Genomic DNA, 72,089 nt, shown 5'->3' with positions numbered 1-72,089 from the left:
ACTTCTCAGGTGATTTTGAGGCATATAACATGCTTAGAATTTCATCAAACTCAGAACACATATCAGTATTTATGATAACTAGACACTGGCAAAAGTTCATAAGAGGGCGTGGAAGAGGCACTCTATAGCGCCACCTTTTGTCAAAAGTGGCGGGGTTAGTTTTAGCTACAGACACCAAACTCGGTACAAAAATTTTTCTTATCAAGACGGACAACTTTCTAATTCACAGTCATCAGCTACGATCAACAGGAAGTCAGCTATTTTGATTTGAATGTGGATTTTTTTTTACATTTAGCTGTGAATTAATGCATACTGCTCAGAGGAGAGTAACACTATACACACCAAACTTTGTCTACATGATGCCAAAACATTTTAAACAACTTAAATTGCCAATGGATTTTGGATAGCTTAAACGGTTTTGTCGTGGTGATTTTTTTAAATGACAGTAAAAATGGAATTATTAATTTTCCTGCATTTTTAAATTCCAAACACTTCAAAACCTTTTTTCGTACAGAAAAAAAGTCATTCTGAGTAAATATGGATAGTTTCACGACTTTACAACACTGTATGGATAACAGAAAATTAAAAAACTGTCAGACATCTCATCTCACTCTGTCCCTCTGTTTGAGTATATGTGCTTCAGACTTCCATTGTCTGAGAGAAATAGCGCCCCTACAGGTTCAATTCCCGGACTTTTACTTTCACTTTTAAATCGGTTAAAAATACAAATAAATACTTAGATTTAATTCACACTGACAAGCTAAACCAACATATCTGATTATTACCGGTTCAGGGCTCATGGATAAATTATTTCTGGCCAGAGATACGTGAGAAATAGGAGAGATGAATCACCGCTGTGATCACGAGCGTCTGGAGTAAAGAGCTCAGAAAAAACGAATTTATTCCTGTTTTAAAGCTTTTAAAAATAAATTATTACAGCGATATCACACAATCAACCAATTAGAACACACCAAGAGCTAAATTCAGATGTTTTTGAACTGTTTGTGTGAAAATGAATTATTTGCGGCTGCCTATCTGAAACCACCGCCTCCGATCAGCGCGTACAGTGTCGAGCTCAAAACAAACGAATTTATTCTTGTTTAAGAGCTTTTTTAAATAAAATATTACCACAAATGCACACAATAAACCCATTGTAACACTACAAGAGCTAAATGCAGGTGTTTGTGACCCGTTTAAGTGTGCAAGACTATTTGAAAGCGCGACTGGCAGAATAACATATATATCTCGAGCTGCAGGATTCTGCCTTTCGTCGTACGAACGAACACATCACGGACAAGATTATTTCAAAATACATAATAGCTTGGCGACTATAAACGAAAACAGCCACGTGAACATAAACTGTTGAGAAATAAATCTGAAATGGATCTACTGGATTTTAATATTAAGTGACCGCATATACCAGCTGCTTCTGTCTTCAATTTTGATCCATATAAAAAATGAAACTCATTCATCTTGGCTGCTTTTTTTAATGTGTGTACGTATTTATTTATTTATTTATTTATTTATTTATTTATTATTTTGCTCTAACAAGAATTAATCTATATTTAATTAAATCAATTACATTTTATTTTACATTTGATTTGTCCATTTCTGCATCTAAACGCCTAAAAACCTAAAACATGCTCTATTATACTATTGTTAGCAATTTCTTTATCGTCCAATTTATCTGGTGTACACTTTTATTTTCATAATAAACTTGTTTGTTAGATTATACACAGTTACAGTGGTCTATAATAAATATTGACAGGTTTTATTCAAGCTGTTTAGAATGATTGCAGTAGGCAAATGTTTTGAAATGTAAATAAAATAAAAAAAATTTAAATAAATAAATAAATAAAAAACATTGGAAAAGAATAACTGTTGTACATTTTTATACATTTTGTATAATTTCATAGTTTATGCATTATAGTTATAAAAACAAATAAATTTAGCCACTCACATAAAATCTTATAGGCCTTATCCTTTTCTGACAGTTTTAGGGATTTTTAAAAATCCTAAAAAACCTTATTTGTGCTGCAAATAATAATTTCAAACTCAAACAGTAAATATTCAGTTCATGCTTTATAAAGCCTTGTCCCAATATTAATAGTCAGTAGTAAGCAGTTTATAAATACAGCTATAAAAAGCTTGTTCTTGGGTTATAAGCACATTTATTAAAAAGGAGAGTAAAGGGTCAGTTATCTTCCTATGAAAAATAAAAAAACAAAAAAAAAACAAACAACAACACAGATTGATACAGAACTCAGAAATTTTATTGTGGATTTATGATAAAATCAGCCTGTAAATGAATTCATACTCCTCCAAGAAGACACAAGTTCACAGCAAACTTTTTTAACATGAAGCTAATATACTGAAGATGTTAAATTGCGAATGGGTTTAGGATAGCTTAAATGGTGTGGCCATAGCGATTTATTAAAGTAACATAAAAAAATACAATCGTTATTTTACTATATCTTTAAAATTTTTCATTCCAACTCTTCATAATTTTTTATATACGTAGAAGTCATCATTTGAAGGAAGCACAGTAAGTTTCATAGCTTTATCATTTTCAAGAGCCAGCATAAAATTAAAACTATCATAACTTATAAATCAAGCTTGCAATTCTTAGTTCCAATAATGACCACCAGATGGAGCTATAGGATTACTTTTAAATAATTATTGTAAAACAAGTATGATTTAAATCATTTATAGAAATCTTTCAAAGAAAAATAATATGTATTTTATGTATTTTACTGATAAAATGACCCTCACTTAATTAGAATAACAAGCTGAAGTATTGTGAACTGTATATTAAGAATAATTCTTTATAAGCTTTATGGACAGATACGTTTTGAGTGACTCTTGAAGGTTCAGCACCACATCCTCTTTTACCACTGTTTAAAGAATTTATCTTACAGAACAGGTGTGAATGAATTTTGGATAGCTTGAATGATTTTGCGTGGTGATTTTTTTAAATAACAGTAAAAAAGTAACCAGTAAATGTCTTTTATTTTTTTAAAGTGCAGCTTCTAAACACTTCAAAAAAATGTACACATAGCAGACAAGTCATTCTGAGGAAATATGCATAGTTCCATGACTATACAACATTATATGGATGATAGAAAATTAAAAAACTATCATACATCTGATGTCACTCTGTCCCTCTGTCACTGTGGTTAATGTGTGTGTGTGTGTGTGTGTGTTTGTGTGTGTGTTAAGTGAATTAGGTGTGAAACTATCAGGGAGCATTTAGTCTCCAGCGCCAACATTTTACAGAACTGCCACTTTCCTGGAGTCTCAGAATTACAATGTGCCAGGTTCTGAGAGATCTAAGATTCCAAAAAATTATTTAATTAGAATACTATGAAGTATTGTGAAATACTATATATTAAGACTTTATATATAGGCTTAATTAACAGATTAGAGTGACTCGTGAAGGACCAGCACCACCTCCTCTTGTCCGATGGTTTGAGGAATATATCTTCCAGAATCCGGGATTAAGATTTAGGAGCTCATTTTTATTCCACCTCCTTTCCTGAAAGTCTGTCTTGCAGAATTGACTAAAAATTAATCTTCACATTAATTCCTAATTATTTTGCAATTCTTTTTGTCAGTTCTTCTTGACCTGTTTTTCTCTTCCAGCTTTCCTGGACTATTGTATAGCACTCATAAATGATTAAATAAAAAATAATGGTAGTTATTAAGATTGATATGGTTTGGAATTGGTAAAATGTGCTTGGAAAAAAATCACAATAAAACAATGTTTTAATGTTTAATTTGGAATATTAACTGACATGAATGAATGCTATATAAATATTGTTCATGTTAACATAATGTTTATAAATGAAATCTTATTGTAAAGTGTTACTAAAGTTATATATATATATATATATTGTTCTGTGAATGTGATTTTAAAGTCTAGATGATTCGGATTAACCCTTTAACTGCCATATCATTTAAAACCTCACTGCCAGAGGGATATTGTGAATGCATGTGCCCGCTGGGCACAGTTTACCTGATGCCACCGGGGTGGCGATGGCATTGGTGGCTTGAGCCCGCCATCGCTGCTTGCAGCTATATTTATTATTATTATTATTTTTCTTCAAGGTTTCGGGGGCTTTTGGGGCCCTTAACATGCTTAAAAAGTCTTGAAAATTGGCACACACATTGGAACCTGCGGCCATTAGGGCCGGGCAGAGACTGATACACGGGCGTGGCACTGGGGCTCTACAGCGCCCCCTGGAATACTGAGGGCCATATATCATACATACTTGCACGTAGATGCACGAAACTCGGTACACATGTAGATCTCATCAAACCAAACAACTTTCGTACTGCATGTCATAGGCTCCGCCCAACAGGAAGTTGGATATTTAGGGTTTAGTATTCATATTTTTCGTCAAAGTTGTGGGGGCTTTTGGGGTCCTTAACATACTCAAAAACTCTTGAAAATTTGCGCACACTTTGGAATCTGTGGCCTTTAGGAGCCTGCAGAGGCTGGGACCCGGGCGTGGCACAGGGGCTCTACGGCGCCCCCTGGATCACAGTCAGAAATGTTGATGCATAGCTCACACATACTTGAACATATTAATATCAAACTCAGTACACATATAGATCTCATCGTGCTGAACAACTTTCGTATTGCATGTCATAGGCTCCGCCCAACAGGAAGTCAGCTATTTAGAGTTATGTAAAAAGTGCATGCTCTGGAATTTGAAATACTTGTCATAGGGTTTTTTGCCGATTGACACCAAACTCGGTCAACATGATCTCAAGACATCGGGGATGAAAAATTGCCAGGGGATTTTTGATATCTCGAACGGTTTGCTCGTAGCGAGGCGTTGAATTTATGGCGAGAATTGAGAAACAGGTAGTGTCTAATACCATCCACATACATTTCCAGATTTTAATCAAACTTCATCAGATTATTCGTTGCATGATGTCGATCGCATATATGTGACTATTAGGAGTCAAAGTTATAGCGCCACCAACTGGCAGCAGGAAGTGTGTCATTTTCAAAATGCTTTGAATTCAGCATCTTATTTTTACTCGATTTGCTTCAAACTTCATCAGAATAATGTTAAAACACAGCCGATATAAATCTGCTGGGGGGATATTGATATCTAAAAATATTGTTGCCGTGGCAACATGTCAAACTGGAATACTTCTCAGGTGATTTTGAGGCATATAACATGCTTAGAATTTCATCAAACTCAGAACACATATCAGTATTAGTGACAGCTAGACACTGGCAAAAGTTCATAAGAGGGCGTGGAAGAGGCACTCTATAGCGCCACCTTTTGTCAAAAGTGGAGGGGTTAGTTTTAGCTACATACACCAAACTCTGTAAAAAAATTGTTCTTATCAAGACGGACAACTTTCTAATTCACAGTCATCAGCTACGACCAACAGGAAGTCAGCTATTTTGATTTGAATGTGGATTGTTTTTTACATTTAGCTGTGAATTAATGCATGCTGCTCAGAGGAGAGTAACACTATAAACACCAAACTTTGTCTACATGTTGAAAAAACATTGAGGAACTTAAATTGTGAATGGGTTTTGGATAGCTTGGATGGTTTTGTCGTGGTGATTTTTTTAAATGACAGTAAAAATGGAATTATTAATTTTCCTGCATTTTTTAATTCCAAACACTTCAAAACCTTTTTTCATACAGAAAAAAAAGTTATTCTGAGTAAATATGCATAGTTTCATGACTTTACAACACTATATGGATAACAGAAAATTAAAAAACTGTCAGACATCTCATCTCACTCTGTCCCTCTGTTTGAGTGTGTGTGCTTAGACTTCCATTGTCTGAGAGAAATAGCGCCCCTACAGGTGCAGTTACCGGACTAAAAAAGGGAGGAGACTGTCTTTTGGTTTCACTTTTAAATCGGTTAAAATACAAATAAATACTTGGATTTAATTCACACTGACAAGCTAAACCAACATATATGATTATTATCAGGTCAGGGCTCATTAATATTTGATGTGTGGTCAGTGATACGTGAGAAACACCAGAGATGAATCACCGCTCTGAGCACCAGCGTGTGGAATGACGAGCTCAGAAAAAACGAGTTTATTCTTGTTTTATAGCTATTAAAAATAAAGTATTGCAGCGATATCACACAATTCACAAATTAGAGCACACCAAGACCTAAATTAAAATGTTTTTGAACTGTTTGTGTGAAAATGAAATATTTGCGGCTGCCTATCTGAAATCACTGCCTCCGATCAGCGCGCACAGTGTCACAGTTCAAAACTAACGAATTTATTCTTGTTTAAGAGCTTTTTAAAATAAGTTATTGCCATAAATGCACACAATACATCCATTATAACACAACACAAGCTAAATGCAGGTGTTTGTGACCCGTTTATGTGCGCAAGACTATTTGAAAGCGCGACTGGCAGAATAACATATATCTCTGGAGCTGCAGGATTCTGCCTTTCATCGTAAGAACGAACACATCACGGACAAGATTATTTCAAAATACATAATAACTTGGCTAATATAAACGAAAACAGCCACGTGAACATAAACTGTTGAGAAATAAATCTGAAGTGGATCTACTGGATTTTAATATTGAGTGACCGCATATACCATGCAGCTGCTTCTGTCTTCAATTTTAATCTATATAAAAAATTTAACTCATTCATCTTGGCTGCTTTTTTAATGTGTGTACGTATTTATTTATTATTTTGCTCTAACAAGACTTAATCTATATTTAATTAAATCAATTACATTTTATTTTACATTTGATTTGTCCATTTCTGCATCTAGACGCCTAAAAACCTAAAACATGCTCTATTATACTATTGTTAGCAATTTTTCTATCGTCCAATTTATCTGGGGTACACACTTTTATTTTCATAATAAACTTGTTTGTTAGATTATACACAGTTATAGTGGTCTATAATAAATATTGACAGGTTTTATTCAAGCTGTTTAGAATGATTGCCGTACGCTAATTTTTTAAAATGTAAATCCAAAAAAAAAAAAAAAAAAAAAAAAAAAATTTAAATAAATAAAAAACATTGGAAAACAATAACTGTTTTATTTTTTTATACATTTTGTATAATTTCATAGTTTATTCATTATAGTTATAAAAACAAATAAATGTAGCCACTCACATAGAAATCTTAGGCCTTATCCTTTTCTGGCAGTTTTAGGGATTTTTAAAAATCCTGAAAAACCTTATTTGTGCTGCAAATAATAATTTCAAACTCATTTGATACTGACCTATGACATCCTGTGACATGATATTTATTTGAATTTACATAATCTCATGGATGTAACAGTAAATCTGTTCAGCTCACAGATCAAGACTAAGCTGTAATGCAAGCAGAACTTTCACAAATGCTTGTAGGTCAATAAAATCATTACAAAACACTTACAAATCATTTAAGGATTTGATAACACTGTAAAATAATGTCTAATTTGTTAACATTAGCAAATGCATTGATAACACTTTATAATAACTGCACTCATTAGTAAATAGTCAGTTCATGCTTTATAAAGCCTTGTCCCAATATTAATAGTCAGTAGTAAGCAGTTTATAAATACAGCTATAAATAGCTTGTTCTTGGTTTATAATCACATTTATTAAAAAGGAGAGTTAAGGGTCAGTTATCTTCCTATGAAAAATAAAAAAATAAAAATAACAAACAACAACACAGATTGATACAGAACTCAGAAATTTTATTGTGGATTTATGATAAACTCAGCCTGTAAATGAATTCATTCTCCTCCAAGAACACACAAGTAGTTCACACCAAACTTTTTTAACATGAAGCCAATATACTGAAGATGTTAAATTGCGAATGGGTTTAGGATACCTTAAATTGTGTGGCCATAGCGATTTATTAAAGTAACATTAAAAAATACAATATTTATTTTACTATATCTTTAAAATTTTTCATTCCAACTCTTCATAATTTTTTATATACGTAGAAATCATCATTTGAAGGAAGCACAGTAAGTTTCATAGCTTTATCATTTTCAAGAGCCAGCATAAAATTAAAACTATCATAACTTATAAATCAAGCTTGCAATTCTTAGTACCAATAATGGCCACCAGATGAAGCAATAGGATTACTTTTAAATAATTATTGTAGAAACAATTATTATGAATAATAATAATGATTTATAGAAATCTTTCAAAGAAAAATAATATGTATATTATGTATTTTACTGATAAAATGACCCTCACTTAATTAGAATAACAAGCTGAAGTATTGTGAACTGTATATTAAGAATAATTCTTTATAGGCTTTATGGACAGATACGTTTTGAGTGACTCTTGAAGGTTCAGCACCACATCCTCTTTTACCACTGTTTAAAGAATTTATCTTACAGAACAGGTGCGAATGAATTTTGGATAGCTTGAATGGTTTTGTCGTGGTGATTTTTTGAAATAACAGTAAAAAAGTAACCAGTAAATGTCTTTTATTTTTTTCAAGTGCAGCTTCTAAACACTTCAAACTGTCACTCTGTCCCTCTGTCACTGTGGGTAATGTGTGTGTGTGTGTGTGTGTGTGTGTGTGTGTGTGTTAAGTGAATTAGGTGTGAAACTATCAGGGAGCATTTAGTCTCCAGCGCCAACATTTTACAGAACTGCCACTTTCCTGGAGTCTCCAGAATTACAATGTGTCAGGTTCTGAGAGATCTAAGATTCCAAAAAATGATTTAATTAGAATACCATGAAGTATTGTGAAATACTATATATTAAGACTTTATATATAGGCTTTATGAACAGATTATAGTGACTCGTGAAGGACCAGCACCACCTCCTCTTGTCCGATGGTTTGAGGAGTATATCTTCCAGAATCTGGGATTAAGATTTAGGAGCTCATTTTTATTCCACCTCCTTTCCTGAAAGTCTGTCTTGCAGAATTGACTAAAAATTAATCTTCACATTAAATTCCTAATTATTTTGCAATTCTTTTTGTCAGTTCTTCTTGACCTGCTTTTTTCTTCTTCTTTTCTGACCTCATGACCCAGTCAGCATTTTTCGTACAATGGTCAAGTCTTAACTTTTTTGTTTTCTGTATTGCATTTGTGTTTGATATTTCTCATGGGCTTTACAGTTTGAGTTAAAACTCTTTTTTAGCGCATTTCATCTGTAAAAGAAAACATGCCCAATAATTCTGCACACATGAAGATGTTTTTCTCTTCCAGCTTTCCTGGACTATTGTATAGCACTCATAAATGATTAAATAAAAAATAATGGTAGTTATTAAGATTGATATGGTTTGGAATTGGTAAAATGTGCTTGAAAAAAAAAATCACAATAAAACAATGTTTTAATGTTTAAGTTTGGAATATTAACTGACATGAATGAATGCTATATAAATATTGTTCATGTTAACATAATGTTTAGAAATGAAATCTTATTGTAAAGTGTTACTAAAGTTATATATATATATATATTGTTCTGTGAATGTGATTTTAAAGTCTAGATGATTCGGATTAACCCTTTAACTGCCGTATCCTTTAAAACCTCACTGCCAGAGGGATATTGTGAATGCATGTGCCCGCTGGGCACAGTTTACCTGATGCCACCGGGGTGGCGATGGCATTGGTGGCTTGAGCCCGCCATCGCTGCTTGCAGCTATATATATATATTTAGGGCTCAAGCCTGGAGGGCGAGAGCCCTATTGTTTTCCTTAGGATTATTTTTTATTATTATTATTATTATTTTTTTTTTCTAACGTTACGGGGGCTTTTGGGGTCCTTAACATGCTCGAAAACTCTTGAAAATTGGCACACAGATTGGAACCTGCGGCCATTAGGGTCGGGCAGAGACTGATACACGGGCGTGGCACAGGGGCTCTACAGCGCCCCCTGGAATACTGAGGGCCATATATCATACATACTTGCACGTAGACACATGAAACTCGGTACACATGTAGATCTCATTAAACCAAACAACTTTCGTACTGCATGTCATAGGCTCCGCCCAACAGGAAGTTGGCTATTTAGGGTTTATTATTCATATTTTTGGTCAAAGTTGTGGGGGCTTTTGGGGTCCCTAACATACTCAAAAACTCTTGAAAATTTGCGCACACTTTGGAATCTGTGCCCTTTAGGAGCCTGCAGAGGCTGGGACCCGGGCGTGGCACAGGGGCTCTACGGCGCCCCCTGGAACACAGTCATAAATGTTGATGTATAACTCACACATACTTGCACATATTCATATGAAACTCAGTACACATATAGATCTCATTGTGCCGAACAATATTCGTATTGCATGTCATTGGGCTCCGCCCAACAGGAAGTCAGCTATTTAGAGTTATGTAAAAAGCGCATGCTCTGGAATTTGATATACTTGTCATAGGTTTTTTACTCGTTTACCACCAAACTCGGTCAACATGATCTCAAGACATTGGGGATGAAAAATTGCCAGGGGATATTTGATATCTCGAACGGTTTGCTCGTAGCGAGGCGTTGAATTTATGGCGAGAATTGAGAAACAGGAAGAGTCTAATACCATCCACATACATTTCCTGATTTCAATCAAACTTCATCAGATTATTCATTGTATGATGTCGATCACATATATGTGACTATTAGGAGTCAAAGTTATAGCGCCACCAACTGGCAGCAGGAAGTGTGTCATTTTCAAAATGCTTTGAATTCAGCATCTTATTTTTACTCGATTTGCTTCAAACTTCATCAGAATAATGTTAAAACACAGCCGATATGAATCTGCTGGGGGAAATTGGATATCTAAAAATATTGTTGCCGTGGCAACATGTCAAACTGGAATACTTCTCAGGTGATTTTGAGGCATATAACATGCTTAGAATTTCATCAAACTCAGAACACATATCAGTATTTATGATAACTAGACACTGGCAAAAGTTCATAAGAGGGCGTGGAAGAGGCACTCTATAGCGCCACCTTTTGTCAAAAGTGGGGGGGGTTAGTTTTAGCTACAGACACCAAACTCGGTAAAAAAATTGTTCTTATCAAGACGGACAACTTTCTAATTCACAGTCATCAGCTACGATCAACAGGAAGTCAGCTATTTTTATTTGAATGTGGATTTTTTTTTACATTTAGTTGTGAATTAATGCATACTGCTCAGAGGAGAGTAACACTATACACACCAAACTGTGTCTACATGATGCCAAAACATTTTAAACAACTTAAATTGCCAATGGATTTTGGATAACTTGAACGGTTTTGTCGTGGTGATTTTTTTTAATGACAGTAAAACTGGAATTATTAATTTTCCTGCATTTTTAAATTCCAAACACTTCAAAACCTTTTTTCATACAGACAAAAAGTCATTCTGAGTAAATATGGATAGTTTCACGACTTTACAACACTGTATGGATAATAGAAAATTAAAAAACTGTCAGACATCTCATCTCACTCTGTCCCTCTGTTTGAGTGAGTGTGCTTAGACTTCCATTGTCTGAGAGAAATTGCGCCCCTACAGGTGCAATTACCGGAGATTTAGTTTCTCTTTTAAATCGGTTAAAATACAAATAAATACTTGGATTTAATTCACACTGACAAGCTAAACCAACATATATGATTATTACCGGGTCAGGGCTCATTAATAATTGATGTGTGTGTGGTCAGTGATACGTGTGAAACACGAGAGATGAATCACCGCTCTGAGCATGAGCATCTAGAATGGCGAGCTCAGAAAAAACGAGTTTATTCTTGTTTTATAGCTATTAAAAATAAAGTATTGCAGCGATATCACACAATTCACCAATTAGAACACACCAAGAGCTAAATTCAGATGTTTTTGAACTGTTTGTGTGAAAATGAAATATTTGCGGCTGCCTATCTGAAATCACGCCTCCGATCAGCGCGTACAGTGTCGAGCTCAAAACAAACGAATTTATTCTTGTTTAAGAGCTTTTTTAAATAAAATATTACCACAAATGCACACAATAAACCCATTGTAACACTACAAGAGCTAAATGCAGGTGTTTGTGACCCGTTTAAGTGTGCAAGACTATTAGAAAGCGCGACTGGCACAATAACATATATCTCTCGAGCTGCAGGATTCTGGTTTTCGTCGTACGAACGAACACATAACGGACAAGATTATTTCAAAATAGCTTGCCGAATATAAACGAAAACAGCCACGTGAACATAAACTGTTGAGAAATAAATCTGAAATGGATCTACTGGATTTTAATATTAAGTGACCGCATATACCAGCTGCTTCTGTCTTCAATTTTAATCTATATAAAAAATGTAATTCATTCATCTTGGCTGCGTTTTTAATGTGTGTACGTATTTATTTATTTATTATTTTGCTCTAACAAGAATTAATCTATATTTAATTAAATCAATTACATTTTATTTTACATTTGATTTGTCCATTTCTGCATCTAAACGCCTAAAAACATAAAACATGCTCTATTATACTATTGTTAGCAATTTCTTTATCGTCCAATTTATCTGGTGTACACACTTTTATTTTAATAATAAACTTGTTTGTTAGATTATACACAGTTACAGTGGTCTATAATAAATATTAACAGGTTTTATTCAAGCTGTTTAGAATGATTGCCGTAGGCTAAAAAACATTGGAAAACAATAACTGTTGTACTTTTTTATATATTTTGTATAATTTCATAGTTTATGCATTATAGATATAAAAACAAATAAATTTAGCCACTCACATAGAAATCTTAGGCCTTATCCTTTTCTTACAGTTTTAGGAATTTTTAAAAATCGTAAAAAACCTTATTTGTGCTGCAAATAATAATTTCAAACTCAAAAAGTAAATAGTCAGTTCATGCTTTATAAAGCCTTGTCCCAATATTAATAGTCAGTAGTAAGCAGTTTATAAATACAGCTATAAATAGCTTGTTTTTGGTTTATAAGCACATTTATTAAAAAGGAGAGTAAAGGATCAATTATCTTCCTATGAAAAATAAAAAAATAAAAATAAACAAACAACAACACAGATTGATACAGAACTCAGAAATGTTATTGTGGATTTATGATAAAATCAGCATGTAAATGAATTCATACTCCTCCAAGAAGACACAAGTAGTTCACACCAAACTTTTTTTTTAACATGAAGCCAATATACTGAAGATGTTAAATTGCGAATGGGTTTAGGACACCTTAAATGGTGTGGCCATAGCGATTTATTAAAGTAACATAAAAAAATACAATAGTTATTTTACTATATCTTTAAATTTTTTCATTCCAAACTCTTCATAATTTTTTATATACGTAGAAGTCATCATTTGAAGGAACCACAGTAAGTTTCAAAGCTTTATCATTTTCAAGAGCCAGCAAAAGATTAAAACTATCATAACTTATAAATGAAGCTTGCAATTCTTAGTACCAATAATGGCCACCAGATGGAGCTATATGATTACTTTTAAATAATTATTGTAGAAACAAGTATGATTTAAATCATTTATAGAAATCTTTCAAAGAAAAATAATACGAATTTTATGTATTTTACTGATAAAATGACCCTCACTTAATTAGAATAACAAGCTGAAGTATTGTGAACTGTATATTAAGAATAATTCTTTATAGGCTTTATGGACAGATAAGTTTGGAGTGACTCTTGAAGGATCAGCACCACATCCTCTTTTACCACTGTTTAAAGAATTTATCTTACAGAACAGGTGCGAATGAATTTTGGATAGCTTGAATGGTTTTGTCATGGTGATTTTTTGAAATAACAGTAAAAAAGGAACCAGTAAATGTCTTATTTTTTTAGGTGCAGCTTCTAAACACTTCAACAAAATGTACACATAGAAGACAAGTCATGCTGAGGAAATATGCATAGTTTCATGACTATACAACACTATATGGATGATAGAAAATTAAAAAACTACCATACATCTGATGTCACTCTGTCCCTCTGTCACTGTGGGTAATGTGTGTGTGTGTGTGTGTGTGTGTGTTTGTGTGTTAAGTGTGTGTGTGTTAAGTGTGTGTGCTGAGTTTGTGTGAATGTGTGGGAGAGGGGATGGGCTTGGTGTCAGAGAGAGAGAGAGAGAGAGAGAGAGGGAGGGAGAATTAATCATCTCTTTAATCACCAGCAGAAAAAAAAGCAATTTTGTGTTGTTGTTGTTTTTTCATCATTACAGCTTAAGAAATATCTTAGGCCTCAACATCAATTGTTGCTGCTTTATATAGCCTTCTCCCAAAATTAATAGTCATTAGTAAGCATTTTATAAATACAGCTATAATTAAATTGTTCATGGTTTATATGCACATTTATTTTGAGGAGATTAAAGGCTGTAATCTTCCTAAAAAAAATAAAAAAAATAAAAAAAAATAAATAAACAAACACAGAACTCAGAAACATTTATTTCAAGATGCAATAAAAGAAAACTGTACACTATGTATATATATATATATATATATATATATATATACAATTGCATAAGTTTATATTTAATTTTTTTTATCAAGTATACAGCTAATAATAATAATAATAATAATAATAATAATAATAATAATAATAATAATAATGCATTTTATTTAAGGCGCCTTTCAAACCACTCAAGGTCACCGTACAACAAGTAACAACAGTAACAATATTAAAACAAAAAATAACAGCAAATAACAATGTCAATGAAAAACCACAATAATATTAGAATAGCACAACATATTGTGGAATACTATATTAAGACTTTATATATAGGCTTTATGAACAGTTTTGAGAGATTCTTGAAGTACTAGCATCACCTCCTCTTGTACGACGGTTTGAGGAATATATCTTCCAGATAGTACCGCCGCTCCCTATATGCAGAATACGCAGTCTTCGTAGGGCACCAACTCCCAGAGGGGGCACCATCCCAGTAGCTAAAAAAAAATAAAACATGCGCCATTCTCCCATCCGCGCTCGCGACCGCTCGGACATTTGCGGAAGAATGTTCGTAATTGATGGATGGACATCTATGCCCGGGCAAAAGACATCAGCAATCCGGCACAGAGAAAAGAAAAATAAAGTAAAAAACAAAACAAAAACAGGCATAAAGTTGGCTTGACATTGGACATTCGAGAGTCTCAAATTTAGGGACCGTCTCTAAAGTTACATGTGATATTGTTATACACTTTTCTAACGTCAGTAGCATTTGAAGAGAATGACTTACAGTCATAAAACAACTGTAATTGTCCATCTAGGTGACAGCTATAATGCACAATTAAATTGAATGTTTGATATTTATTAAAACAAACTGTAAGTCGTATGTAAATTATGCTACTCTTTCACATGGGCTCAAACGCAAATTTGAAGCTCAATAGCATTTGAGGAAAAAGACTTGCAGTCATAAAACAATTGTAATGTGTTCATTTAGGTGTCAGCTACGATGCACACCTTATACATTTTTTATATATATTAAAATAAAGTGTTACTAAAGTTATATATATTGTTCTGTGTATGTGATTTCAAAGTCTAGATGGGTCGGATTAACCCTTTAACTGCCATATCCCTTAAAATTTGATTGCCAGAGGGTTACTGTAAATGCTTATGCCCGCTGGGCACAGTTTTCCTGATGCCACCGGGGTGGCGTTGCACTGATGGCTTGAGCCCGCCATCGCTGCTTGCAGCTATATTTTTTTCTTTATTCTTCTAATTTTTTTCTAAGGTTTCGGGGGCTTTTGGGGTCCTTAACATGCTCAAAAACTCTTGAAAATTGGCACACACCTTGGAACCTGCGGCCATTAGGGCCGGGCAGAGTCTGATACACGGGCGTGGCACAGGGGCTCTACAGCGCCCCCTGTAGTACCGAGGGCCATATATCATGCATAATTGCACGCATAGATATGAAACTTGGTACATATATATAACTCATCAAACCAAACAACTTTCACACTGCATGTCATAAGCTCCGCCCAACAGGAAGTTGGCTATTTAGGGTTTTATGAAAAACACATGCTCTGGAATTTGATATACTCCTCTGAGGAACTCCACCCGTTCACCACAAAACTCGGTGAACACGATCTCAACACATTGGGCATGCTAAATTGCGAAGAGATTTTTGATATCTCGAATGGTTTGCCCGTGGCGAGGCATTGAAATTATGGCGAGAAATGAGAAACAGGAAATGTATAATAACATCCACATACATTTCCTGATTTTGATCAAACTTAATTGGTTTGTTCGTTGTATGATACCGATCGTATATATGTGACTATTAGGAGTCAAAGTTATAGCGCCACCAACTGGCAGCAGGAAGTGTGTCATTTTCAGAACGCTTTGAATTCAGCATCTTATTTTTACTTGATTTGCTTCAAACTTCATCAGAATAATGACAAAACACAGCCGAAGAAAATCTGTCGTGGGGATATTTATATCTAATATAGTGTTGCCATGGCAACGTGTCAAACTTGAATGTTCTGTTCTGGTGATTTTTAGGCAGATAACTAGCTCAGATTTACATGAAACTCGAAACAGATATCAGTATTAAAGATAGCTAGACCATGGCAAAAGCTTTTAAAAGGGCGTGGAAGAGGCACTCTATAGCGCCACCTTTTGTCAAAAGTGGGGGGGTTAGTTTTAGCTACAGACACCAAACTTGGTACATAAATTGTTCTTATCAAGACGGACAACTTTCTAATTCGCAGTCATAAGCTACGACCAACAGGACGTTGGCTATTTTGACTTGAATATGGATTTTTGGGAATTTTCTTTTGTGAATTAATGCATACTCCTCCCAGGGGAAGTACACTATACACACCAAACTTTGTCTACATTAAGAAAAAACATTGAGGAACTTAAATTGCGAATGAATTTTGGATAGCTTGAACGGTTTTGTCGTGGTGATTTTTTGAAATAACAGTAAAAAGTGAAACATTAATCGTCTTGTATTTTTAAATTGCAGTTTCTAAACCTTTAAAAAACATTTTTCATTTAGAAAACCAGTGATTCTGAGGAAATATGCATAGTTTTATGACTTTACAGCACTGTATGATTAAAAGAAAATTAAAAAACTGTCAGACATCTGATCTCACTCTGTCACTCTGTGTGAGGAATGTATGTGTGCTGACTGTGTGCTGACTGTGTGTGTGTGTGTGTGTGTGTGTGTGAGTGGGGGAGAGGTGTGAGGTGTGAGGTGAGTGGCAGACAAGACAGGGAGAGAGAGAGGGACTTAAACATCTCTTTAATCACAAGAAAAAAATATTATTAAGTTGGCTTGAGAAAGCCAACTTACTGATATTCTATTTAAACTTATTAGTGGTGCTTGCCGGAGGCAAGGCATCACTATTATTATCTCACATACTTATTATTAGTGGTGCTTGCCGGAGGCAAAGCATCACTATTATTATCTCACATACTTATTATTAGTGGTGCTTGCCGGAGGCAAGGCATCACTATTACTATCTCACATACTTATTAGTGGTGCTTGCCATAGGCAAAGCATCACTATTATTATCTCACATACTTATTATTATTCTTCTTCTTACTTCTTCCGTACAAAACTTCGGCGCGTAACTCGTCCCGCAGTTTTTGTCACAGACCAACGAAACAGGCGTCAAATCGTGCGGCCTATTGAGGAGAGGTGTGCTATGACTTTTATAAGCGATCGGGCGTACGATGTTCGTACAGCGGGCGAAAAAATGGCCGAAAAACGTCCCATAGGAAATGCATTACTGAAAACTTTGACGGATTATAGCACAGAGAGGGAATTTCGTAGAAAAACGTAAATCACCACATTCGGAGAGGCTATCAGGCTGTGCGAGAACATACCTCACAGAGGGGTAAAAGTTGTACCCCTGGGGTGCTAGAGACCCCCAAATTTGCCCCATAGACATATTATGGTGAGGGATCGCCCATGAAACACTGTGTTTTTCCTACTATGGGAAATTACATAGGGATATTGTATTGAACATAACTCGGCATCACAGTGTCATAGAGACAAGGGGGTGGGCTCATTTGAATCAAGCAACCAATCAGACTCTCAGGATCATTATGAAGCTATTAAGCCACGCCCTAGCAACCATATAGAGCACCATAGCAACAAGCCCCATAGACTTCCATTGAAAAAGATCAAATGAATAACTTTGGATAGAAGTGTCATAGAAATATGAGGGTGGGCTCCTTTGACTCGAGCAGCAAACGGCCAATCACGTATCACCTTCAAGACTTCCTAGCCACGCCCTAGCAACCATTAAGAGCTACCTAGCAACCTAAATCCAAAGATAGATATCTTAACATCTGAAAGACATAGAAGCATGGGGGTTGGTTTATATTGTCAAGCAGACTTTGAAGTATCATCATTGGCAGCTGCAAGGCCACTCCCTAGCAACCAACCAGAGTACCCTAGCAACCATTTTTCAAGGCCAATATCTCTGTATCAGAACATTGTACAGACATGGGGGTTGGTTTAAATTGGCAAGTAGCCTTTGGAGTATCATCATTGGCAGCTGCCAAGCCATTCCATAGCAACCAAATGGATTACCCTAGCAACCATTTTGCACGACCTATATCTCTGCATCAGAACATCGTACAGACATGGCGGTTGGATTTTTTGACTCGTGCTAGCAAACTGGACTTCCAACATGCTAGTCATGCTAGCAGTGATTAGCTACATGCTAATAGTGATTAGCTAAGTGCTCAAATGGGCTAAGAACTCTATAATAACTACATAGTGACCATCTGTGACAACTACCAACCACCTAGTAACATCATAACAACCACCCTGATTACCATAGCAACTGCCCAGCAACCACCCCGGGTACCCTAGCAACCCCATAGCAATACCCTAGCAACCGCCCCAATTACCCTAGCAACCACCCTGGGTACCTTAGCAACGGCCCTAGCAACCATCATGGGGACCCTAGCAACCGCCCTAGCAACCACCCCGGGTACCCTAGCAACCACATAGCAACACCCTAGCAACCGCCCCGATTACCCTAGCAACCACCCTGGGTAGCCTAGCAACGGCCCTAGCAACCATCATGGGGACCCTAGCAACCGCCCTAGCAACCACCCCGGGTACCCTAGCAACCACATAGCAACACCCTAGCAACCATCCTGATTACCCTAGCAACCACCCTGGGTACCTTAGCAACGGCCCTAGCAACCATCATGGGGACCCTAGCAACCGCCCTAGCAACCACCCCGGATACCCTAGCAACCAGATAGCAACACCCTAGCAACCACCCTGAGTACCCTAGCAACGGCCCTAGCAACCATCATGGGGACCCTAGCAACCGCCCTAGCAACCACCCCGGGTACCCTAGCAACCACATAGCAACACCCTAGCAACCACCCCGATTACCCTAGCAACCACCCTTGGTACCTTAGCAACCATCATGTGGACCCTAGCAACCACCCTAGTAACCACCATAGCAACCTCATTGCAACACCCTAGCAACAGAGGGGCGAGTTTTGCCACTGCAAGCACCACTCACATTTTCTTCAGGAAATGTACCTTCTAGTGTTACTATTACTATTCACCTTGACAAAACTTTGGCACGCTACTCCTCCCGCATTTTTTGTCACAGACCCATAAATGAGGTGTCAAATCGTGCGGGATATTGAGGAGAGGTGTGCTATGACTTTTCTAAGCAATCGGACTTACGATGAGGGTTGGCTCGTTTGACTCGGGGCAGCAAATGGCCAATCACGAATCACCTTCAACACTTCATAGCCACGCCCTAGCAACCATTTCGACCTCCCTAGCGACCAAAAGCATAGAGAGATATCTTCAAATCTGAATATCATAAAGGCATGGGGGTTGGTTTATATCATTCATACTAGCAAGCAGACTTCGGAGTATCATCATTGGCAGTTGCCAGGCCACTCCCTAGCAACCAAACACAGTGCCCTAGCAACCGTTTTGCAAGATCTATATCTCTGCATCAGAACATCGTAGAGGCATGGGGGTTGGTTTATATTGGCAAGCAGCCTTTGGAGTATCACCATTGGCAGCTGCCAAGCCACTCCATAGCAACCAAATGAAGTACCCTAGCAACCGTTTTGCACGACCTATATCTCTGCATCAGAACATCGTACAGACATGGCGGTTGGATTTTTTGACTCATGCTAGCACACTGGACTTCCAACATGCTAGTCATGCTAGCAGTGATTAGCTACATGCTAATAGTGATTAGCTAAGTGCTCAAATGGGCTAAGAACTCTATAATAACTACATAGTGACCATCTGTGACAACTACCAACCACCAAGTAACATCATAGCAACCACCCCGGGTACCCTAGCAACCACATAGCAACACCCTAGCAACCGCCCCAATTACCCTAGCAACCACCCTGTGTACCTTAGCAACGGCCCTAGCAACCATCATGGGGACCCTAGCAACCACCCTAGCAACCACCCCGGGTACCCTAGCAACCACATAGCAACACCCTAGCAACCACCCCAATTACCCTAGCAACCACCCTGGGTTCCTTAGCAACGGCCCTAGCAACCATCATGGGGATCCTAGCAACCGCCCTAGCAACCACCCCAGGTACCCTAGCAACCACATAGCAACACCCTAGCAACCGCCCCGATTACCCTAGCAACCACTCTGGGTACCCTAGCAACGGCCATAGCAACCATCATGGGGACCCTAGCAACCGCCCTAGCAACCACCCCGGGTACCCTAGCAACCACATAGCAACACCCTAGCAACCGCCCCAATTACCCTAGCAACCACCCTGGGTACCTTAGCAACGGCCCTAGCAACCATCATAGGGACCCTAGCAACCACCATAGCAACCACCCTGGGTACCCTAGCAACCACATAGCAACACCCTAGCAACCACCCCGATTACCCTAGCAACCACCCTGGGTACCCTAGCAACGGCCCTAGCAACCATCATAGGGACCCTAACAACCACCCCGGGTACCCTAGCAACCACACCTTAGCAACAGAGGGGCGAGTTTTGCCACTGCAAGCACCACTCACATTTTCTTCAGGAAATGTACCTTCTAGTGTTACTATTACTATTCGCCTTGACAAAACTTTGGCACGCTACTCCTCCCGCATTTTTTGTCACAGACCCATGAATGAGGTGTAAAATCGTGCGGGATATTGAGGAGAGGTGTGCTATGACTTTTCTAAGCAATCGGACTTACGATAATCGTACAGCGGGCGAAGAAAATGTGTGAAAATATCCCATTGACTTAACAATGGAAAAACTATCTGACATCATATCTTTGGATCAGAAAGTCATAGAGGCTTGGGAGAGGGCTCTTTTGACTCGGCCTATCAAGCAGTCCATAAATAGTGACATAACAACTTCATATCCATGCCCTAGCAACCAATTTTAGCACCCTAGCAACTGTTTAACTACATTTAAAAGCTCTATCTCAGCCAAATAACTATATAGAAATACTGGCTTGGGCTTTTTGCATTCAGGCTGGTAAATAATCTTTAAATATCACCCCATAAACTATATAGTCACACCATAGCAACCATATAGAGCACCCTAGCAACCATGTAGCAATATAAATCCTTCTATGTCTGCTTCAAAACATCACACAGGCATCATGGGTGGCTACAGGGCGCCGAGTTTTGCCACTGCAAGCACCACTCACATTTTCTTCAGGAAATGTACCTTCTAGTTATTATTATTATTATTATACTAGATCCGTACAAATTTCGGCGCGTAACTAGTCCCGCAGTTTTTGTCACAGACCAACGAAACAGGCGTCAAATCGTGCGGCCTAATCGGGAATGGTGTGCTATGACTTTTATAAGCGATCGGGCGTACGATGTTCGTACACCGGGCGAAAAAACGGGCGAAAAATCGCATAGACAATGCATTGCGGCCAACTTTGACGGATCGTAGCTCCGAGAGAGAATTTCGCAGAAACACGTGAATCTCCACATTTGGAGAGGCTATCAGGCTGTGCGAGAACATACCCTGCAGTGGGGTATAAGTTGTACCCCTGGGGCGCGAGAGCCCCCCAAAAATGGCCCTAATACAAAGTATAGGGAGGACTTTTCCTGCTATGGGACATTACATAGGGATTTTGTATTGAACATAACTCTGCATCACAGTGTCATAGAGACAAGGGGGTGGGCTCATTTGAATCAGGCAACCAATCAGTCTCTCAGGATCACTGTGAATCTATCAAGCCACGCCCTAGCAACCATATAGAGCACCATAGCAACAAGCCCCATAGACTTCCATTGAAAAAGATCAAATGAATAACTTTGGATAGAAGTGTCATAGAAACATGAGGGTGGGCTCGTTTGACTCGGGCAGCAAACGGCCAATCATGTATCTCCTTCAAGACAACCTAGCCACGCCCTAGCAACCATTAAGAGCTACCTAGCAACCAAAATCCAAAGATAGATATCTTAACATCTGAAAGACATAGAAGCATGGGGGTTGGTTTATATTGTCAAGCAGACTTTGAAGTATCATCATTGGCAGCTGCAAGGCCACTCCCTAGCAACCAAACACAGTACCCTAGCAACCGTTTTGCAAGATCTATATCTCCACATCAGAACATCCTAGAGACATGGGGGTTGGTTTATATTGACAAGTAGACTTTGGAGTATCACCATTGGCAGCTACCAAGCCACTCCATAGCAACCAAATGGAGTACCCTAGCAACCGTTTTGCACGACCTATATCTCTGCATCAGAACATCGTACAGACATGGCGGTTGGATTTTTTGAGTCATGCTAGCACACTGTACTTCCAACATGCTAGTCATGCTAGCAGTGATTAGCTACATGCTAATAGTGATTAGCTAAGTGCTCAAATGGGCTAAGAACTCTATAATAACTACATAGTGACCATCTGTGACAACTACCCACCACCTAGTAACATCATAGCGACCACCCAGGAGACCATAGCAACTGCCTAGCAACCAGCCAAAACAACCTAGCAACCGCCTAGCAACACCTTAGCAACCCCCCCAAGTACCGTAGCAACTGCCTAGCAACCACCCAGGTTACCATAGCAACCGCCCTAGCAACCACCCCGGGTACCCTAGCAACCACATAGCAACACCCTAGCAACCGCCCCAATTACCCTAGCAACCACCCTGGGTACCTTAGCAACGGCCCTAGCAACCGTCATGGGGACCCTAGCAACCGCCCTAGCAACCACCCCGGGTACCCTAGCAACCACATAGCAACACCCTAGCAACCACCCCGATTACCCTAGCAACCACCCTGAGTACCCTAGCAACGGCCCTAGCAACCATCATGGGGACCCTAGCAACCGCCCTAGCAACCACCCCGGGTACCCTAGCAACCACATAGCAACACCCTAGCAACCACCCCGATTACCCTAGCAACCACCCTGGGTACCCTAGCAACGGCCCTAGCAACCATCCTGGGGACCCTAGCAACCACCCAGATTACCCTAGCAACCAGCGAGGGTACCTTAGCAACCATCATGGGGACCCTAGCAACCGCCCTAGCAACCACCCAGGGTACCTTAGCAACCACCGTAGCAACCTCATTGCAACAGCCTAGCAACAGAGGGGCGAGTTTTGCCACTGCAAGCACCACTCACATTTTCTTCAGGAAATGTACCTTCTAGTTAGTGGTGCTTGCCGGAGGCAAGGCATCACTATTACTATTCTTCATACTTATTATTATTATTATTATACTAGATCCGTACAAATTTCGGCGCGTAACTAGTCCCGCAGTTTTCATCACAGACCAACGAAACAGGCGTCAAATCGTGCGGCCTAATCGGGAATGGTGTGCTATGACTTTTATAAGCGATCGGGCGTACGATGTTCGTACACCGGGCGAAAAAACGGGCGAAAAATCGCATAGAGAATGCATTGCGGCCAACTTTGACGGATCATAGCTCCGAGAGGGAATTTCGCAGAAACACGTGAAACTCCACATTTGGAGAGGCTATCAGGCTGTGCGAGAACATACCCCACAGTGGGGTATAAGTTGTACCCCTGGGGCGCGAGAGCCCCCCAAAAATGGCCCTAATACAAAGTATAGGGAGGACTTTTCCTGCTATGGGACATTACATAGGGATTTTGTATTGAACATAACTCGGCATCACAGTGTCATAGAGACAAGGGGGTGGGCTCATTTGAATCAAGCAACCAATCAGACTCTCAGGATCATTATGAAGCTATCAAGCCACGCCCTAGCAACCATATAGAGCACCATAGCAACAAGCCCCATAGACTTCCATTGAAAAAGATCAAATGAATAACTTTGGATAGAAGTGTCATAGAAACATGAGGGTGGGCTCGTTTGACTCGAGCAGCAAACAGCCAATCACGTATCACCTTCAAGACAACCTAGCCACGCCCTAGCAACCATTAAGAGCTACCTAGCAACCTAAATCCAAAGATAGATATCTTAACATCTGAAAGACATAGAAGCATGGGGGTTGGTTTATATTGGTGAGCAACCTTTGAAGTATCATCATTGGCAGCTGCAAGGCCACTCCCTAGCAACCAACCAGAGTACCCTAGCAACCGTTTTGCAAGATCTATATCTCTGCATCACAACATTGTACAGACATGGGGGTTGGTTTATATTGGCAAGCAGACTTTGGAGTATCACCACTGGCAGCTGCCAAGCCACTCCATAGCAACCAAACGGAGTACCCTAGCAACCGTTCTACACGACCTATATCTCTGCATCAGAACATCGTACAGACATGGCGGTTGGATTTTTTGACTCATGCTAGCAAACTGGACTTCCAACATGCTAGTCATGCTAGCAGTGATTAGCTACATGCTAATAGTGATTAGCTAAGTGCTCAAATGGGCTAAGAACTCTATAATAACTACATAGTGACCATCTGTGACAACTACCAACCACCTAGTAACATCATAGCAACCACCCAGGAGACCATAGCAACTGCCTAGCAACCAGCCAAAACACCCTAGCAACACCTTAGCAACCACCCCAAGTACCGTGGCAACTGCCTAGCAACCACCCAGGTTACCATAGCAACCGGCCTAACAACCACCCCGGGTACCCTAGCAACCACATAGCAACACCCTAGCAACCACCTTGATTACCCTAGCAACCACCCTGGGTACCTTAGCAACGGCCCTAGCAACCATCACGGGGACCCTAGCAACCGCCCTAGCAACCACCCCGGGTACCCTAGCAACCACATAGCAACACCCTAGCAACCACCCTGGGTACCCTAGCAACGGCCTTAGCAACCATCAAGGGGACCCTAGCAACCGCCCTAGCAACCACCCCAGGTACCCTAGCAACCACATAGCAACACCCTAGCAACCACCCCGATTACCCTAGCAACCACCCTGGGTACCCTAGCAACGGCCCTAGCAACCATCATGGGGACCCTAGCAACCACCATAGCAACCAAGTGTACCTTAGCAATGGTCCTACCAACAACACCTTAGCAACAGAGGGGCGAGTTTTGCCACTGCAAGCACCACTCACATTTTCTTCAGGAAATGTACCTTCTAGTGTTACTATTACTATTCGCTTTGACAAAACTTTGACGCGCTACTCCTCCCCCATTTTTTGTCACAGACCCGTGAATGAGATGTCAAAACGTGCGGCTTATTGAGGAGAGGTGTGCTATGACTTTTCTTAGCAATCGGATTTACGATATTCGTACAGCGGGCGAAAAAGTTGCGTAAAAATGTCCCATAGACTTAACATTGGAAAAATGATCTGACATCATATTTTAGGATCAGGAAGACATAAAAGCTTGTGAGTGGGCTCTTTTGAATCGGCCTATTAAACAGTCCATATGTCGTGACATAACTACTTCATAGCCACGCCATAGCAACCAATTTTAGCACCCTAGCAACTGTTTAACTACATTTAAAAGCTCTATCTCAGCCAAATAACTATATAGAAACACTGGCTTGGGCTTTTTGGATTCAGTCTGGTAAATAATCTTTAAATATCACCCCATAAACTATATAGCCACACCATAGCAACCATATAGATCACCCTAGCAACCATATAGCAATATAAAGAACTTATATCATGGCTACACAACATCACACAGGCATCATGGGTGGCTACAGGGCGCCGAGTTTTGCCACTGCAAGCACCACTCACATTTTCTTCAGGAAATGTACTTTCTAGTTCTTATTATTCTTATTCTTATTATTCTTCCGACAAAATTTCGGCGCGTAACTAGTCCCACAGATTTTGTCACAGAGCCGCAAAAGAGGCGTCAAATCGTGCGGCCTATTCGGGAATGGTGTGCTATGACTTTTATAAGCGATCGGGCGTACGATGTTCGTACACCGGGCGAAAAAATGGACGATAAAACCCATAGACTTAACATTGGGGTCAACTTTGACGGATCGTAGCTCCGAGCAAGAATTTCGCAGAAACACGTAAATCACCACATTTGGAGAGGCTATCAGTCTGTGCGAGAACATACCCCCAAGTGGGGTAAAAGTTGTACCCCTGGGGCGCTAGAGACCCCCAAATTTGCCCCATAGACATACAATGGTAAGGGATCGCCCATGAAACACTGTGTTTTTCCTACTGTGGGAAATTACATAGGGATATTGTATTGAACATAACTCTGCATCACAGTGTCATAGAGACAAGGGGGTGGGCTCATTTGAATCAGGCAACCAATCAGTCTCTCAGGATCACTGTGAATCTATCAAGCCACGCCCTAGCAACCATAGAGAGTGCCATAGCAACAAGCCCCATAGACTTCCATTGAAAAAGATCAAATGAATAACTTTGGATAGAAGTGTCATAGAAACATGAGGGTGGGCTCGTTTGACTCGGGCAACAAACGGCCAATCATGTATCTCCTTCAAGACAACCTAGCCACGCCCTAGCAACCATTAAGAGCTACTACATCTATATCTCTGCATCAGAACATCGTAGAGGCATGGGGGTTGGTTTATATTGGCGAGCAACCTTTGGAGTATCACCATTGGCAGCTGCCAAGCCACTCCATAGCAACCAAACGGAGTACCCTAGCAACCGTTTTGCACGACCTATATCTCTGCATCAGAACATCGTACAGACATGGCGGTTGGATTTTTTGACTCATGCTAGCACACTGGACTTCCAACATGCTAGTCATGCTAGCAGTGATTAGCTACATGTTAATAGTGATTAGCTAAGTGCTCAAATGGGCTAAGAACTCTATAATAACTACATAGTGACCATCTGTGACAACTACCAACCACCTAGTAACATCATAGCAACCACCCAGGAGACCATAGCAACTGCCTAGCAACCAGCCGAAACACCCTAGCAACCGCCTAGCAACACCTTAGCAACCACCCCAAGTACCATAGCAACTGCCTAGCAACCACCCTGGTTACCATAGCAACTGCCTAGCAACCACCCCGGGTACCCTAGCAACCACATAGCAACACCCTAGCAACCGCCCCAATTACCCTAGCAACCACCCTGGGTACCTTAGCAACGGCCCTAGCAACCATCATGGGGACCCTAGCAACCACCCCGGGTACCCTAGCAACCACATAGCAACACCCTAGCAACCACCCCGATTACCCTAGCAACCATGCTGGGTACCCTAGCAACGGCCCTAGCAACCATCATAGGGACCCTAGTAACCACCCCGGGTACCCTAGCAACCACACCTTAGCAACAGAGGGGCGAGTTTTGCCACTGCAAGCACCACTCACATTTTCTTCAGGAAATGTACCTTCTAGTTAGTGGTGCTTGCCGGAGGCAAAGCACTACTACTATTATCTCACATACTTATTATTATTATACTAGATCCGTACAAATTTCGGCGCGTAACTAGTCCCGCAGTTTTTGTCACAGACCAACGAAACAGGCGTCAAATCGTGCGGCCTAATCGGGAATGGTGTGCTATGACTTTTATAAGCGATCGGGCGTACGATGTTCGTACACCGGGCGAAAAAACGGGCGAAAAATCGCATAGACAATGCATTGCGGCCAACTTTGACGGATCGTAGCTCCGAGAGAGAATTTCGCAGAAACACGTGAATCTCCACATTTGGAGAGGCTATCAGGCTGTGCGAGAACATACCCTGCAGTGGGGTATAAGTTGTACCCCTGGGGCGCAAGAGCCCCCCAAAAATGGCCCTAATACAAAGTATAGGGAGGACTTTTCCTGCTATGGGACATTACATAGGGATTTTGTATTGAACATAACTCTGGATCACAGTGTCATAGAGACAAGGGGGTGGGCTCATTTGAATCAGGCAACCAATCAGAATCTCAGGATCACTGTGAATCTATCAAGCCACGCCCTAGCAACCATATAGAGCGCCATAGCAACAAGCCCCATAGACTTCCATTGAAAAAGATCAAATGAATAACTTTGGATAGAAGTGTCATAGAAACATGAGGGTGGGCTCGTTTGACTCGGGGCAGCAAACGGCCAATCATGTATCTCCTTCAAGACAACCTAGCCACGCCCTAGCAACCATTAAGAGCTACCTAGCAACCCAAAGTATAGAGAGATATCTTAACATCTGAAAGACATAGAAGCATGGGAGTTGGTTTATATTAGCAAGCAACCATTGGAGTATCATCATTGGCAGCTGCCAGGCCACTCCCTAGCAACCAAACACAGTACCCTAGCAACCGTTTTGCAAGATCTATATCTCTGCATCAGAACATTGTAGAGGCATGGGGGTTGGTTTATATTGACGAGCAGCCTTTGGAGTATCATCATTGGCAGCTGCCAAGCCACTCCATAGCAACCAAACGGAGTACCCTAGCAACCGTTTTGCATGACATATATCTCTGCATCAGAACATCGTACAGACATGGCGGTTGGATTTTTTGACTCATGCTAGCACACTGGACTTCCAACATGCTAGTCATGCTAGCAGTGATTAGCTACATGCTAATAGTGATTAGCTAAGTGCTCAAATGGGCTAAGAACTCTATAATAACTACATAGTGACCATCTGTGACAGCTACCAACCACCTAGTAACATCATAGCAACCACCCAGGAGACCATAGCAACTGCCTAGCAACCAGCCAAAACACCCTAGCAACCGCCTAGCAACACCTTAGCAACCACCCCAAGTACCTTAGCAACTGCCTAGCAACCACCCAGGTTACCATAGCAACCGCCCTAGCAACCACCCCGTGTACCCTAGCAACCACATAGCAACACCCTAGCAACCGCCCCAATTACCCTAGCAACCACCCTGGGTACCTTAGCAACGGCCCTAGCAACCATCATGGGGACCCTAGCAACCGCCCTAGCAACCACCCCGGGTACTCTAGCAACCACATAGCAACACCCTAGCAACCACCCGATTACCCTAGCAACCATCCTGAGTACCCTAGCAACGGCCCTAGCAACCATCATGGGGACCCTAGCAACCGCCCTAGCAACCACCCCGGGTACCCTAGCAACCACATAGCAACACCCTAGCAACCACCCTGGGTACCCTAGCAACGGCCCTAGCAACCATCATGGGGACCCTAGCAACCGCCCTAGCAACCACCCCGGGTACCCTAGCAACCACATAGCAAGACCCTAGCAACCATTCAGATTACCCTAGCAACCACCCTGGGTACCTTAGCAACCATCATGGGGACCCTAGCAACCGCCTGAGCAACCACCCAGGGTACCTTAGCAACCACCGTAGCAACCTCATTGCAACAACCTAGCAACAGGGCGCAGAGTTTTGCCACTGCAAGCACCACTCACATTTTCTTCAGGAAATGTACCTTCTAGTTAGTGGTGCTTGCCGGAGGCAAAGCACTACTACTATTATCTCACATACTTATTATTATTATTATTCTTACTTCTTCCGTACGATTTTCGGCGCGTAACTAGTCCCGCAGTTTTCGTCACAGACCAACGAAACAGGCGTCAAATCGTGCGGCCTGTACGGGAATGGTGTGCTATGACTTTTATAAGCGATCGGGCGTACGATGTTCGTACACCGGGCGAAAAATCGGGCGAAAAATCCCATAGACAATGAATTGCGGCCAACTTTGACGGATCGTAGCTCCGAGAGAGAATTTCGCAGAAACACGTGAATCACCACATCTGGAGAGGCTATCAGCCTGTGCCAGAACACACCCCGCATTGGGGTATAAGTTGTACCCCTGGGGGGCTAGAGCCCCCCAAATTTGCCCCTAATACAAAGTATAGGGAGGGCTACTATGGGAAACTACATAGGGATTTTGCATTGAACATAACTCTGGATTACAGTGTCATAGAGACAAGGGGGTGGGCTCATATTAATCAGGCAACCAATCAGTCTCTCAGGATCACTATGAAGTTATCAAGCCACGCCCTAGCAACCATATAGAGCGCCATAGCAACAAGCCCCATAGACTTCCATTGAAAAAGATCAAATGAATAACTTTGGATAGAAGTGTCATAGAAACATGAGGGTGGGCTCGTTTGACTCGGGCAGCAAACGGCCAATCATGTATCTCCTTCAAGACAACCTAGCCACGCCCTAGCAACCATTAAGAGCTACCTAGCAACCCAAAGTATAGAGAGATATCTTAACATCTGAAAGACATAGAAGCATGGGGGTTGGTTTATATTAGCAAGCAACCATTGGAGTATCATCATTGGCAGCTGCCAGGCCACTCCCTAGCAACCAAACACAGTACCCTAGCAACCGTTTTGCAAGATCTATATCTCTGCATCAGAACATCGTAGAGGCATGGGGGTTGGTTTATATTGGCGAGCAGCCTTTGGAGTATCACCATTGGCAGCTGCCAAGCCACTCCATAGCAACCAAATGGAGTACCCTAGCAACCGTTTTGCACGACCTATATCTCTGCATCAGAACATCGTACAGACATGGCGGTTGGATTTTTTGACTCATGCTAGCACACTGGACTTCCAACATGCTAGTCATGCTAGCAGTGATTAGCTACATGCTAATAGTGATTAGCTAAGTGCTCAAATGGGCTAAGAACTCTATAGTAACTACATAGTGACCATCTGTGACAACTACCAACCACCTAGTAACATCATAACAACCACCCTGGTTACCATAGCAACTGCCTAGCAACCACCCCGGGTACCCTAGCAACCACATAGCAACACCCTAGCAACCGCCCCAATTACCCTAGCAACCACCCTGGGTACCTTAGCAACGGCCCTAGCAACCATCATGGGGACCCTAGCAACCGCCCTAGCAACCACCCCGGGTACCCTAGCAACCACATAGCAACACCCTAGCAACCATCCCGATTACCCTAGCAACCACCCTGAGTACCTTAGCAATGGCCCTAGCAACCATCATGAGGACCCTAGCAACCGCCCTAGCAACCACCCCGGGTACCCTAGCAACCACATAGCAACACCCTAGCAACCACCCCGATTACCCTAGCAACCACCCTGGGTACCCTAGCAACGGCCCTAGCAACCATCATAGGGACCCTAGCAACCGCCCTAGCAACCACCCAGGGTACCATAGCAACACCCTAGCAACCACCCTGGGTACCCTAGCAACGGCCTTAGCAACCATCAAGGGGACCCTAGCAACCGCCCTAGCAACCACCCCGGGTACCCTAGCAACCACATAGCAACACCCTAGCATCCACCCCGATTACCCTAGCAACCACCCTGGGTACCCTAACAATGGCCCTAGCAACCATCATGGGGACCCTAGCAACCACCATAGCAACCAAGTGTACCTTAGCAATGGTCCTACCAACCACACCTTAGCAACAGAGGGGCGAGTTTTGCCACTGCAAGCACCACTCACATTTTCTTCAGGAAATGTACCTTCTAGTTAGTGGTGCTTGCCGGAGGCAAAGCACTACTACTATTATCTCACATACTTATTATTATAGATTATTCTTATTCTTCTTCCGCCAAAACTTCGGCGCGTAACTAGTCCCGCAGTTTTCGTCACAGACCCGCAAAAGAGGCGTCAAATCGTGCGGCCTAGTCGGGAATGGTGTGCTATGACTTTTATAAGCGATCGGGCGTACGATGTTCGTACACCGGGCGAAATAACGGCCGAAAAATCGCATAGACAATGCATTACGGCCAACTTTGGCGGATCATAGCTCCGAACGAGAATTTCGCAGAAACATGTGAATCACCACATTTGGAGAGGCTATCAGGCTGTATGAGAACATACCTCGCAATGGGGTATAAGTTGTACCCCTGGGGCGCAAGAGCCCCCCAAATTTGCCCCATACTAAGTATAGGGAGGGCTACAATGGGAAATTACATAGGGATTTTGTATTGAACATAACTATGGATCACATAGTCATAGAGACAAGGGGGTGGGCTCATTTGAATCAGGCAACCAATCAGTCTCTCATGATCATTATGAAGCTATCAAGCCACGCCCTAGCAACCATATAGAACACCATAGCAACAAGCTCCATAGACTTCCATTGAAAAAGTTAAAATGAATAACTTTGGATAGAAGTGTCATAGAAACATGAGGGTTGGCTCGTTTGACTCGGGGCAGCAAATGGCCAATCACGAATCACCTTCAACACTTCATAGCCACGCCCTAGCAACCATTTGGACCTCCCTAGCGACCAAAAGCATAGAGAGATATCTTCAAATCTGAATATCATAAAGGCATGGGGGTTGGTTTATGTAATTCATACTAGCAAGCAGACTTCGGAGTATCATCATTGGCAGTTGCCAGGCCACTCCCTAGCAACCAAACACAGTACCCTAGCAACCGTTTTGCAAGATCTATATCTCTTCATCAGAACATCGTAGAGGCATGGGGGTTGGTTTATATTGGCGAGCAGCCTTTGGAGTATCACCATTGGCAGCTGCCAAGCCACTCCATAGCAACCAAACAGAGTACCCTAGCAACCGTTTTGCATGACCTATATCTCTGCATCAGAACATCGTACAGACATGGCGGTTGGATTTTTTGACTCATGCTAGCACACTGGACTTCCAACATGCTTGTCATGCTAGCAGTGATTAGCTACATGCTAATAGTGATTAGCTAAGTGCTCAAATGGGCTAAGAACTCTATAATAACTACATAGTGACCATCTGTGACAACTACCAACCACCTAGTAACATCATAGCAACCACCCAGGAGACCATAGCAACTGCCTAGCAACCACCCCGGGTACCCTAGCAACCGCCTAGCAACACCTTAGCAACCACCCCGATTACCCTAGCAACCACCCTGGGTACCCTAGCAACGGCCCTAGCAACCATCATGGGGACCCTAGCAACCGCCCTAGCAACCACCCCGGGTACCCTAGCAACCACATAGCAACACCCTAGCAACCACCCCGATTACCCTAGCAACCAACCTGGGTACCCTAGCAACGGCCCTAGCAACCATCATGGGGACCCTAGCAACCGCCCTAGCAACCACCCCGGGTACCCTAGCAACCACATAGCAACACCCTAGCAACCACCCCGATTACCCTAGCAACCAACCTGGGTACCCTAGCAACGGCCCTAGCAACCATCATGGGGACCCTAGCAACCGCCCTAGCAACCACCCTGGGTACCCTAGCAACCACATAGCAACACCCTAGCAACCACCCCGATTACCCTAGCAACCAACCTGAGTACCCTAGCAACGGCCCTAGCAACCATCTTGGGGACCCTAGCAACCGCCCTAGCAACCACCCGGGCACCCTAGCAACCACATAGCAACACCCTAGCAACTGCCCCAATTACCCTAGCAACCACCTTGTGTACCTTAGCAACGGCCCTAGCAACCACCCAGGTTACCATAGCAACCACCCTAGCAACCACCCCGGGTACCCTAGCAACCACACCTTAGCAACAGAGGGGCGAGTTTTGCCACTGCAAGCACCACTCACATTTTCTTCAGGAAATGTACCTTCTAGTGTTACTATTACTATTCGCCTTGACAAAACTTTGGCACGCTACTCCTCCCGCATTTTTTGTCACAGACCCATGAATGAGGTGTCAAATCGTGCGGGTTATTGAGGAGAGGTGTGCTATGACTTTTCTAAGCAATCGGACTTACGATAATCGTACAGCGGGCGAAGAAAATGTGTGAAAATATCCCATTGACTTAACATTGGAAAAACTATCTGACATCATATCTTTGGATCAGAAAGTCATAGAGGCTTGGGAGAGGGCTCTTTTGACTCGGCCTATCAAACAGTCCATAAGTAGTGACATAACAACTTCATATCCATGCCCTAGCAACCAATTTTAGCCCCCTAGTAACTGTTTAACTACATTTAAAAGCTGTATCTCAGCAAAAAATAACTATATAGAAACACTGGCTTGGGCTTTTTGCATTCAGGCTGGTAAATAATCTTTAAATATCACCCCATAAACTATATAGTCACACCATAGCAACCATATAGAGCACCCTAGCAACCATGTAGCAATATAAATCCTTCTATCTCTACTTCAAAACATCACACAGGCATCATGGGTGGCTACAGGGCGCAGAGTTTTGCCACTGCAAGCACCACTCACATTTTCTTCAGGAAATGTACCTTCTAGTTAGTGGTGCTTGCCGGAGGCAAGGCAACACTATTACTATCTCACATACTTATTATTATTCTTATTCTTCTTATAGATTCCGTACAAATTTCGGCGCGTAACTAGTCCCGCAGTTTTCGTCACAGACCAACGAAACAGGCGTCAAATCGTGCGGCCTAATCGGGAATGGTGTGCTATGACTTTTATAAGCGATCGGGCGTACGATGTTCGTACACCGGGCGAAATATCGGCCGATAAATCGCATAGACAACGCATTACGTCCAACTTTGACGGATCGTAGCTCCGAGAGAGAATTTCGCAGAAACATGTGAATCACCACATTTGGAGAGGCTATGAGGCTGTGCAAGAACATACCCTGCATTGGGGTATAAGTTGTACCCCTGGGGGGCTAGAGCCCCCCAAATTTGCCCCATACTAAGTCAATGGTGAGGGATCGCCCATGAAACAATGTGTTTTTCCTACTGTGGGAAATTACATAGGGATTTTACATTGAACATAACTATGGATCACATAGTCATAGAGACAAGGGGGTGGGCTCATTTGAATCAGGCAACCAATCAGACTCTCATGATCATTATAAAGCTTTCAAGCCACGCCCTAGCAACCAGATAGAGCACCATAGCAACAAGCTCCATAGACTTCCATTGAAAAATATAAAATGAATAACTTTGCATAGAAGTGTCATAGAAACATGAGGGTTGGCTCGTTTGACTCGGGGCAGCAAATGGCCAATCACGAATCACCGTCAACACTTCATAGCCACGCCCTAGCAACCATTTGGACCTCCCTAGCGACCAAAAGCATAGAGAGATATCTTCAAATCTGAATATCATAAAGGCATGGGGGTTGGTTTATATCATTCATACTAGCAAGCAGACTTCGGAGTATCATCATTGGCAGTTGCCAGGCCACTCCCTAGCAACCAAACACAGTACCCTAGCAACCGTTTTGCAAGATCTATATCTCTGCATCAGAACATCGTAGAGGCATGGGGGTTGGTTTATATTGGCGAGCAGCCTTTGGAGTATCACCATTGGCAGCTGCCAGGCCACTCCATAGCAACCAAACAGAGTACCCTAGCAACCATTTTGCACGACCTATATCTCTGCATCAGAACATCGTACAGACATGGCGGTTGGATTTTTTGACTCATGCTAGCACACTGGACTTCCAACATGCTAGTCATGCTAGCAGTGATTAGCTACATGCTAATAGTGATTAGCTAAGTGCTCAAATGGGCTAAGAACTCTATAATAACTACAAAGCGACCATCTGTGACAACTACCAACCACCTAGTAACATCATAGCAACCACCCAGGAGACCATAGCAACTGCCTAGCAACCAGCCAAAACACCCTAGCAACCGCCTAGCAACACCTTAGCAACCACCCCAAGTACCGTAGCAACTGCCTAGCAACCACCCAGGTTACCATAGCAACCGCCCTAGCAACCACCCCGGGTACCCTAGCAACCACATAGCAACACCCTAGCAACCGCCCCGATTACCCTAGCAACCACCCTGGGTACCTTAGCAACGGCCCTAGCAACCATCATGGGGACCCTAGCAACCGCCCTAGCAACCACCCCGGGTACCCTAGCAACCACATAGCAACACCCTAGCAACTGCCCCAATTACCCTAGCAACCACCCTGGGTACCTTAGCAACGGCCCTAGCAACCATCATGGGGACCCTAGCAACCGCCCTAGCAACCACCCCGGGTACCCTAGCAACCGCATAGCAACACCCTAGCAACCACCCCGATTACCCTAGCAACCATCCTGAGTACCCTAGCAACGGCCCTAGCAACCATCATGGGGACCCTAGCAACCGCCCTAGCAACCACCCCGGGTACCCTAGCAACCACATAGCAACACCCTAGCAACCACCCTGGGTACCCTAGCAACGGCCCTAGCAACCATCATGGGGACCCTAGCAACCGCCCTAGCAACCACCCCGGGTACCCTAGCAACCACATAGCAAGACCCTAGCAACCATTCAGATTACCCTAGCAACCACCCTGGGTACCTTAGCAACCATCATGGGGACCCTAGCAACCGCCTGAGCAACCACCCAGGGTACCTTAGCAACCACCGTAGCAACCTCATTGCAACAACCTAGCAACAAGGCGCAGAGTTTTGCCACTGCAAGCACCACTCACATTTTCTTCAGGAAATGTACCTTCTAGTTATTATTAGTGGTGCTTGCCGGAGGCAAGGCATCACTATTATTATCTCACATACTTATTATTAGTGGTGCTTGCCGGAGGCAAGGCATCACTATTATTATCTCACATACTTATTATTCTTCTTATTATTCTTACTTCTTCCGTACGAATTTCGGCGCGTAACTAGTCCCGCAGTTTTCGTCACAGACCCGCAAAAGAGGCGTCAAATCGTGCGGCCTAGTCGGGAATGGTGTGCTATGACTTTTATAAGCGATCGGGTGTACGATGTTCGTACACCGGGCGAAAAATCGGGCGAAAAATCCCATAGACAATGCATTGCGGCCAACTTTGACGGCTCGTAGCTCCGAGAGAGAATTTTGCAGAAACATGTGAATCACCACATTTGGAGAGGCTATCAGGCTGTGCGCGATCATACCCCGCAATGGGGTATAAGTTGTACCCCTGGGGCGCAAGAGCCCCCCAAAGTTGCCCCATTCTATGCCAATGGTGAGGGATCACCAATGAAACAATGTGTTTTTCCTACTGTGGGAAATTACATAGGGATTTTGCATTGAACATAACTATGGATCACATAGTCATACAGACAAGGGGGTGGGCTCATTTGAATCAGGCAACCAATCAGACTCTCATGATCACTATGAAGCTATCAAGCCACGCCCTAGCAACCATATAGAGCACCATAGCAACAAGCCCCATTGAATTCCATTGAAAAAGATCAAATGAATAACTTTGGATAGAAGTGTCATAGAAACATGAGGGTGGGCTCGTTTCACTCGGGCAGCAAACGGCCAATCATGTATCTCCTTCAAGACAACCTAGCCACGCCCTAGCAACCATTAAGAGCTACCTAGCAACCCAAAGTATAGAGAGATATCTTAACATCTGAAACACATAGAAGAATGGGGGTTGGTTTATATTGTCAAGCAGACTTTGAAGTATCACCATTGGCAGCTGCCTAGCCACTCCATAGCAACCAAACGGAGTACCCTAGCAACCGTTTTGCACGACCTATATCTCTGCATCAGAACATCGTACAGACATGGCGGTTGGATTTTTTGACTCATGCTAGCACACTGGACTTCCAACATGCTAGTCATGCTAGCAGTGATTAGCTACATGCTAATAGTGATTAGCTAAGTGCTCAAATGGGCTAAGAACTCTATAATAACTACATAGTGACCATCTGTGACAACTACCAACCACCTAGTAACATCATAGCAACCAGCCAGGAGACCATAGCAACTGCCTAGCAACCAGCCAAAACACCCTAGCAACCGCCTAGCAACACCTTAGCAACCGCCCCAAGTACCGTAGCAACTGCCTAGCAACCACCCAGGTTACCATAGCAACCGCCCTAGCAACCACCCCGGGTACCCTAGCAACCACATAGCAGCACCCTAGCAACCGCCCCGATTACCCTAGCAACCACCCTGGGTACCTTAGCAACGGCCCTAGCAACCATCATGGGGACCCTAGCAACCGCCCTAGCAACCACCCCGGGTACCCTAGCAACCACATAGCAACACCCTAGCAACCACCCCGATTACCCTAGCAACCACCCTGAGTACCCTAGCAACGGCCCTAGCAACCATCATGGGGACCCTAGCAACCGCCCTAGCAACCACCCCGGGTACCCTAGCAACCACATAGCAACACCCTAGCAACCACCCTGGGTACCCTAGCAACGGCCTTAGCAACCATCAAGGGGACCCTAGCAACCACCATAGCAACCAAGTGCACCTTAGCAATGGTCCTACCAACCACACCTTAGCAACAGAGGGGCGAGTTTTGCCACTGCAAGCACCACTCACATTTTCTTCAGGAAATGTACCTTCTAGTTATTATTATACTAGATCCGTACAAATTTCGGCGCGTAACTAGTCCCGCAGTTTTTGTCACAGACCAACGAAACAGGCGTCAAATCGTGCGGCCTAATCGGGAATGGTGTGCTATGACTTTTATAAGCTATCGGGCGTACGATGTTCGTACACCGGGCGAAAAAACGGGCGAAAAATCGCATAGACAATGCATTGCGGCCAACTTTGACGGATCGTAGCTCCGAGAGAGAATTTCGCAGAAACACGTGAATCTCCACATTTGGAGAGGCTATCAGGCTGGGCGAGAACATACCCCACAGTGGGGTATAAGTTGTACCCCTGGGGCGCAAGAGCCCCCCAAAATTGCCCCTAATACAAAGTATAGGGAGGACTTTTCCTGCTATGGGACATTACAAAGGGATTTTGTATTGAACATAACTCTGGATCACAGTGTCATAGAGACAAGGGGGTGGGCTTATTTGAATCAGGCAACCAATCAGTCTCTCTGGATCACTGTGAATCTATCAAGCCACGCCCTAGCAACCAATTAGAGCACCATAGCAACAAGCCCCATAGACTTCCATTGAAAAAGATCAAATGAATAACTTTGGATAGAAGTGTAATAGAAACATGAGGGTGGGCTCGTTTGACTCAGGGCAGCAAACGGCCAATCACGAATCACCTTCAACACTACATAGCCACGCCCTAGCAACCATTTGGACCTCCCTAGCGACCAAAAGTATAGAGATATATCTTAACATCTGAAAGACATAGAAGCATGGGGGTTGGTTTATATTAGCAAGCAACCATTGGAGTATCATCAATGGCAGCTGCCAGGCCACTCCCTAGCAACCAAACACAGTACCCTAGCAACCGTTTTGCAAGATCTATATCTCTGCATCAGAACATCGTATAGGCATGGGGGTTGGTTTATATTGGCGAGCAGCCTTTGGAGTATCACCATTGGCAGCTGCCAAGCCACTCCATAGCAACCAAATGGAGTACCCTAGCAACCGTTTTGCACGACCTATATCTCTGCATCAGAACATCGTACAGACATGGCGGTTGGATTTTTTGACTCATGCTAGCACACTGGACTTCCAACATGCTAGTCATGCTAGCAGTGATTAGCTACATGCTAATAGTGATTAGCTAAGTGCTCAAATGGGCTAAGAACTCTATAATAACTACATAGTGACCATCTGTGACAACTACCAACCACCAAGTAACATCATAACAACCACCACAGTTACCATAGCAACTGCCTAGCAACCACCCCGGGTACCCTAGCAACCACATAGCAACACCCTAGCAACCGCCCCAATTACCCTAGCAACCACCCTGAGTACCCTAGCAACGGCCCTAGCAACCATCATGGGGACCCTAGCAACCGCCCTAGCAACCACCCCGGGTACCCTAGCAACCACATAGCAACACCCTAGCAACCACCCCGATTACCCTAGCAACCACCCTGGGTACCCTAGCAACGGCCCTAAAAACCATCATGGGGACCCTAGCAACCGCCCTAGCAACCACCCCGGGTACCCTAGCAACCACATAGCAACACCCTAGCAACCACCCCGATTACCCTAGCAACCACCCTGGGTACCTTAGCAACGGCCCTAGCAACCATCATGGGGACCCTAGCAACCGCCCTAGCAACCACCCCGGGTACCCTAGCAACCACATAGAAACACCCTAGCAACCACCCCAATTACCCTAGCAACCACCCTGAGTACCCTAGCAACGGCCCTAGCAACCATTATGGGGACCCTAGCAACCGCCCTAGCAACCACCCCTGGTACCCTAGCAACCACATAGCAACACCCTAGCAACCACCCCGATTACCCTAGCAACCACCCTGGGTACCCTAGCCACATCATAGCAACCATATAGAGCACCCTAGCAACCATATAGCAATATAAAGAACTTATATCACGGCTCCACAACATCCCACAGGCATCATGGGTGGCTACAGGGCGCAGAGTTTTGCCACTGCAAGCACCACTCACATTTTCTTCAGGAAATGTACCTTCTAGTGTTACTATTACTATTCGCCTTGACAAAACTTTGGCACGCTACTCCTCCCGCATTTTTTGTCACAGACCCATGAATGAGGTGTCAAATCGTGCGGGATATTGAGGAGAGGTGTGCTATGACTTTTCTAAGCAATCGGACTTACGATAATCGTACAGCGGGCGAAGAAAATGTGTGAAAATATCCCATTGACTTAACATTGGAAAAACTATCTGACATCATATCTTTGGATTAGAAAGTCATAGAGGCTTGGGAGAGGGCTCTTTTGACTCGGCCTATCAAGCAGTCCATAAGTAGTGACATAACAACTTCATATCCATGCCCTAGCAACCAATTTTAGCCCCCTAGCAACTGTTTAACTACATTTAAAAGCTGTATCTCAGCAAAAATAACTATATAGAAACACTGGCTTGGGCTTTTTGCATTCAGGCTGGTAAATAATCTTTAAATATCACCCCATAAACTATATAGTCACACCATAGCAACCATATAGAGCACCCTAGCAACCATGTAGCAATATAAATCCTTCTTTCTCTGCTTCAAAACATCACACAGGCATCATGGGTGGCTACAGGGCGCCGAGTTTTGCCACTGCAAGCACCACTCACATTTTCTTCAGGAAATGTACCTTCTAGTTAGTGGTGCTTGCCGGAGGCAAAGCACTACTACTATTATCTCACATACTTATTATTATAGATTATTCTTATTCTTCTTCCGCCAAAACTTCGGCGCGTAACTAGTCCCGCAGTTTTCGTCACAGACCCGCAAAAGAGGCGTCAAATCGTGCGGCCTAGTCGGGAATGGTGTGCTATGACTTTTATAAGCGATCGGGCGTACGATGTTCGTACACCGGGCGAAATAACGGCCGAAAAATCGCATAGACAATGCATTACGGCCAACTTTGGCGGATCATAGCTCCGAACGAGAATTTCGCAGAAACATGTGAATCACCACATTTGGAGAGGCTATCAGGCTGTATGAGAACATACCTCGCAATGGGGTATAAGTTGTACCCCTGGGGCGCAAGAGCCCCCCAAATTTGCCCCATACTAAGTATAGGGAGGGCTACAATGGGAAATTACATAGGGATTTTGTATTGAACATAACTATGGATCACATAGTCATAGAGACAAGGGGGTGGGCTCATTTGAATCAGGCAACCAATCAGTCTCTCATGATCATTATGAAGCTATCAAGCCACGCCCTAGCAACCATATAGAACACCATAGCAACAAGCTCCATAGACTTCCATTGAAAAAGTTAAAATGAATAACTTTGGATAGAAGTGTCATAGAAACATGAGGGTTGGCTCGTTTGACTCGGGGCAGCAAATGGCCAATCACGAATCACCTTCAACACTTCATAGCCACGCCCTAGCAACCATTTGGACCTCCCTAGCGACCAAAAGCATAGAGAGATATCTTCAAATCTGAATATCATAAAGGCATGGGGGTTGGTTTATGTAATTCATACTAGCAAGCAGACTTCGGAGTATCATCATTGGCAGTTGCCAGGCCACTCCCTAGCAACCAAACACAGTACCCTAGCAACCGTTTTGCAAGATCTATATCTCTTCATCAGAACATCGTAGAGGCATGGGGGTTGGTTTATATTGGCGAGCAGCCTTTGGAGTATCACCATTGGCAGCTGCCAAGCCACTCCATAGCAACCAAACAGAGTACCCTAGCAACCGTTTTGCATGACCTATATCTCTGCATCAGAACATCGTACAGACATGGCGGTTGGATTTTTTGACTCATGCTAGCACACTGGACTTCCAACATGCTTGTCATGCTAGCAGTGATTAGCTACATGCTAATAGTGATTAGCTAAGTGCTCAAATGGGCTAAGAACTCTATAATAACTACATAGTGACCATCTGTGACAACTACCAACCACCTAGTAACATCATAGCAACCACCCAGGAGACCATAGCAACTGCCTAGCAACCACCCCGGGTACCCTAGCAACCGCCTAGCAACACCTTAGCAACCACCCCGATTACCCTAGCAACCACCCTGGGTACCCTAGCAACGGCCCTAGCAACCATCATGGGGACCCTAGCAACCGCCCTAGCAACCACCCCGGGTACCCTAGCAACCACATAGCAACACCCTAGCAACCACCCCGATTACCCTAGCAACCAACCTGGGTACCCTAGCAACGGCCCTAGCAACCATCATGGGGACCCTAGCAACCGCCCTAGCAACCACCCCGGGTACCCTAGCAACCACATAGCAACACCCTAGCAACCACCCCGATTACCCTAGCAACCAACCTGGGTACCCTAGCAACGGCCCTAGCAACCATCATGGGGACCCTAGCAACCGCCCTAGCAACCACCCTGGGTACCCTAGCAACCACATAGCAACACCCTAGCAACCACCCCGATTACCCTAGCAACCAACCTGAGTACCCTAGCAACGGCCCTAGCAACCATCTTGGGGACCCTAGCAACCGCCCTAGCAACCACCCGGGCACCCTAGCAACCACATAGCAACACCCTAGCAACTGCCCCAATTACCCTAGCAACCACCTTGTGTACCTTAGCAACGGCCCTAGCAACCACCCAGGTTACCATAGCAACCACCCTAGCAACCACCCCGGGTACCCTAGCAACCACACCTTAGCAACAGAGGGGCGAGTTTTGCCACTGCAAGCACCACTCACATTTTCTTCAGGAAATGTACCTTCTAGTTAGTGGTGCTTGCCGGAGGCAAAGCACTACTACTATTATCTCACATACTTATTATTATAGATTATTCTTATTCTTCTTCCGCCAAAACTTCGGCGCGTAACTAGTCCCGCAGTTTTCGTCACAGACCCGCAAAAGAGGCGTCAAATCGTGCGGCCTAGTCGGGAATGGTGTGCTATGACTTTTATAAGCGATCGGGCGTACGATGTTCGTACACCGGGCGAAATAACGGCCGAAAAATCGCATAGACAATGCATTACGGCCAACTTTGGCGGATCATAGCTCCGAACGAGAATTTCGCAGAAACATGTGAATCACCACATTTGGAGAGGCTATCAGGCTGTATGAGAACATACCTCGCAATGGGGTATAAGTTGTACCCCTGGGGCGCAAGAGCCCCCCAAATTTGCCCCATACTAAGTATAGGGAGGGCTACAATGGGAAATTACATAGGGATTTTGTATTGAACATAACTATGGATCACATAGTCATAGAGACAAGGGGGTGGGCTCATTTGAATCAGGCAACCAATCAGTCTCTCATGATCATTATGAAGCTATCAAGCCACGCCCTAGCAACCATATAGAACACCATAGCAACAAGCTCCATAGACTTCCATTGAAAAAGTTAAAATGAATAACTTTGGATAGAAGTGTCATAGAAACATGAGGGTTGGCTCGTTTGACTCGGGGCAGCAAATGGCCAATCACGAATCACCTTCAACACTTCATAGCCACGCCCTAGCAACCATTTGGACCTCCCTAGCGACCAAAAGCATAGAGAGATATCTTCAAATCTGAATATCATAAAGGCATGGGGGTTGGTTTATGTAATTCATACTAGCAAGCAGACTTCGGAGTATCATCATTGGCAGTTGCCAGGCCACTCCCTAGCAACCAAACACAGTACCCTAGCAACCGTTTTGCAAGATCTATATCTCTTCATCAGAACATCGTAGAGGCATGGGGGTTGGTTTATATTGGCGAGCAGCCTTTGGAGTATCACCATTGGCAGCTGCCAAGCCACTCCATAGCAACCAAACAGAGTACCCTAGCAACCGTTTTGCATGACCTATATCTCTGCATCAGAACATCGTACAGACATGGCGGTTGGATTTTTTGACTCATGCTAGCACACTGGACTTCCAACATGCTTGTCATGCTAGCAGTGATTAGCTACATGCTAATAGTGATTAGCTAAGTGCTCAAATGGGCTAAGAACTCTATAATAACTACATAGTGACCATCTGTGACAACTACCAACCACCTAGTAACATCATAGCAACCACCCAGGAGACCATAGCAACTGCCTAGCAACCACCCCGGGTACCCTAGCAACCGCCTAGCAACACCTTAGCAACCACCCCGATTACCCTAGCAACCACCCTGGGTACCCTAGCAACGGCCCTAGCAACCATCATGGGGACCCTAGCAACCGCCCTAGCAACCACCCCGGGTACCCTAGCAACCACATAGCAACACCCTAGCAACCACCCCGATTACCCTAGCAACCAACCTGGGTACCCTAGCAACGGCCCTAGCAACCATCATGGGGACCCTAGCAACCGCCCTAGCAACCACCCCGGGTACCCTAGCAACCACATAGCAACACCCTAGCAACCACCCCGATTACCCTAGCAACCAACCTGGGTACCCTAGCAACGGCCCTAGCAACCATCATGGGGACCCTAGCAACCGCCCTAGCAACCACCCTGGGTACCCTAGCAACCACATAGCAACACCCTAGCAACCACCCCGATTACCCTAGCAACCAACCTGAGTACCCTAGCAACGGCCCTAGCAACCATCTTGGGGACCCTAGCAACCGCCCTAGCAACCACCCGGGCACCCTAGCAACCACATAGCAACACCCTAGCAACTGCCCCAATTACCCTAGCAACCACCTTGTGTACCTTAGCAACGGCCCTAGCAACCACCCAGGTTACCATAGCAACCACCCTAGCAACCACCCCGGGTACCCTAGCAACCACACCTTAGCAACAGAGGGGCGAGTTTTGCCACTGCAAGCACCACTCACATTTTCTTCAGGAAATGTACCTTCTAGTTAGTGGTGCTTGCCGGAGGCAAAGCACTACTACTATTATCTCACATACTTATTATTATAGATTATTCTTATTCTTCTTCCGCCAAAACTTCGGCGCGTAACTAGTCCCGCAGTTTTCGTCACAGACCCGCAAAAGAGGCGTCAAATCGTGCGGCCTAGTCGGGAATGGTGTGCTATGACTTTTATAAGCGATCGGGCGTACGATGTTCGTACACCGGGCGAAATAACGGCCGAAAAATCGCATAGACAATGCATTACGGCCAACTTTGGCGGATCATAGCTCCGAACGAGAATTTCGCAGAAACATGTGAATCACCACATTTGGAGAGGCTATCAGGCTGTATGAGAACATACCTCGCAATGGGGTATAAGTTGTACCCCTGGGGCGCAAGAGCCCCCCAAATTTGCCCCATACTAAGTATAGGGAGGGCTACAATGGGAAATTACATAGGGATTTTGTATTGAACATAACTATGGATCACATAGTCATAGAGACAAGGGGGTGGGCTCATTTGAATCAGGCAACCAATCAGTCTCTCATGATCATTATGAAGCTATCAAGCCACGCCCTAGCAACCATATAGAACACCATAGCAACAAGCTCCATAGACTTCCATTGAAAAAGTTAAAATGAATAACTTTGGATAGAAGTGTCATAGAAACATGAGGGTTGGCTCGTTTGACTCGGGGCAGCAAATGGCCAATCACGAATCACCTTCAACACTTCATAGCCACGCCCTAGCAACCATTTGGACCTCCCTAGCGACCAAAAGCATAGAGAGATATCTTCAAATCTGAATATCATAAAGGCATGGGGGTTGGTTTATGTAATTCATACTAGCAAGCAGACTTCGGAGTATCATCATTGGCAGTTGCCAGGCCACTCCCTAGCAACCAAACACAGTACCCTAGCAACCGTTTTGCAAGATCTATATCTCTTCATCAGAACATCGTAGAGGCATGGGGGTTGGTTTATATTGGCGAGCAGCCTTTGGAGTATCACCATTGGCAGCTGCCAAGCCACTCCATAGCAACCAAACAGAGTACCCTAGCAACCGTTTTGCATGACCTATATCTCTGCATCAGAACATCGTACAGACATGGCGGTTGGATTTTTTGACTCATGCTAGCACACTGGACTTCCAACATGCTTGTCATGCTAGCAGTGATTAGCTACATGCTAATAGTGATTAGCTAAGTGCTCAAATGGGCTAAGAACTCTATAATAACTACATAGTGACCATCTGTGACAACTACCAACCACCTAGTAACATCATAGCAACCACCCAGGAGACCATAGCAACTGCCTAGCAACCACCCCGGGTACCCTAGCAACCGCCTAGCAACACCTTAGCAACCACCCCGATTACCCTAGCAACCACCCTGGGTACCCTAGCAACGGCCCTAGCAACCATCATGGGGACCCTAGCAACCGCCCTAGCAACCACCCCGGGTACCCTAGCAACCACATAGCAACACCCTAGCAACCACCCCGATTACCCTAGCAACCAACCTGGGTACCCTAGCAACGGCCCTAGCAACCATCATGGGGACCCTAGCAACCGCCCTAGCAACCACCCCGGGTACCCTAGCAACCACATAGCAACACCCTAGCAACCACCCCGATTACCCTAGCAACCAACCTGGGTACCCTAGCAACGGCCCTAGCAACCATCATGGGGACCCTAGCAACCGCCCTAGCAACCACCCTGGGTACCCTAGCAACCACATAGCAACACCCTAGCAACCACCCCGATTACCCTAGCAACCAACCTGAGTACCCTAGCAACGGCCCTAGCAACCATCTTGGGGACCCTAGCAACCGCCCTAGCAACCACCCGGGCACCCTAGCAACCACATAGCAACACCCTAGCAACTGCCCCAATTACCCTAGCAACCACCTTGTGTACCTTAGCAACGGCCCTAGCAACCACCCAGGTTACCATAGCAACCACCCTAGCAACCACCCCGGGTACCCTAGCAACCACACCTTAGCAACAGAGGGGCGAGTTTTGCCACTGCAAGCACCACTCACATTTTCTTCAGGAAATGTACCTTCTAGTTAGTGGTGCTTGCCGGAGGCAAAGCACTACTACTATTATCTCACATACTTATTATTATAGATTATTCTTATTCTTCTTCCGCCAAAACTTCGGCGCGTAACTAGTCCCGCAGTTTTCGTCACAGACCCGCAAAAGAGGCGTCAAATCGTGCGGCCTAGTCGGGAATGGTGTGCTATGACTTTTATAAGCGATCGGGCGTACGATGTTCGTACACCGGGCGAAATAACGGCCGAAAAATCGCATAGACAATGCATTACGGCCAACTTTGGCGGATCATAGCTCCGAACGAGAATTTCGCAGAAACATGTGAATCACCACATTTGGAGAGGCTATCAGGCTGTATGAGAACATACCTCGCAATGGGGTATAAGTTGTACCCCTGGGGCGCAAGAGCCCCCCAAATTTGCCCCATACTAAGTATAGGGAGGGCTACAATGGGAAATTACATAGGGATTTTGTATTGAACATAACTATGGATCACATAGTCATAGAGACAAGGGGGTGGGCTCATTTGAATCAGGCAACCAATCAGTCTCTCATGATCATTATGAAGCTATCAAGCCACGCCCTAGCAACCATATAGAACACCATAGCAACAAGCTCCATAGACTTCCATTGAAAAAGTTAAAATGAATAACTTTGGATAGAAGTGTCATAGAAACATGAGGGTTGGCTCGTTTGACTCGGGGCAGCAAATGGCCAATCACGAATCACCTTCAACACTTCATAGCCACGCCCTAGCAACCATTTGGACCTCCCTAGCGACCAAAAGCATAGAGAGATATCTTCAAATCTGAATATCATAAAGGCATGGGGGTTGGTTTATGTAATTCATACTAGCAAGCAGACTTCGGAGTATCATCATTGGCAGTTGCCAGGCCACTCCCTAGCAACCAAACACAGTACCCTAGCAACCGTTTTGCAAGATCTATATCTCTTCATCAGAACATCGTAGAGGCATGGGGGTTGGTTTATATTGGCGAGCAGCCTTTGGAGTATCACCATTGGCAGCTGCCAAGCCACTCCATAGCAACCAAACAGAGTACCCTAGCAACCGTTTTGCATGACCTATATCTCTGCATCAGAACATCGTACAGACATGGCGGTTGGATTTTTTGACTCATGCTAGCACACTGGACTTCCAACATGCTTGTCATGCTAGCAGTGATTAGCTACATGCTAATAGTGATTAGCTAAGTGCTCAAATGGGCTAAGAACTCTATAATAACTACATAGTGACCATCTGTGACAACTACCAACCACCTAGTAACATCATAGCAACCACCCAGGAGACCATAGCAACTGCCTAGCAACCACCCCGGGTACCCTAGCAACCGCCTAGCAACACCTTAGCAACCACCCCGATTACCCTAGCAACCACCCTGGGTACCCTAGCAACGGCCCTAGCAACCATCATGGGGACCCTAGCAACCGCCCTAGCAACCACCCCGGGTACCCTAGCAACCACATAGCAACACCCTAGCAACCACCCCGATTACCCTAGCAACCAACCTGGGTACCCTAGCAACGGCCCTAGCAACCATCATGGGGACCCTAGCAACCGCCCTAGCAACCACCCCGGGTACCCTAGCAACCACATAGCAACACCCTAGCAACCACCCCGATTACCCTAGCAACCAACCTGGGTACCCTAGCAACGGCCCTAGCAACCATCATGGGGACCCTAGCAACCGCCCTAGCAACCACCCTGGGTACCCTAGCAACCACATAGCAACACCCTAGCAACCACCCCGATTACCCTAGCAACCAACCTGAGTACCCTAGCAACGGCCCTAGCAACCATCTTGGGGACCCTAGCAACCGCCCTAGCAACCACCCGGGCACCCTAGCAACCACATAGCAACACCCTAGCAACTGCCCCAATTACCCTAGCAACCACCTTGTGTACCTTAGCAACGGCCCTAGCAACCACCCAGGTTACCATAGCAACCACCCTAGCAACCACCCCGGGTACCCTAGCAACCACACCTTAGCAACAGAGGGGCGAGTTTTGCCACTGCAAGCACCACTCACATTTTCTTCAGGAAATGTACCTTCTAGTTAGTGGTGCTTGCCGGAGGCAAAGCACTACTACTATTATCTCACATACTTATTATTATAGATTATTCTTATTCTTCTTCCGCCAAAACTTCGGCGCGTAACTAGTCCCGCAGTTTTCGTCACAGACCCGCAAAAGAGGCGTCAAATCGTGCGGCCTAGTCGGGAATGGTGTGCTATGACTTTTATAAGCGATCGGGCGTACGATGTTCGTACACCGGGCGAAATAACGGCCGAAAAATCGCATAGACAATGCATTACGGCCAACTTTGGCGGATCATAGCTCCGAACGAGAATTTCGCAGAAACATGTGAATCACCACATTTGGAGAGGCTATCAGGCTGTATGAGAACATACCTCGCAATGGGGTATAAGTTGTACCCCTGGGGCGCAAGAGCCCCCCAAATTTGCCCCATACTAAGTATAGGGAGGGCTACAATGGGAAATTACATAGGGATTTTGTATTGAACATAACTATGGATCACATAGTCATAGAGACAAGGGGGTGGGCTCATTTGAATCAGGCAACCAATCAGTCTCTCATGATCATTATGAAGCTATCAAGCCACGCCCTAGCAACCATATAGAACACCATAGCAACAAGCTCCATAGACTTCCATTGAAAAAGTTAAAATGAATAACTTTGGATAGAAGTGTCATAGAAACATGAGGGTTGGCTCGTTTGACTCGGGGCAGCAAATGGCCAATCACGAATCACCTTCAACACTTCATAGCCACGCCCTAGCAACCATTTGGACCTCCCTAGCGACCAAAAGCATAGAGAGATATCTTCAAATCTGAATATCATAAAGGCATGGGGGTTGGTTTATGTAATTCATACTAGCAAGCAGACTTCGGAGTATCATCATTGGCAGTTGCCAGGCCACTCCCTAGCAACCAAACACAGTACCCTAGCAACCGTTTTGCAAGATCTATATCTCTTCATCAGAACATCGTAGAGGCATGGGGGTTGGTTTATATTGGCGAGCAGCCTTTGGAGTATCACCATTGGCAGCTGCCAAGCCACTCCATAGCAACCAAACAGAGTACCCTAGCAACCGTTTTGCATGACCTATATCTCTGCATCAGAACATCGTACAGACATGGCGGTTGGATTTTTTGACTCATGCTAGCACACTGGACTTCCAACATGCTTGTCATGCTAGCAGTGATTAGCTACATGCTAATAGTGATTAGCTAAGTGCTCAAATGGGCTAAGAACTCTATAATAACTACATAGTGACCATCTGTGACAACTACCAACCACCTAGTAACATCATAGCAACCACCCAGGAGACCATAGCAACTGCCTAGCAACCACCCCGGGTACCCTAGCAACCGCCTAGCAACACCTTAGCAACCACCCCGATTACCCTAGCAACCACCCTGGGTACCCTAGCAACGGCCCTAGCAACCATCATGGGGACCCTAGCAACCGCCCTAGCAACCACCCCGGGTACCCTAGCAACCACATAGCAACACCCTAGCAACCACCCCGATTACCCTAGCAACCAACCTGGGTACCCTAGCAACGGCCCTAGCAACCATCATGGGGACCCTAGCAACCGCCCTAGCAACCACCCCGGGTACCCTAGCAACCACATAGCAACACCCTAGCAACCACCCCGATTACCCTAGCAACCAACCTGGGTACCCTAGCAACGGCCCTAGCAACCATCATGGGGACCCTAGCAACCGCCCTAGCAACCACCCTGGGTACCCTAGCAACCACATAGCAACACCCTAGCAACCACCCCGATTACCCTAGCAACCAACCTGAGTACCCTAGCAACGGCCCTAGCAACCATCTTGGGGACCCTAGCAACCGCCCTAGCAACCACCCGGGCACCCTAGCAACCACATAGCAACACCCTAGCAACTGCCCCAATTACCCTAGCAACCACCTTGTGTACCTTAGCAACGGCCCTAGCAACCACCCAGGTTACCATAGCAACCACCCTAGCAACCACCCCGGGTACCCTAGCAACCACACCTTAGCAACAGAGGGGCGAGTTTTGCCACTGCAAGCACCACTCACATTTTCTTCAGGAAATGTACCTTCTAGTTAGTGGTGCTTGCCGGAGGCAAAGCACTACTACTATTATCTCACATACTTATTATTATAGATTATTCTTATTCTTCTTCCGCCAAAACTTCGGCGCGTAACTAGTCCCGCAGTTTTCGTCACAGACCCGCAAAAGAGGCGTCAAATCGTGCGGCCTAGTCGGGAATGGTGTGCTATGACTTTTATAAGCGATCGGGCGTACGATGTTCGTACACCGGGCGAAATAACGGCCGAAAAATCGCATAGACAATGCATTACGGCCAACTTTGGCGGATCATAGCTCCGAACGAGAATTTCGCAGAAACATGTGAATCACCACATTTGGAGAGGCTATCAGGCTGTATGAGAACATACCTCGCAATGGGGTATAAGTTGTACCCCTGGGGCGCAAGAGCCCCCCAAATTTGCCCCATACTAAGTATAGGGAGGGCTACAATGGGAAATTACATAGGGATTTTGTATTGAACATAACTATGGATCACATAGTCATAGAGACAAGGGGGTGGGCTCATTTGAATCAGGCAACCAATCAGTCTCTCATGATCATTATGAAGCTATCAAGCCACGCCCTAGCAACCATATAGAACACCATAGCAACAAGCTCCATAGACTTCCATTGAAAAAGTTAAAATGAATAACTTTGGATAGAAGTGTCATAGAAACATGAGGGTTGGCTCGTTTGACTCGGGGCAGCAAATGGCCAATCACGAATCACCTTCAACACTTCATAGCCACGCCCTAGCAACCATTTGGACCTCCCTAGCGACCAAAAGCATAGAGAGATATCTTCAAATCTGAATATCATAAAGGCATGGGGGTTGGTTTATGTAATTCATACTAGCAAGCAGACTTCGGAGTATCATCATTGGCAGTTGCCAGGCCACTCCCTAGCAACCAAACACAGTACCCTAGCAACCGTTTTGCAAGATCTATATCTCTTCATCAGAACATCGTAGAGGCATGGGGGTTGGTTTATATTGGCGAGCAGCCTTTGGAGTATCACCATTGGCAGCTGCCAAGCCACTCCATAGCAACCAAACAGAGTACCCTAGCAACCGTTTTGCATGACCTATATCTCTGCATCAGAACATCGTACAGACATGGCGGTTGGATTTTTTGACTCATGCTAGCACACTGGACTTCCAACATGCTTGTCATGCTAGCAGTGATTAGCTACATGCTAATAGTGATTAGCTAAGTGCTCAAATGGGCTAAGAACTCTATAATAACTACATAGTGACCATCTGTGACAACTACCAACCACCTAGTAACATCATAGCAACCACCCAGGAGACCATAGCAACTGCCTAGCAACCACCCCGGGTACCCTAGCAACCGCCTAGCAACACCTTAGCAACCACCCCGATTACCCTAGCAACCACCCTGGGTACCCTAGCAACGGCCCTAGCAACCATCATGGGGACCCTAGCAACCGCCCTAGCAACCACCCCGGGTACCCTAGCAACCACATAGCAACACCCTAGCAACCACCCCGATTACCCTAGCAACCAACCTGGGTACCCTAGCAACGGCCCTAGCAACCATCATGGGGACCCTAGCAACCGCCCTAGCAACCACCCCGGGTACCCTAGCAACCACATAGCAACACCCTAGCAACCACCCCGATTACCCTAGCAACCAACCTGGGTACCCTAGCAACGGCCCTAGCAACCATCATGGGGACCCTAGCAACCGCCCTAGCAACCACCCTGGGTACCCTAGCAACCACATAGCAACACCCTAGCAACCACCCCGATTACCCTAGCAACCAACCTGAGTACCCTAGCAACGGCCCTAGCAACCATCTTGGGGACCCTAGCAACCGCCCTAGCAACCACCCGGGCACCCTAGCAACCACATAGCAACACCCTAGCAACTGCCCCAATTACCCTAGCAACCACCTTGTGTACCTTAGCAACGGCCCTAGCAACCACCCAGGTTACCATAGCAACCACCCTAGCAACCACCCCGGGTACCCTAGCAACCACACCTTAGCAACAGAGGGGCGAGTTTTGCCACTGCAAGCACCACTCACATTTTCTTCAGGAAATGTACCTTCTAGTGTTACTATTACTATTCGCCTTGACAAAACTTTGGCACGCTACTCCTCCCGCATTTTTTGTCACAGACCCATGAATGAGGTGTCAAATCGTGCGGGATATTGAGGAGAGGTGTGCTATGACTTTTCTAAGCAATCGGACTTACGATAATCGTACAGCGGGCGAAGAAAATGTGTGAAAATATCCCATTGACTTAACATTGGAAAAACTATCTGACATCATATCTTTGGATTAGAAAGTCATAGAGGCTTGGGAGAGGGCTCTTTTGACTCGGCCTATCAAGCAGTCCATAAGTAGTGACATAACAACTTCATATCCATGCCCTAGCAACCAATTTTAGCCCCCTAGCAACTGTTTAACTACATTTAAAAGCTGTATCTCAGCAAAAATAACTATATAGAAACACTGGCTTGGGCTTTTTGCATTCAGGCTGGTAAATAATCTTTAAATATCACCCCATAAACTATATAGTCACACCATAGCAACCATATAGAGCACCCTAGCAACCATGTAGCAATATAAATCCTTCTTTCTCTGCTTCAAAACATCACACAGGCATCATGGGTGGCTACAGGGCGCCGAGTTTTGCCACTGCAAGCACCACTCACATTTTCTTCAGGAAATGTACCTTCTAGTTAGTGGTGCTTGCCGGAGGCAAGGCATCACTATTATTATCTCACATACTTATTATTCTTATTATTCTTCTTCTTCCGTACGATTTTCGGCGCGTAACTAGTCCCGCAGTTTTCGTCGCAGACCAACAAAACAGGCGTCAAATCGTGCGGCCTAATCGGGAATGGTGTGCTATGACTTTTCTAAGCAATCGGGCGTACGATGTTCGTACACCGTGCGAAATAACGGCCGAAAAATCGCATAGACAATGCATTACGGCCAACTTTGACGGATCGTAGCTCCGAAAGAGAAATTCGCAGAAACATGTGAATCACCACATTTGGAGAGGCTATCAGGCTGTGCGAGAGGATACCTCTCAGAGGGGTACAAGTTGTACCCCTGGGGTGCTAGAGACCCCCAAAGTTGCCCCATTGACATAGTATGGTGAGGGATCGCCCATGAAACACTGTGCTTTTCCTACTATGGGAAATTACATAGGGATTTTGTATTGAACATAACTCAGGATCACAGTGTCATAGAGACAAGGGGGTGGGCTCATTTGAATCAGGCAACCAATCAGCCTCTCAGGATCACTGTGAATCTATGAAGCCACGCCCTATCAACCATAGAGAGCGCCATAGCAACAAGCCCCATAGACTTCCATTGAAAAAGATAAGATGAATAACTTTGGATAGAAGTGTCATAGAAACATGAGGGTGGGCTCGTTTGACTCGGGCAGCAAATGGCCAATCATGTATCTCCTTCAAGACAACCTAGCCACGCCCTAGCAACCATTAAGAGCTACCTAGCAACCCAAAGTATACAGAGATATCTTAACATCTGAAAGACATAGAAGCATGGGGGTTGGTTTATATTAGCAAGCAACCATTGGAGTATCATCATTGGCAGCTGCCAGGCCACTCCCTAGCAACCAAACACAGTACCCTAGCAACCGTTTTGCAAGATCTATATCTCCACATCAGTAAATCGTAGAGGCATGGGGGTTGGTTTATATTGGCGAGCAGACTTTGGAGTATCATCATTGACAGCAGCCAGGCCACTCCATAGCAACCAAATAGAGTAGCCTAGCAACCAATTAGTACGTCTTATATCTTTTCAACAGAAAATCGTATCGACATGGCGGTTGGCTCTTTCCACTCATGCTAGTATACAGGAAATCCAGCATGCTAGTCATGCTAGCAGTTAATAGCTACATGCTAACAGCGATTAGCTAAGTGCTCAAATGGGCGAAGAACTCTATAATAACTATATAGTGACCATCTGTGACAACTACCAACCACCTAGTAACATCATAGCAACCACCCAGGAGACCATAGCAACTGCCTAGCAACCAGCCAGGTTACCATAGCAATCGCCTAGCAACCACCCTGAGCACCCTAGCAACACCTTAGCAATCACCAAAATCATCCTAGCAACTGCCTAGCAACTACCCAGGTTACCCTAGCAACCACATAGCAACACCCTAGCAACCACCCCGGGTACTCTAGCAACCACCCTAGCAACCATCATGGGGACCCTAGCAACCACCCTAGCAACCACCCCAGGTAACCTAGCAACCACATAGCAGCAACCTAGCAACTACCCTGATTACCCTAGCAACCATCATGGGTACCTTAGCAATAGCCCTAGCAACCATCATGGGGATCCTAGCAACCACCATAGCAACCACCACGATTACCCTAGCAACAACATTGGGTACCCTAGCAACGGCCCTAGCAACCACCCCAGGTAACCTAGCAACCACATAGCAACAACCTAGCAACCACCCCGATTACCCTAGCAACCACCCCGGGTACCCTAGCAACCACCCTAGCAACCATCATGGGGACCCTAGCAACCACCCTAGCAACCACCCCAGGTAACCTAGCAACCACATACCAACAACCTAGCAACCACCCTGATTACCCTAGCAACCATCATGGGTACCTTAGCAATAGCCCTAGCAACCATCATGGGGACCCTAGCATCCGCCCTAGCAACCAACCCAGATACCCTAGCAACCATCCTAGGGACCCTAGCAACCACCACGATTACCCTAGCAACCACATTGGGTACCCTAGCAACGGCCCTACCAACCACCCCAGGTAACCTAGCAACCACATAGCAACATCCAAGCAACCACACTGATTTACCTTTGCAATGGCCCTAGCAATCATCCTGGGTACCCTAGCAACAACAAGGTAATCGTTCAGCAACTACCCAGATTACAATAGCTACTAACTAACAACGCACTAGCAAAAAGCTACCAATTATCCATAAAAACCACACCGAAACACTAAGCAGCAACAACAACATATTCTCCAGCATCACTGAGCAGCGTGTGTGGCAGTGGAGAGAAGTATGGAAGCTAAACAAGACAAGAAAGGTTATCAGCATCGTAATGGAGCAGTGCATGAATAAAATTTGTTTACTGATTATGGATAGGACATGATTGGGTTAATTTATTGGATAAGGGAAATAATTTATTATATATAATGTGGCATGTTATTAGTATATGAAATCTTAAAGAAATCTACAAAAACCTAAAAAAACATAATTCTTAGAGATGTGTATATATTATATTTGATGTGTGTATCATTGCGTTGCATGTGTATATCATTATATTAAATAAAGACACATCCATCAAAACCATATTTTAAAGTTCCTTGGTTTTGTCTCCATTACAGTTGGGAATTTAATATTTAAATATTAAACGTTTTAAAAAAATTCATACTTCTGGTTGTAATGATTCTTGTTCCTTTAAATTATAAAATAACAATATATATAACATATCTAACATATATAATATATGAATATATATAAGACAAAGTTAATCACTAAATTCATTACATAATGTCTCTTTCTCTGTATTATAATGGCTATAACAATTTGAAAGTATTGATTTTAAAGTGCTCATTATTAAATAATACTATTATATGACTCATAATGAGCTTAAAAACAAATAAATAAATATTTTAATTTAACTGTGTTTAACTTTTTAATAATGGAACGTTTAATTGGTCTTTCATTTTTTTTAATAATAAGGCTTGGTGCACACGTTTAAAAAAAAAAAAAAAAAAAAAAAAAAAAAAAAAAATCCACTGTCTCCATGGGCTTCTATATATGGATATAAGAGTAACGCTGCATGACTATTGGCTGCGCAGCTGAAGTTCGCGTGCTGATTGGCTGATCAATACTGTGATAGACGGAGAACACAGGAAGATGTTCCAGAAATCTCCTTGAGGTGAGTACGGATGGTTTATTTTTCTAACGTCTGCCTTTAATAATGAATTTTAAGAAATAAGATAATAGTAATGTTGCCCAAGTTGTGTATACCATTGTTGCTTGAGCATCTGTAAATATGTTAGCTAATTCTAAATATTAGCGCAATATTGCATTGAGCAAGAGTGGATTTTTTAAGTTATTTTAGCAGAGTTTAGTCATTGATGTAAGGGCGTTCGAGATTGCTAATATATTTTCTTGTTTGAATGTGTTTTAAGGACAGTTTTTCCTACCGTCTATTTAAGAAATACATTTGTTTGAGGTGACTGTGAGGCATTATAAATCTGCGAGGCCTGATTAATGCTGCGTGTTGGGCGTATTTTCTGCTATTCCATAATCGTCTATGAAGTGGTTTTTCACTTATACACGAGGTAAAAATAGACAGAGCTCTGAAACTACACACAGACCGCCGTGTCTGACACGCTAGTGATGGCAAATCGGCCCAGATTCACACACGGAGTCCGTGTAACGTAATGCTAGATATTAAAAGATTTATCCATTTCGTCTCAGTCCTGCTCACGGGGTGCGGCCGGCTCTCCGCTTTGATCCTAAATGAGCGCGAACTTTTTTTCTTTCTTTTTTTTGACCCTTTGGTTTCCCGCTTGAATGTGATTTTGAGGCAGTAATTCATAGTATTAACCGTCTACCGGTATTTAAGAAATACTTTTGTGTGAGGTGTCTGAGGCAGAACTTCTGATTAATGCTGTGTGTTGGGCGTGATTAAATGCACGTATTGTCTGCTGTTCCATAAACGTCTATATAGTGTTTTTTTTTTTTCACTGATCCACAAGGTTAAAATTGACAGAGCTCTGAAACTACCCACAGACCGCCGTGTCTGACATGCTAGCGATGGCGAACCGGCTCAGAGTCACACACGGAGTCCGTGTGAGGTAACGTTAGATATTAACGGGACTTAACCGTCTTGTCTCGGTCAAGGGTTGCGGACGACTTTCCGCTTTGATCTTAAATGAGCGCGAATTTTATTTTAATTTTTTGGCGCTGGTTTCCTGCTTGAATGTGGTTTTGGGACAGTAATTCATAATATTCACCGTCTAAATTACCGGCATTTAAGAAATACTTTTCTTTGAGGTGTCTGAGGCTGAACTTCTGATTAATGCTGTGTGTTGGGGCGTGATTAAATGCACGTATTGTCTGCTGTTCCATAAACGTCCATAAACGTTTTTTGTGGCCACAGAAAATGTTGTTGAGATGCAGTTTAGATGCGGTGTCAGCTAACGTTACAGTTTTATGTACGTTTCAATAATTTATGATCTAATGTAATTAACGTTACAGTATTTTATAATGGTAATGTTTAATGTTAAGTCAGCGGGTTGAATTGGGAATTTTGTGCTTACAGTTTATTTATTCATCTATTTTGAGTAATGAATGCGTCAGGGAGGAGAGACGCTGTTTAAAGCTTAAATACGATCTGTTCATGTGCACCGAATGCAGAGGTAGAGCAAGCTGAATTTGTGTTTTGTTTGTCGGTTACTAATGCTGCATTCATTTAATTAGAAGCAGTTAAAACAGTGGTATTGTAAAATAACTTTTAAAATAACTCTTTCCTTTCTTAACATAATTTACATACAAATTATAAATAAGTTATATAATGTAATTATTACGAATAAACGTATAGTATTAAGTTTTGAAAAATGTGCTGTTTATTTCTTGTGATAAACTGTTATGCATTTTAAAGTTTTGTAATAAGTTAAAATAAGAAATATATATGTATAAAATAAAGTCCCAAATCTTATGTAATTGTTAAATACTGTCACTTTTGATCAGTTAATGTCTATTTTGATCAGTTAACTGCTATTAAAAGTATTAAAGAAAAATTATTGAACCCAGACTTAATAGTAATAATTCACCATTTGCACAAAAAAGGCAGCACAACTGTTTTCAACATTGATGATAACATGACACTGACAAATGGAGTTAACTATGATAATTCATTTTGCTATCACCAAAATAAATTTAAAAAATAAAAATAATAAAATAAAATAAAATTTAAGCTGTAATAATAATTGACAATATTACTATTTTTACTTAATTTATCAGCTTTGGAGGGTATAGAAGTATTTTTTTTAAATAAATAAATAAATTGAAAAACAGAATCTTTTTAGCCTCCAGCATGTCATTTATTTTTGTGTAGATATGGTTGACATCCACATGTTATAATTCTGATCTAATGTGTTTTCTGTGTCCCAATATATTTGTTATATTCCTTTTAACATCTGTGATTGTAAGTATATATATAAAATTACCATAAACAAATATTTGGACATAGACCACATATGCAATGTTTATATTAAGAATAAAATTAGATTTGTTTTTTTCTGGTTTAAGTCATAAGAGGTATATTGAAAGTCGTAGACCTGTGTTTTGTTATCAGCTGTCCCTGTTGTGTGCTATCAAGCATTAATTTATTATTTTTTTCTACTCCTTTCTGTTTAGATTGATCATTGAGCTTTAACTCCTGAGCAATTCTTGAGGTTTGTTTGCATTTTTTGGTTGTAGTCCATTTAAAGGTGCACTATGCAGAAATAAGAAAATGTGAAGACGTTGTTGCCTGTGTGGTCAACAGATTTTAACAAGTTATGTCTGACATTTTACTTTTATTTTCAGATCACAGCATTACAAGCACTACTGACTCTCCACCGCACAATATCTGGTAAGTGTTAATTTCATTCTTTTAATATATGTATAAAACATTAATAGGTGACAAAACAATTATTGATGAGATACTACTGAGTCACGGATGCACTATAGCACTTCAGAACCTGTGAATTGCTTGTGGAGTTTTGTGAAATTCACTGGGGAATGTTGTAGGCCTCAATGATTTTCCTTGCTTGTAATTTTTCAAAAACTTAATGAGAGACTGAAATGATATTAATTTGGTGGGTGAACCATTCGTTTTAAGTTGCTTTATGAAAAATAGAAATAGTTCATGTTATAGCCATGGGCTGCATTCAAAGTTGCATTCTCTCGGAGAAGTAAAAAATAGTCTTAATATGTGTGGTTTGTATCCAGATGAACTACATTTGTCATGTTATCACTGTCATGTGAGCTACAGCATCAGTAACAATGCAATTCACAATTTTGCTACTGTGGGCTCATGGGATAGACTAAAGAATCTCAATAGATGTGGTAGGTCATCCAAGTACTTTTCATCTACTGCCTTTCACCCTACTATATAGTAGAGAAGTATGCAAGTTCAGATAATGCCCTAGAACTTTAAAACTAGATGAAAACATAATTTGGCGATCAACCAATCAATTAAAAAATATATATATATATATATATATATATATATATATATATATATATATATATATATATATATATATATATATATATATATATATATTGAAAATCTGACTGAATTGAAAAACATTTATGGATGCCTTTGCATATCTTATTATTATTAAATGTTAATATTGATCTTATTTCACATACATAGGCTATCTTTAATTTAGTGTTTGTTTTTTGTTTTGCAGACCATCTATTCAGAGCACGACCTGCATTTTTCTCAGCAGCTGAACACCTGGTTAGTGTGCATAATTCGTTGTTTCAGTGTTTCCCACAGCCTTACACTATTTGTGGTGGCACTTCCCCGCCCAAAAAAAATGCTCTGTTTTTTTATTTTGACACTTACAGTGCTCATGTTTTTTTTTTTTTTCATTTAAGTCAAATCCTTTAGGAAAATCTATTAGTGGAGGTCAGTTTTGATATTGTGGGGGCCCACCACAAATAAATCAGTGTGTGGGAAACCTTGAATTTTCTTTTCAATATTATTGTCTTTATAGTTGCCTAATAAGTCTTTCTTTTCTTTTCCAGTTTTTGGATTTTCTCAAAGCAGCAGTTCTTCTGTATTGTTCTTCCCAATCATTAAACCCAACCCACCCTTTCCCTCCCCTCCCCAACCCACCCCCCACCCACCCACCAAAAAAAAAGAAAAAAAAAAAATTCATTTTACCACTAAGTTGATAATTTGTGTTCAAGTACTACTTTCTCTAATACTACCTAATACGTTCTTTTAAAAGTTCAGTTCTTTTAATACTAGGTTAATAACTTTTGGGAAAAAAGTTTGTTCCTATTAATACTAGATTCATAATTGGTTTTATCTGCTACTGTTCTTTTTTTTGGAAAGTTTGTTAGCTGTATTTATAAGTTGTTCTTTTTCTTGTCAGTTAACTAACTTGTTTTATTCTTGAGATTATTTTGCAGGTTGTATCGCTTCAGCATTTTGTGAAGTAAGTGAAAATATACTGTTAAAGAAATGCTTATTGAATACAATACTTTTTGACTCTAGCACTAAGCCATTTTACAGTCATTTTTAATCAGATGTTCAAACTCATAATGAAGAAAATATGACAGTTTTTTGCTAAACACTTATTTAAGACATGATGTGAAATCATCTGCTTATTATTATGATTATTGATAAACGATCAGAACAGATGATCAGGATGTTAAACTCATTTAATCATCATTTGATAATTTAATCCCATTTGCCTACAAAAAAATGTTTGAGTATTATGATTATAAAATTGAAAAAGGCTGTAATTTAACTAAATTAACTAACTCTAATGTGAAGTATGTTTGAAAATTAAGCACTTCTTTGGTTACATACATGGAGCATGTGATGGTGTTTTCAGAGCATCTCTACAGAGAAAGCATGACATTTACACAATTTCCAATGTCTGAATATGCTGGTGGAGTTGTAGAATTCCTAAACCTTTGACCAAGTTATTTATTTTTAATTAATGTGCTAGTCAGATGTCATGGTTTATTTATCTCATGTCTTTGGTCTGTTTTCTCATATTTTGTCTTTTGAAGGATGCCTCGGAAAGGTAGGAGATCCCAGGCTCAAAAAGTTCGTTGGAGAAAGTTAGACCTGACAGGACAGTCGAGCGTCTGTAAAGGTGTTGCTCGGGTTTCTGATGGACAGCAGTACGAAGATGGCGACAACACATCTAGAGTTATATCCGTGCAGGCTTCTCATTGCCAGAATGATGCAAGGTATGATGTTTTCTCACGAAACAGTCAGTGCACATGTGTAGCTCTGACATTCCTTGCGTACCACAGTGAGGGAACTTCATTCGATCAGCCTGATCTTGACAGGGTGCTAGAGGAAGGGGATGCTTTGTATGTTGGCATTAAAATGCAGCTTATTGCTGAAGGAAGATTTCGTCAGGATCTTCTAAGCATGGCTGAAGTACCTGTGAGCATCTCGACTTCTAACCACAACTACAGCGTCCAGAAGTCAGAGGTGGTGATGGGGTATCTGCAAGACAGAGGAACTACTGAAATGGACGCATGGTGGATTCCTCTTGATGAAAGACTTCAGTGTCTCTCAACAGATGTCAGCCATGCACTACTTATTGTTTCTCCAGAGTGCTTTGCTGTGTTCAGAGACAGATCTGGAAGATATGGATATTTTGATTCCCATTCCAGAACTGCTGAAGGTTGGCCACATCCTACTGGTGACGGAACAGCAGTTATGCTAACTTTCACCAACCTGCATGACATGACCAACAGATTACTTGAGCTTTTTTGGAATCGTGGTCCTCAAGCTTGCTATGAATTCATGGCTGTTTCATTTGAAATGGAGCAACAGTCTGAGGAACCGTGCTCATCAGCAGCATGTGTGACACCATCACAAGTAACTTCACCTCTGGCAAAAACACCAACAACTGCTGACATCAGAATCCCTGAAAATCTTGTTTTGACAGATGACAAAAACCAAAGTGTCATCAATGTTTCAAAAACAAACAAGCAGCGAAGAAGAAAAGAAGTGCGTAAAATTGCAAATAAAACGAAAGAAGCAAGACATGAGAAAACCGCTCCACATTTTAAAGTTCGTGAACAAAAAAGAAGGCAATATGAGAGAGAGAAATATGCCACCAATTTGCAGTTTCAGAAGAAGAAAATGGAAAGTACCAAAAAGAAGTATGATCAAGATCCTTTTGCCAGATTCAGAAAGCTAGAGTATATGGCCAAGAAGTACAAAACTGATGTTCTCTTCCAGAAAAAAAGGAAAGAGTACTTAATCAGGAGGTACCACACTGATGCTCTTTACCTGAGAAAAAAGAAAGACTACATGGTGAGGAGGTACAAGTTTGATGATCTTTTCCAGAAGAAGATGAAGGACTACATGGTGAGGAGGTACAAGACTGATACTCTTTTCCAGAAGAAGATGAAGGAGTACACGGTGAGGAGGTACAAGACCGATGATCTTTTCCAGAAGAAAAAGAAGGACTACATAGTGAGGAGGTACAAGACTGATGAACTTTTCCAGAAGAAGATGAAGGACTACATGGCCAGAAGATATGTAGGTGATTCAGAGTTTAGGTCACATCACATTCTATGTTGTACTCTCCAGAAGAAACAGAAGCGTCTTACTGATCCTGGATTCCACATTCTTCACAAGTTGACATGTGCATTAAGGATCAAGAGAAAATACAGGCCATACATTCGCTTCAGCCAGGATACGCCCAATTCCGATGCGAGAAACCAGTCTGTGTCCAACAGCTTGATTCAGAGGGCCATATCTGCATTTCGGTGTCAAATTATGCATGGTCCAACTTACATCTGCACAGTCTGTCACAGGACTCTGTTTCCAAATCAGGTTAAGATGTGTAATAGAACACGATACCGCAAAAATGTTCATATTACAGCCTTTTGCTTAACCGGGAAATATATACATGCATGTGACAGTGCCTGCTCAGTTCCTTGTGCAGTTCCAGATGAGCAAAGACAGGAGTGGATCTGTCACACCTGTGACAGCCATCTGAAGAGAGGATCCATGCCTTCTATTGCGGCGGCAAACAGACTTCAATTGCCACCCATCCCTGCAGAACTGCTTGAGCTGAACATACTTGAACGACAGCTTATCGCCAAAATTGTTCCTTTCGCAAAAATAGTTGCATTGCCCAAAGGACAGCAGCGATCAGTGTATGGTGCTGTTGTGTGTGTGCCCTCTGAGGTGGAGAAAACAGTCAACTGTCTCCCAAGGCCTAACAGTGAGTCCCAGCTCCTACAGGTGAAGCTGAAAAGACACATCAAGTTCAGAGGATACCAACACTTCCATACAGTGAATATGCACAATGTGCTTGCAGCATTAGCAAAACTGAAAGCAATGCATTCAGAATACAGGGACATCTTGATTAGTGACGCTGCCACATTTGAATTTCTCCCTGATGATAAGCTGGATGACACAGAGGAGAAACAGGAAGTTGTTGTCTCTGAACAGGATGACCAGAATGTCAGCACAGAAGAAAAGGATGAGCTCAGGCCTGGCCTCACTCTGGACACATGCATGCAGCCACTCGACATCGGACAGGACTTGCTGTCGTACGGTGAGGGAATCTTCAGCATTGCGCCTGCTCAAGGGAAGAAGCCAGTCGGATTTTTCAAGGTTCCCAAATTGGAAGCCATGGCCTTCCCCGTACAGTTTCCCACTGGACAGAACACAATTGATGAGGCACGACAAGTTGCATTATCACCAAGCATGTATTTCAATGCTAGACTGTTCTGTGTGGATACTCGTTTTGCCAAAGACCAGAGTTATCTCTTCTTTGCGCAGTTTGTCACTGAAACGCACATGGCTAGAAACAGCATGTCTATCCAGTTGCGAAAGGGCAAACCTGTCACAAAAGATGGACGTAGAATCTCCAACAAGCTTCTTCAGGATGATCTTGAGGTCGAAAGACTGGTCCACAGCCGTGACGCCACAAGGTTTATGCAACCCCTGAGAGGCACTCCATCTTATTGGGAGAAAACGTTGAGAGATCTGCAGGCCATGATCAGGCAGTTAGGGAATCCTACTTTTTTTTGCACATTCAGTGCAGCCGAAATGCGATGGCCAGAAGTAATAACGGCAATCAAGGCTCAGCAAGGTGAAGAGGTCGTCTTTTCAGAGCTTGACTGGACAACGAAATGTGAAATCCTCCGAAGTAATCCCGTCACCGTGATGCGGATGTTTGAGAAACGAGTGGATGCGTTAATGAATCATCTGCTTTTGTCACCTGCTCAACCCATCGGCGAAGTCGAGGATTACTTTTATCGCGTGGAGTTTCAAGCCAGAGGAAGCCCACACATTCATATGCTGGCCTGGGTAAAGGGGGCACCCGAATTTGAAAATCAGTCCGACCAAGTAGTGTGTGACTTTATTGACCGTTACATAACCTGCCAGTTGCCGGACCCTACCACCGATCCCGAGCTTCATGAAATTGTCACCGAAGTTCAGCTTCACAGCAAGAAGCACTCCAAATCTTGCAAGAAAGGAAATGTGTTGTGTAGATATGGGTTCCCTAAACTTCCCATGTCAAGCACCACCATCACCCGTCCACGACCACAACGTCCTGAAGAAGATGAAAACGAAGACCAACACCACCAAGACAGAAAGAAGAGGAGACAGGACGCTCCACAACGTCCTGAGGAAGATAAAAACGAAGACCAGCACCAACAAGAGAGAAAGAAGAGAAGACAGGATGCTGCTCGAAAAGCAATGAAAGAAGCCAGGACTAAACTCAAGCCGGTGTGGGACTTGCTAAACGATCCCCAGTCCTCTTTTGACAACTTGTCAGACTTGCTGACCAAATGTAATCTGTCCATGGATGATTACTGTAAATACGCTGAGGCACTGTCCACTTCAAACGTGATTTTGCTGAAGCGTGATCCAAAGGAGGCTTGGGTGAATGGATACAACCCAGATTTGCTGAGGGCATGGAACGCCAACATGGACATACAGTTCGTTCTTGACTCTTTCAGCTGCATCATGTATATGTTGTCCTACATTTCCAAGCCAGAACACGAAATGAATGATTACCTGAAGACCGTGATCAAGGGTGTTCGTGAAACCAATGTTAACGAAGAGGACGAAATGAAGCAGATAATGCAGGCCTACTCCAAACACAGGCAAGTGAGTGCTCAGGAGTCTGTGGCACGGACATGCAGCTTACCACTGAAGAAGTGTTCACGAAATGTTGTGTTTATACCGACGGATGATGATGCCCTGAGGATGAGTTTGCCTCGTAGTGTCCTACACAGCAAAGATCCTGATTCAGAGGATGTCTGGATGTCAGGTATTATAGAGAAATACAGAGCAAGGCCTCGAACACTGGAGTTTGAAAAGATGTGCCTTGCAGACTTTGTGTCTAATTACCGTGTTGTGTATGGTCGGCAAACTAAAGGAAAGAATGTCCTCCCACTCCTCAACGATATGGGATTCATTCAGAAGAGAACTGTTGGTAAGGCTGCAATTGTCAGGTATGCTCGCTTTTCAGAGGAGAAGCAACCGGAGAAGTTTTGCGGAACAATGGTAAAACTTTACGTGCCACATCGTGTCAACGAACAGCTGAAACCTCAAGGGTTTCCAACGTATCAGGAGTTTTACAAAAGGGGACTTGTAGAACTCCCGTCACACCCCAATTTCCGATTCCCTGTCCGTGGCTTAGTTAAAGCACAACAGAAGAAGTTTGAAAAACACGGCAAAAAAGTGGACGAAGCATATGAACAGCTGCAGCGGGAAGGACCGTCTGAGAATGCTTGGTGTGCTTTTGCCCCTGAAATCGACGTTGATCGGATGGAGTGTATTGCAGAACAACAAGACGTCCATCCAGAAGAAAATGAACAGGATGATGTTCCAGAATACCAGATTCGTCGTGAAGATGGAGACGGAGTCGTACCACAGATTGAGGCACCACAGATGACTAATGAATATCTGAGGAAGATGTTTAGGAGTCTAAATGAGACGCAGGCAGCAATTTTTTACACTGTCCGCCAGTGGTGTCAGAAGCGTGTGTGGGGTCACAATCCAGAGCAGTTTTTTTACTTTTTGTCAGGCGGTGCAGGTTGTGGGAAATCGCACGTCATCAAGTGCATACACTCGGAAGCAACTAAGATTCTGCGACAACTCCCTCGACTCCGGGAAGAAGGGGATCTCTCCGTGCCCACGGTGTTGTTGTCTGCGTTTACTGGAACTGCAGCATTCAACATCTCTGGAAAAACGCTGCATTCCCTTTTAAAACTGCCAAGGAGTCTGAAGCCACCTTATCAAGGACTTGGGAACGCCCTAGATGAAGTGAGAGCAGGATTACGCGACGTGGAGATTCTTATCATCGATGAAATATCCATGGTTTCTAAGGATCTGTTCACATACGTAAACTGGAGATTTCAGCAGATCAAAGGCAACAAGAAACCTTTTGGAGGAATATCTTGCCTCGTCGTAGGGGATTATTATCAACTGCCACCGCTTGGTAAAGCCAAACCGCTCTGTGTGTATGAAGAGGATATGCTGGATTTCTGGAAGGACCATTTTCAAATCATCACACTCACAGAGATCATGCGGCAGAAGGAAGACCTCGCTTTCGCTCAACTGTTGAACCGACTACGAGTGAGGCAGAAGACAGAAGCTCTCAGGGAAGATGATAGAGCTTTGTTATTCCAGGCTGTGAAGAAGCCAGAAGACTGTCCACGTGATGCTCTACACATATTCGCCACTAACAAAGAGGTTGACAAGTACAATACCGAGATTGTACAGGCCCTCTTCGCTGACATCATAACAATTGATGCCGAAGACTACAGGAAAGACCCAAGAACAGGAAGGATGAAGCGATTAAACAAACCAGTCACTGGAAAAAAGGACGACTTGCTGGACACAATGCAAGTTGCAGTGGGAGTTCGTGTGATGGTAACCAGGAACCTGGATGTAGAAGATGGAATTGTCAATGGATGTTTTGGCACGATTGCAAACATCGTCACCAAAGCAAAAGATGGAATCGACACCGTACAAATGTTGGGACTTCAACTTGACAATCCGAACGCCGGTCAGAAACACCGTAAAAAGGTACGAGGTGAAGAAGACGTCTTGGTTTACATTGAGAGATCTGAAGAAAGTCTGAGGAAAGGAGCCGTTCGTCGTCAGTTTCCCATTAAGCTAGCTTACGCCTGCACAGCCCACAAAGTTCAAGGCATGACAATGCACTCTGCAGTAGTGTCATTGAAGAAGATTTTTGAGCCGGGAATGGCCTACGTTGCCCTCAGCAGAACGACATCTCTACAAGGATTACACATTACGGATTTCGACGACAAGAAGATATATGCTGATCCTGAAATCACAACCTCTTTGCAAAGCATGAGAAGAGCAAGAGTTGAAGAAATCATGCCACTTCTGCAGCACGTGAGGGAAAATAGGCTGGAACAGACACTCACCATCATCCATCACAACACGGAAGGACTGGCATCTCACATGGAGGATATCAGATGCCATCATGAGCTACAACTCGCCGATGTTCTGTGTTTAACAGAAACACACCTGACTGGATCGTCTACTTCAGATCTCCAATTGGAAGGATACAACTTGTTCACACGCAACAGGCATGTCTCCTACTCCACACATCAAGAACTTGGAAGGAAAAATGGAGGTGGAGTCGCAATATATTGCAAGGAGCACATTCCAACTCAGCCCAGGCAATATATACAAAATGTGACTGATCTGGAGTTTGCTGTGATCAAATTGGATTCCCCAATAAAAGCAGCAGTCGTAGCTGTGTATAGGCCACCACAGTACAGTGTTGGAGATTTCTTGACCAACCTGAACAGTATGCTGGATTACCTGAACCTCACACACAACGATCTCGTCATCATCTGTGGAGATTTCAACGAGGACCTCTTACACCCTGGAAAAAAACCTATTCTGGAGTTGTTTCAATCTCGAGGATACACGCAACTGATTACATCAGCGACGACGGAAAAGCACACACTACTTGACCACATCTACATTTCAAATCTGGACTTCTGTCATCAATCGGGCGTGTTAGAGACCTACCACAGTTACCACAATCCTGTGTACTGTGTATTGCGTTTTTTTCCATAGGTGAATTGCCCGCTATACCAGGTCACTGGGGCCACTGAATCAGCATTAACGACAACAGTGGGGCAACACCAGCCTTAGTTCCCCAGTGGCTTCTGTATGAGTGGTGTCTTGGCCTTAAGCCATATTGAACTGAGGTTCCATTTAACCTCCTTTATCGACGGCAGTGATGTTGCGGTTATATTGTGTTGTCCGTGGTAATATAAAGGTGTTGTGTCCCTGAGTTACCTAGAGTACAGCAGCAGGAAGGACGAAGGAGTAGTGTGGCAGCTCCAGGCAGGACAGGAAGTGAAGGCAGCAGAATACAGGACGCAGTCAGGGTTAGTGTAATAACTCCAGGGAAGACACAGACAGTGAGAGCAACAGCAGCAGTAAGTCATTAAAAGACAGTAAGGTTAAGTGAGAAGTATTAAGACACTGTTGTGATGTATTTGATTTTTACCCTAACGTAACATTTGTTTCAAATGTTGTGTTCAATCTGTACGATGTGTACTGGATATATTATTTGCAGTCCTCTGCTATTCTAATATTGATATGTGCTCTTCTGTAAAGTTGCAGGAAGATTTTGAAGACCATAGCAGTCCTGTGCAACACTGGATATGAGTGTGCAATATACCATCTAAAGGTAAGTGTTAAAAGATGTCACTTCAGTCACTGTGCTACTGCATGTGATAGCCACATTTTAAAGGAATATTGTAATCTAATTTTGATTTTGATGTTTTTCAGGAACCGGCGAGTCAGAATGTCTGAGAAGATCAAGTGTGCTTCTCCACTGATGATGATGAGCTGGATACCAGCTTATAGGCTAATTTCTTTCAGTAAGTTTTAGTTTACTTAATTATGTTTATTATTATTTTTTAGTTTATTAGTAAATGTGTATGCAGTGATCCTGTTATTCATTTATTAAGTTCATTGCCAGAGGACGGGACCAGATGTGTTTGGAGTTGAAGACAACGCTGAAGACCAAAGAAGCAACGGAAGAAGAACATTTAAGCACTGAGGTAAAGTTTGTCAATAATACTGGAAAGGTCTAGTGTTTCAGTGCACTTTATCATACAGTGTGTTTGTTCAGAGGCATGTGCTTTGATGTGAACGCTTAGATTTTAAAGTGTATGATGGTCCTCAGAAGTGAGAGAGCAGAAATGTCTCTTGCAAGACATACATCTAACCTGAAAGTTTATGCTCTGTAAGTCTTGCAGAATGACATTTTTTTTGTTCAATTCACTAACATGATCATATCTGTTTTACCTCCTCTACCTCAGGGTGTCCAGCCTGTTTGCCATGACAGATCCAGCGGCTAGATGGCGGAAGATGCTTCAATACCCAATTGCACTGAATCATTAGATGATCAATTAATTAATATTAATATATATTTTTTAATTATCTTATTATATTAAATAATTGGTCTCAGTTTACTATTTCATATATTAGTTTGAATAATAATGTTTTTATAATGTGTACGCCATGCCTGAGGAGGATGGGTTCCCCCTGATGAGTCTGGTTCCTCTCAAGGTTTTTTATCTCCTTAAGAGTTTTTTCCTTGCCACCGTCGCCACTGGCTTGCTCACTGGGGGTGTTGTGTCAAATCCTGTGTCCCTCTCGCGTCCCTGCCGACCAGGGTTTCCAAAACAACAGTTTGCGACTCGATGAATTTTTTATTAATTAAATCATAGAAATTTAAACGACTAAAAATGAAATCATGTTATGGCTTAGTCACTTACGGTAAAGCAGTAAGCCCTGTGATGCTGTGATTAACAGTGCTTTCAGAACTGCTAAGGGGTGTTGCTGTTTTCTGAAATCACAGAGCTTATGTATGGCCTTATGCCCTTTATAAACACTTGTGCAGTAATAGACGCAATCATGGACAGTAATGTGAGTATTTTACAATGGCTTTAAATGCAACATGCACAAGGTTCACTTTATTAATACAATAATTCAAACACTTTCACCACTATTCTGCCAAAATAGAAACTTGATTTAAAATTTTTTATTATTGCAACAGTAAGATATTTGTTTTTTATTTTCATAATTCGATAATTTTAATATGAAGTTAAAATAATATTTATATGTGAGCTAGTGCAACATTATAGGGTGGGATTTGGCACAACAGGTGTTTTCTAATACTTTTAATAAACATTTTGGTTGAATTGGCACATCAAGTGTTTTTGTCTTTATTGTATCTTCTTCAATGGCACATTTAATGTGTTCTTCTGAACTTCACAGAAGGTCCAGGGGGTTTTCCAGAAAGCAAGGTTAACTTACAGTCACATATACTCTCAGTAGATTGACCCAAACCTTGCTTACTCTAGGTACGCTGTTTCCAGAAACTATTTTATACTTCTTTTTTTTTTTTTTCTTTTTTTTTTAAATCAAGGCCACAATATGTCTCTGCATATTTTCACTGTTAACATATTTTTTTATTTTTCACTTAAATATTTCATGTCACGACTAAGGATTGCAAAAATGTTTAATAACCTTATGGTGTCCAGAAATTTTTATTTGACAAAGAATATTTAATAGTAGTGAATTAAAAGCTACAGGATCTAGCTGTGGCTGGGCTCGGGGATAGATTCTTAAACATTTTAGGTGAATTGGCTAATCCTGCATGTTTGCTTTATTGAATGGTATATTCACAGATTGTACAATAAGATGGTTAAACTTTTAAATAAGGTTTGTATTCTTCTATGCATGAAGACTTTGTGTGTAAATATTTGTTATTTTTATCATAATCCAATAAGCAAACTTTGTTTTACCTCCAAACCTGCTAAGATCACACTCTTACTTGATCTGGATGAGTATCATTAGAAAGACTTAAAATGTCAGCCTAAATATTTGAATACTGTTGATAAAACTTGGTTGCCATGACAGTAAATTAACAGCACTTACACAAGTTTTAAATTTTTTATTTTTATTAATTTCTCTGGTCTGGCAAATGAATCCCATCCCACCTGTTTATTGTAAATAAACAGTCCACCACTGTGGTG

At 43.0% G+C, this 72,089-nt stretch overlaps 3 long non-coding RNA genes across 3 annotated transcripts; 1 reads left to right on the top strand and 2 right to left on the bottom strand.

Moving 5' to 3' along the window:
- Positions 1-18,682: 18,682 nt before the first annotated feature.
- LOC127952332 (uncharacterized) lies at positions 18,683-53,958 on the bottom strand. Its single transcript, XR_008152911.1, has 6 exons — positions 53,050-53,958; positions 42,231-42,609; positions 37,486-37,680; positions 30,405-30,624; positions 23,460-24,310; positions 18,683-19,387 (listed from the first exon to the last, which is right to left on the bottom strand). It is a non-coding gene; the product is annotated as an uncharacterized LOC127952332 (long non-coding RNA).
- On the bottom strand, positions 32,497-34,836 carry LOC127952333 (uncharacterized). The gene is made up of 3 exons (XR_008152912.1): positions 34,285-34,836; positions 33,369-33,650; positions 32,497-33,238 (listed from the first exon to the last, which is right to left on the bottom strand). It is a non-coding gene; the product is annotated as an uncharacterized LOC127952333 (long non-coding RNA).
- Positions 53,959-59,849: 5,891 nt separating the features above from the next.
- On the top strand, positions 59,850-61,146 carry LOC127952345 (uncharacterized). The gene is made up of 3 exons (XR_008152924.1): positions 59,850-59,901; positions 60,728-60,777; positions 61,068-61,146. It is a non-coding gene; the product is annotated as an uncharacterized LOC127952345 (long non-coding RNA).
- The last annotated feature ends 10,943 nt before the right edge of the window (positions 61,147-72,089 follow it).

The sequence above is a fragment of the Carassius gibelio genome, chromosome B3, assembly GCF_023724105.1.
Source record: "Carassius gibelio isolate Cgi1373 ecotype wild population from Czech Republic chromosome B3, carGib1.2-hapl.c, whole genome shotgun sequence".
Taxonomy (NCBI): Eukaryota; Metazoa; Chordata; class Actinopteri; order Cypriniformes; family Cyprinidae; genus Carassius; species Carassius gibelio.
This window is presented reverse-complemented; position numbering and strand designations above follow the sequence as displayed.